Below are 60,948 nucleotides of genomic sequence, written 5' to 3'. Positions count from 1 at the left end.
AAGGATCTTCAAAATTCAACAAGTATTCATTGAGATATAGATTGTATAAACACATTAATGTATCTGTTCTGAATTTATCTACAGTACATAGCTGTGAAACGTTTGAACATTTTCATTGAACAATTTAATTTCAGTTTTAAAGTTTTAAATTTTCCTTTATTTCCACAGCAGCAAAGAAAAAATTAGGAAAAAAAATGAGTTAACAAACCATGTCTAGCAACATAAAAAACAATCCCAACTGGGCACAATCTATAATATCACAGCCCACTTACAGCAACCGTCTTTCACTACCTCAGGCCAGATAAGTATCTCTGCTCTCAGTAACCGTTACTAAAGTTACATGTGGGGAATTTGTCTAATTTGGTATATCCTTTTTATCCTACCTCGGCTACTTCTGTGGCTTATTTTGGGTTGCCGTGCAAGCAAACCTGAAATTTGTGGCGGCCATTTTCCTTCTTGGTCAGCGCACGTGTGCAATTGAGATCACGGCAGACATATTTTTGGTGACATTCATATCTAGGCATGCTCAGAGCCTCATTCGACCCAAATTGTGCAAAAATTCTACATCATGGGCAGTCCCCTCTTTCAGACCAGTATCCCTCTGGTTACAGACTCCTCCTCTTGTATCTTGCATGTTGTGATTTGCCATTTACATCATTTAGAGTGTGTAGTCAGGGTTACTCAATCCTGTCTGCTCTCTGGCAAAGGGTACTTTAGTATTTATCGCATTTATCCTATGATCGCTGGGTTTTCTGTGCCATGGGTGTTTGTTCTCTGCTGGGTTATTCCTCTCTACCTTTAGTGTCTCCCTTGTCACTATGTGCAGACTGGTGGTGATGGTTCTGCTTTTAGTTCATGGGTTCCCTAGCGCTGGGTCTGGAGAAGATGCAAGTCCTTTGGCATTATAGGAGTTCCAGGTTTGACTGGACGACACAATGTCAGTCCATTAGCCTCACTGACTGACTGACAGGGTAACCACTGCACACATGGACAGTTGTGTTGCTGTCAAAGATGTTGCGATTCTACCAGCAAAAGAGCCCCTGGCTTGGTGAAATCGGCCTAATCTTGAAAACTGGTGCAGGTCCTTGAACTTTTGGAGTCAGATGTCAATGAGAAGGAAGATGAGGCTAAGTCTGAATATTCCTGTTTGGACTCGTATGAAGAGACTGCTTCAGATAAGTCGGATACGGCTTCCAAGCTGATCCCTCCTCTTCCCATTGATGGAAGTGGTGGTCTGGTGGATCCTCACGTGTTCCCTTATTTTATTGCAAAGATTTACGCCACCTGCGTCCCACAGAATGGTAGCCACCAGAACATAATGTTAAATCCCTAGCTATGCAATAAAAGAGCAGTGCATCTCTCTATTCTATTGTTGTAAACAAAACTTTAAAAAAAATTCCAAGACAAGATTCTATGGGGCTGATGGCTAAGAAGTATGAACTCCTGGAGGCTGCTCAATCTAGAGCACAACTGCTGCAGAGATTTGTTTGTATGTACATACCAACAAAGCTTAGACCTTGAGCCGTAGGCAAATGATCCTACTGAAAATAGAGCCAAAACTGGTCAACATGGCTTTTAACCTACTAGGAACGCCCACTAATGGTATGTTATTTGGAGAATCTTTATTAAAGATTTAGGAGCCTTTGTAAAAACCTTTACTGACTTGGATAAGACTCAACATTCCATGAAATGGATGCTTACACCCAAGGTTTTCAGTGGGGCCAGAAGAGCAAGCAGCCATCTTAAAGCCGTGGTTCACGAGGCTCCTTCTATCAGAACCGAGGCTATTTATCCAACCGTGGCAATTCCTCCAACTTCAAGCCAGTACCATTCTTCCCATCTCATGGAAGACCATGGGCTTCTCAAGCACCCTCCGGAGCCTTTCCTGGAAAGTGACCTTATGGTAAGTATCCTGACTACCCTTTCTTCACATCCAGGTGTGGGGGGCAGATTGGCTCATTTCACGCACATATGGCCATTGATAACCTCTGATGTATTGGTTTTACAGACGGTTCAGGTAAATCAATTGCATGAATTCATTGGGGTTATATCTTAAGATAGCTTGCAAAAGCTGCAGTTCTTTTAAATTAGTCTTTGCAACTACAGTCTTTCCCCATCTTCCTTGAAAGAGACTTTCAGTCTCTTCATAGGGAAATTACCTACTGAAGCCTCTGAAGCTATATTCCCTTGAGTGTGCACACACTGCGTTCAGAAAAAAATGCTGGTCTGCTCTGAGAACAGGTATGTGAGGGCAGGCAGGTGCACACTTCTGTTTGTTTAGGGGAGCTAATGGAAGTAGGAAGAAAACCTCCCTGGCTGTTTCATTATTTAATAATAAAAGTGCTGATTTCACATAGAAATGTGCCTTTTTATTAGGTAGACCAGTGGTTCACAAACGGTGTGCCGCGGAATGTTTTCCCGCTGCTATTTTTATAGCACTGGGAAACATAACTGCTGCTGAGCAGGGGCCGGTTGGGTGCCATGGTTCTTTAAGACCACGACCGGGCCCCTGTAATGTGGGTCGGCTGAGATGAAGTGACAGCCTGTCACTTCCTCCCAGCGTCATGCAGAGAGACAGCGCGGGAGGGAGAGGAGGCAGCGCGGGAGGGAGAGGAGGCAGCGCGGGAGGGAGAGGAGGCAGCGCGGGAGGGAGAGGAGGCAGCGCGGGAGGGAGAGGAGGCAGCGCGGGAGGGAGAGGAGGCAGCGCGGGAGGGAGAGGAGCAGTCCAGAGCTGCTCCAGACCCCTCACACACAGCAGCCAGCAGGACTCCAAGCCACCCTCCTGGACATACAAGGTAAGCTAACAGGAGGGTAGCTGGAGATATTAAACAAATATCCCTTCTGTGTGTGAATATGTCAGTGTATATCTGTGCAAGTGTGTGTACATACATCCAAGCAGTTAAACACCAGCACAACGTACAAACACACTCCTGCTATCTAACACAAATATTGCATACACACACTCCTGCATTCAAACTCCCCAAAAAATATACAAACCTACCCCTTCACTCAAACACACATACTTCACACAAAGGTACATCCGCATTAAAAAGTGAACAGTACATTCATACACACCCCTGCAATCAAACTCAAACATTACATACAAACACACCCCTGTATTAAATCACAAACTATATACAAGCACCCCTTCAAACACCAACACCACGCTAAGGGACCCCCTCCCGCCCGGCTCTGGGGAGAGGAAAGGGTTAAAACTTACCTTTATTCCAGTGCCGGGCGGGGAGCTCTCTGCCTCCGATCCTCCCTTTCGGCTGAATGCGCATGCGCGGCAAGAGCTGCGCACGCATTCAGCCGGTCTCATAGGAAAGCATTTACAATGCTTTCCTATGGATGCTTGCGTGCTCTCACTGTGATTTTCACAGTGAGAATCACGCAAGCGCCTCTAGCGGCTGTCAGTGAGACAGCTACTAGAGGATTTGGAGGCTGGATTAACCCTAATATAAACATAGCAGTTTCTCTGAAACTGCTATGTTTATAAAAAAAAAAAGAGTTAATCCTAGCTGGACCAGGCACCCAGACCACTTCATTAAGCTGAAGTGGTCTGGGTGCCTAGAGTGGTCCTTTAAGCCTTTCTCACATCTGTTTTTGCTGTTGACCCAAAGGAAGGCAAAAACACATCTTTTCACTTTTTGCAACAAACTAGGAAAGCGTTCGTCCTTGCCCTCAAAATTCATATTATGTTTTTGCAAGCATGAATCCAGTTGCTGTTTAAACATTTGTATAGACTCTGATAAAACCACCTCTTCGGGCAGGTTATTCAATGTCTTCATTGTTTTTACTGTAAAAAACACTTTCTTTTGCCATAGAATAAATCTCATTTCTTCCAGTTGTAGATTTCCAGACAATGGTCTGTATTAGCCCTGTATTAGCCCCGAATATATTTGTGTAATGCTATCATATCCCCTCCGAGGCAGTTTTTCTAAACTAAACACATTTCCATTTGTTCACCTTTCTTCATAACTTAATTGCTCAATTACATATAGCTCTGATTAAAAATATATAAGAATTTTGCTTATGTCATACTTAGACCATCAAAGTATCTGTATATTAAGTCTTAACCTACGATAATTTAACTTTAATTCCTGTGGAGATTATTCTGTAAAGTACATATGGTCCTTTTTTGCATCATTAACCACTTAAAACCAGAGTGCGTACTATTACGCCCTATTCTAAGCGGCTACAAACGCCGCAGGGCGTAATAGTACGCCCTCACGGTTTTTGTTACTTACCCGGTCGCCGGCGATCGCGGTCGGGGGACTCACCTGGGATCCCAAGGAGTCCCCCGCGGCGGAACCTGCCTCATCCGGCCCCCCTGGCCATGTGAGAGTGAGGTCCTTGCGTGCTTTGAGTGAATGAGATCTAAATCCAATCGGACTCTGTTATAATGTTCGTCCACCCACTGTAAAGCGCTGCAGAATTTGTTGGTGAAGATTTTACCAGGTTTGGCCAAGGGATCAGTGATACCAGGAAACTGGTTCCCAATGGCCTTAAATAACTGGAGATGCTATCTCTGATTAGAAATATCAGTAAGACATTGCTCTCTGTGTGAGTTTGTAAAATAAGGGAAAAATCTGGCTTTCTGTGTGAGCAAGCCCTGCAGCCTGCTGTGAGAGGGAGGGAGGGAGGGGTGAGGGGCTGATTTGGGTGTGTTTTACATGGGGAGATCCTTTGCCCAGCCAGTCAGCTCTGAAAGCGAGAGGGATGGAGGAGGGAGGACTACTCTGCAGCCCCATGTAGTGCAGGCAGTGCCAGTGGAAGTGAATCCCTGCTGGAGCAATGGCTGCAGATTCTGTCAGTTCTGTCCCTGGAGGACAGCCTGCCTTGTTCAGCTCTGTGACAGTGTACTCCCTGGCTGCCTGTGCTGCACAGCTGATTGTGGGCTACATACTGGCACAGCGCCTTGGCAGGAAATGCTCTGGCTCTGACAGATGGACTCTGGTCTGGCTATTCTATGATGCTATTGTGCACTTCACACTTGTGAGTATCTCAGAATTATCGAAATCAGGAAAATCACTTCATTAGTTCATTTACATTATGCCCATGAGGGAGTAGGTTCCCAGCTTTTCTGGAACTCCAACGCCCATGATGCAATGCCAGCTTTAGGTTTTAGTTCACCAACAGGTGAAAGTCTACCTTCTGGCCACCTGTGATTTGTCCCATATTAACCTTTTTTTTTAGCTAGTCGTAATGAATGTGAATGATTGAGTACCAATACCAAAGTGGGGTGTGTGGCAAATAATAAAAATACATACAATTAAAATATATTTATTTTTAAATTAATTTATTTTGACTTCAATGACTCTATATTGTTGTATTTGTCAGTGTTCTAAATGTTTGATACTGTAGTATAGCATTCCATTTCAAATGGCTGCAGTGTCGACCTTTCTGCTGTGCTGATAAGGTAGACCGACCCCTGCCCTGCAAACAGATGTTGTTGTGGTGATAACAGCCGTGCTCAGGTAATGTAAAGATAAAGCTTATCAATACGTGAAACAATACATAGTTCATATAATATTTCATATCACCAGGAAGACATACAGGGTTGTTGATAATGCTGTGTAGATTGTTGACAATATACAAATAAAATTAGAGGATAATTAGAATATCTGCAATATGTATAAATAACACGCTAAATATAGTGCACACAATTGAAGAGATTTAAAAAATATATTTATGGAGTCCATTTTAATTTAAATTTTAATTTTTTAATATGGTTTTATTGGTCGGTGCCAGTTTCATTACATGAAATACAAGTTGTATACAGTTCAAACAAGCCCATCTACGTGCATACAATGCATATAATGATAAAACACTCTTTACTGCCTATAATACATCACAACCAAAAAAGGTGCACCGTGTGGACGTTATGTTGACAGGAATTTGAAAGGAAAAAAATGACATTTGGTCTTTCTGCTGCTTTTTAATATCTGTTGAGTGTAACTGGGTTGATGGCATAATCTGTCATATATACCAACGGTATATGTGAGTGTATGCTAGATTACAATTGAGTAAGGAATTCTAGAACACACTTTACTACCTGTGATATATCACAACCATACCCCATGTGGCGGGAAAATGGGAATTGACAACACTGACTCTCTGCTGCTTTCTAAGCTATATGGGATACCAGGGGTGACGCTGTACTCATGAATATCTAAATAAATAAAAAAGATCGACGTAATCATGAAGTATGTTATGGCAGTGAATGCATGACTGAAGCCTAAAGAGATGATAGCTAAGAATGGGAAGGGGAGCCGACCCGAGATATCTTATAAAGAAGAGTCTCTACCCTCTCATAATATAGACTGAGGACTATTTTTATGCATTTACGCGATTATACTTAGCGGTATAATAGCGTAAATGCAAATTGGACTAAAGCGGGGATAAAGGCAATCGGTAAGAGGAGCAGAACATAAGCAGAGGGGAGTGAGGGTAAGTAAGTAGAAGAGAATTGGAATGTATTATTACAAAAACCAACGTGTAAACCCTGAGGTGTACGCCATGGAGAAATCTCTGGCGGACACCTAGGGTTTGAACCCCCCCAAAATAAAAATGCAAAACCGTGTGAAGGCCAGAAGGACCCTACACATAGACTTTTTTAACAGTACGATACTGGAGTCCTATGATTACTATATATTTACACTCTGGATAAAGTAGGCGAGGATTGAAATATAGAGCTTGAGCTCATAGTTTAGGAGGCAACCGAGGCGTTAAATGCTTTACACTTCTCTGTAATCCAGTGCCAAGACAGTCTCCTTTTCACAGCATTCTGTGAGAAGTCATGATCAATTCTGCCCCCTATATTGTAATTCCTATGTGCTACCAATCCTGTGTATTTCATAGACGCATTGATTTTAACATTCTCTGTGAGAAGCACTAGCCACGTCCATCATCATCATGCTGTGCTCTTTTAAAAAAAAATAACATTGTTTAAAAATATATATATATAATCTTAAAGGGACACTATAGTCACCAGAACAACTACAGCTGATTGGATTCTTATTGCATATTGAGTATAATCATTCCCTTCAGCCTTTTTGCTGTGAACACTGTCTTTTCAAAGAAAATGCAGTGTTTACATTACAGCCTAGTGATAACTTCACTGGCCACTCCTCAGATGGCTGCTAGAGTCGCTTACTATCTCAGTCTTGTCTAGTTTGAATCACAACATTCAGTATATCCTCCCTCTGCATGCAGACACTGAACTTTCCTCACAGAGATTAAATGCATCTATATGAGGAGCTGCTGATTGGCCAGTGCTGTGTTTAACTTGTGCTGGCTCTGCCCCTGATCTGCCTCCTTCACAGTCCCTGCCAATCCTATGGGGAAGCATTGTGATTGGCTCAGACCACCACTTCTAATGATGTGATGACTATGGGCAGTTCACAGGCAGACAGGGACAAAACCAGCAGCTTCAGGCTTGAATACAAGTAACATTTTACTATATTTAGGGAGGCAAGAGGGTGCCAGGGGGACCAGATGGTGGTTTTAATGCTATAGGGTCAGAAATATATGTTTGTGTTGCTGACCCTATAGTGCTCCTTTAAAGTCAATAAGTCTGTTTAAAGGAACACTAATGCATTAGGAATACAAATCTGTATTCCAAACGTCACTCCGTTAGACATATAAACAAAAACTATTGACTTTACTTATTTTTTCCAGTGTTGAGGCTCCCTCGATGCTACTTACCACAATGTCACATAGGAAGTAGGGCCTCCTCTGGCGTTGTCTGGCTCATAGAGGAGCATTGGAGACCTGATGTGCATGTGCAGCAAGTGTCGCATGCACATCCAAACTTCCCCAAATGAACACATTGAATCAGTTATTTCCAATGGGAGCTTCTACATCACACGACCAACATTTACTCAGTCAGTGCTGCAGGATTCAACCTTGCAGTGTAAACATTGCAATTTGAAGAAATTAAAGAATAGGGTGATGTTACCACTTATAAATGTAGTTCGTAAAAGTGCGATGAGTCGATGGAATGAAATGCAAAACAGAACAATACAGTAAATTTGGAAATGATCCAATTTAGTTTATCACCATTATTTCTGGTGTAGATTAGAAACCCTTAAGTCATCTATGAAAGCAAGATGACCTCCTCTTCACTCCAATATGTAGGCTGCCTATCAAAGGAGAACTACATTATTCAAGAATATTTCAGAATTACATTTTTAATTTTGTTTCATGTGTTTTGAATAACATAAGTTAACAATTTAGCTGTTTATTCCTTCTTTTTTTCTTCCACCCCCCCCCCCCCCCCCAGTGAAAAAAATAAAATAAAATCTTTTAGAATGTTACCATGTGATAATTGATATTGTAGTTGACCTTATAAGAGTAAAAGGTATGTGTATTGCTTTTCAGGAGGGTCCGTTTGTTTACCTGTCTTTGGTGGGAACAGTGGATACGTCGGACAGTATGATGGCTTCATTGTGTGAGTATGAAACTTGCTTTTGCTCTTTTGTCAAAGGGATGTTTTCATACTGCTCAGTAGAAAATTATATTGAGGCGATTAAAGGAACACTTCAAGCACCATAACCACTACAGTAGGAATGCTCCTGGATAGATCTGCATTACCAGTCCTTAAGGTGACCGGGCTTCACATAATGCCCAGAAGGGCGATAACACACCTCCAAGCAGGCACCACAGAGTCAGGATTACAGAGTTATGTCAGAATGATGAGGCCAAAGTCAAGGAATACAGAGCTTAGTACTCCTAACACTATAGTGTACCTTTAAGGGGACCTGACCAATAAGTAACCTGACAAAAGGAAACACCAACGTGTTAACTGCAAAGCCCAGTGACTGAATCCAGTATATCTCTATAAATATCTACTTACATTATAATTCTACTTTGCATCCTATCAATCAAACAAATTCCTACTACTAATTATACTTCTGCTTTAAACTCACTCAGGTGCTGATTTAATAATGTGTTATATTTTTATACTCCTGTTATTTTGCTTTGAATGCTGTGATATAAATTTCATAGAACTTAAAAACATTGCTGCTCTGTGACCGTATGTGAATGTTCGAAGTATCAACTACTGCTGTTGATGGAGAGACTGAACACCACAACAATTAATAAAATGTTGTCAGATTTTGGGGGGGCGTGTCCAACTTCCGGCACAGACGGTCGCATGGAGTAGGAGCTCCGTACTAACCTGGGCCGAACGAGCAACCAAGTATTCCTTTACCTACACAAATAGACCCAAAACCGAGTGGGACAGTCTGGAGGAGTGCTATGTCGCCCTCTAAGCAGACGAAACTAACGGACGCGGTCCGTCAGCACAGAAAGGAACGGCAGAAGCAGGCCCAAGATGGCGCCGTTAGCAGAGCCCAGTCTCCTGTGACTGACAACAACACAGAGGCGTTTTCACAAAACGCAACAGACGAAAGCCAGGTAACTAAAGGCTACCTGAAACTTATGCTCATGGACTTAAGAGCAACGATCAAAGACGACTTCACAACCATTGTGTCTGGCATCCACCAAGAACTAGAAGAATTGGGGGACCGCACAGATCAAGTCGAAAGGAAAACTGATGATCTCTGCACAGCTCATAATACCTTATCTGATAAGGTTCAGAAGCTGGAGGAGGAAAATGTAAAGCTCTGGCAAAAAATGGCGGATATGGAGGACCGTTCCCGCCGGAACAATGTGAGATTCCGTGGGGTCCCAGAAACCGTTACAACTGACCAGCTTCCCACCTACATTAAAACCCTAAGCTCCACACTGGTGCCCGGCCTACAAGACGTTAATTGGGAGCTAGACAGAGCCCACCGCATCCCAAAACCATCCAGGTTGGCAGCAGAAGTGCCGCGCGATATCATTGCTCGCTTTCATTATTTTAAAGCCAAAGAAGCACTCCTTAAGGCGGCCAGATCAAATCCGTCGCTGCCGGAGCCCTTCAACGCAATCTCGATATATGCTGACCTTTCAGCATTAACAATGGCAAGAAGGAAGGAATTCTCCACCATCACCAAAACCCTGCGGAACCACGAGCAAGCTTATAGATGGGGTTTCCCCACCAAACTCCTGGTGTGGAGAAACAACAAACTCCATGTAATAGAAGATCCGATGGAAGGATTGACCACGCTCACTAAATGGGGCTTATGGAATGCACAAGACCAGGCCTCTACATCGGTAGCTGTAACACCTCCGCCGAAGAAGATCAGGCCAGACTGGCAGATGGCGGGCCTCCCACCCCGCTAGACGAAAGTTGAAGATGGCGGCCTTCTCTCCTATCACCATAGGACAAACTAACAGTGCTACGAGGAACCTACCCAACTGACTGTGACCTGATCGGATCGCCAAAAGAACTATCGCTTATTTGCCACCCGATGGTCCTAAGCTCTTTCAGCATACTTGCTTTATCATAATGGACTTGGCTGATATCACCGGACGACGAGACTGGTATTTATGTGGGGTCTTAACTTAGTACAGTAGACCACGTTAAACCAAAAAAAAAAAAAAAAACACACAAAAAAAGGGATAAATACAAAATACAACAAAAAAAAAAAAAGAAAAAAAAAAAAAAAAACGAAGGAAAAAATGGTACCCATAATTCTTATCAGTCCCCATCATGCTTTAGTCCAGTGCCCGTATTTAATATAACACCTTACTGCGCCATCTGTTTAGTAGATTTACACTTACTCTGGCGCTAGTTTTTAAGAAACTATAACACATGCATTGGGTATGGAGGCCCTTACCCATTTGGTTAGTCCACGTTCAGCCTGGGCTGTATCCTTCTCTGCACACTGTTGGTGTAACGGGACTCAGCCTATCATTGTAAGCCTAGGTTACTGTGATCTACCAATATTTGTCACATTCACTCACGATATCATAAATCCCAACCCAGATAGCTGCCACAATATGACCCTACGCATGTCAACTAACTAAATTTTTAAGAGACTTCAACTCACTTGTTGGTTATAGAGGTCTCTATCCAATGGTTACTTCAAGTTTAACTGGGGTTGTACTTTTTTGCACACTGATATTTGTTATGTGGTTAGTATATGATTGTATGCTTATTTTATTGTGATATCGCTAACTATACCTGCCACTGATTTCTCATGCTACTCCAAATCCCATCCCAGATCCCTACCGCTGTATATCCTTAGGTAAAACACAGCCTTTCTGAAGTAGTAGAACTGATGGTGGCTAAATCAGGCCTCTCAAACCGTATAATATATACAAACAAATGAAAAAAAAAAAAAAAACGCGAGCAAAATGGTTTACTACATTTCACAACTGATAATCAATGGTCCCTCGGAGTGGCACTATATCGGTTCCCAACTTATATTTATATTTCCTTGGGAAATCGTTGTTAGAGAAGCTGCTGCCATCTAAGACAAGCCCCTCGGTAATCACAATCACTACCAACAATGCGGCTCAACGACAACTATTTGGCCCGGGTGCGGATCCGCTCCGCACGACCCCCAAACGGGACTTTCAATGGATAAGGAGCGAGTAGTCTCCCCATTGTATCCCTTGTCATTCTCTCTGGTTCGAGAGACGTTGTATATACCTAATTTTTTTACTCTCTGTTCTACCCTGGTTAATCTTTCCCCCCCTATCCAGTCAGCGCTGATCTCCTGTATCTTCGTAAAGCCTTGCCATGTGCCCAGCCATCTTCAAATGTCTATTGACTGGCTGGCTCTCCCAATGGTCACACCCCTGTATGGATATAGACTCACCTTTATTAAGCCACCCAGAATATTTTTAACCCACTAATGGCTTGCCAGTTTAAATGTCTATCTATGAACGTGAATGGCCTAAATAGCCCATACACCCTCCTCCTTTCCTACCCTCCAGGTATCCTCAAGTATACCACGCTCTATCGCCAAATAAAACTAAAGGTGTGGCCATTTTGTTACATATGGACTGGGTTTTCCAATTAAATAACTCTTACGTGGATGTACAAGGCAGACTCCTCATAGTGGTGGGCACACTGAACGGAATGCAACTTACGATTGCATCCATCTATGCACCCAATAACTTCCAAACTTCCTTCATAAAAAAATCATTAAACAAAATAAGCAAAATACGGGTGGGCCATACTATAATCTGTGGGGACCTGAACTGCACCCTAGACCCAAAATTAGACATTAAAAGAATTGAAGGCAAGCATCCACTCCAACAAGCCAACACTATGAGCTATCACCTTAATACCCTATTGCACAGACATGATCTCTATGATACGTGGCGCACCCTATACCCAGAGGAGGAAAACTACACCTATTACTCACGGGTCCACCACACATATTCCCGCATAGATATGTGCTGGGTAGACAAGGGCACCCTTACGAACCTTGTGGAGGTGCAGATAGGAGACAGAACTTGGTCGGATCATGCCCCAGTAATTGTTACGTTCAGGGCCATGTACCCGGCCCGTGGGCGGAGTGCGTGGCGCCTGAACGAGTCTCTTATCGAGGACGAGACCACTGCCTCCACACTGAGTAAATGCATTGAATCGTTCTATGAAATGCATGAAAATGACCCCTCGCGCACTGACACTAAATGGCTAGCACTCAAGGCAGTATTGAGGGGGCGATTAATCCAAGCCGGTTCGATACACAAGCGAAAGGTACATAATGAAACTGACAAACTACTCACACACCTCAAGACATTAGATAGAGACAACAAAGTAAGGCCAACCAAAAAACTCTCCCAACAAATTGAAAAGACAAGAGAAAAGTTACACGCGTTGTCTCTAATAACATTAGAAAGACAGCTACGCAAGCTGAAACTCTCCCATTATATGCACGGTAATAAGGCGGGTAAAATGCTTGCAAGACGCCTAAAATCCCAATATGTACAGTCCAAACTCCCCTTCATGACATCAGCCACGGGGGCAAAACTATTCAACCCACAAGATATAGTGAATGAACTAGCTAAATTTTACAATAAGCTTTACAACCTTACACAAGACACTAGCCTCCACCAGCCGCTAGAGGCGGAGATTGACATCTTCTTGGAAGAGGCGAACTTGCCTTGCCTGTCTGCACACCATAGCGCTAAACTGTCGGCCAGCTTCACTGAAGATGAAGTGCGATCCGCAATTCTCAAACTTCCCAAACACAAGGCTCCTGGCCCTGATGGGTTCCCCAATTGCTTTTACACCACATTCGAATCTCTTCTAACACCGCACCTTACGAACCTCTTTAATTTTTTTAGGGAATCAGGGTCCATTCCGGAGGAGATGCTGCTAGCCCATATTGTTACGCTCCCCAAACCTGGTAAACCTCCCACCGAATGTGCCAACCTGAGGCCGATTTCGCTGCTCAATGCGGACGTCAAATTGTACGCCAAACTACTAGCCACGCGTTTACAACCCATCCTACAAGACTTAGTCTCCCCAGAACAGGCAGGTTTCGTTCCAAACAGGCAACCGGGGGACAACACTCGCCACTTCCTAAACTTAATCACTTGGGCCAAAACCACCAACCAAATAGGCATGCTTTTAGCGTTAGACGCGGAAAAAGCGTTTGACCGCTTAAATTGGACGTATATGCAGGTGGTACTGTCACACATGGGTATCCCCCCAGTCTTCCTGAAATGTATTATGGCCTTATACTCTAATCCTGCTGCCAAAATATTCAACTCTGGCTTTCTGTCGCAGCCTTTCCGAATTACCAACGGCTCTAGACAAGGGTGCCCCCTGTCCCCCTTAATATTTATCCTATGCATGGAACCCCTGATCAGACATATTAAGAATATCCATGCAATTAGAGGACTAGACACGCCGCTGGGGGTCCAAAAGATAGCCCTCTTTGCGGATGATGTTCTTCTTTTTTTAACATACCCGGAGACAACGTTGCCAGTCCTGCTAACACTGCTGGAGAGGTATGGGAGGATGTCCTACTACAAGAACAATGCCAAAAAGACGCAGGCGTTAGCGATAGGGCTCCCACATTTATTTATTTATTTATTTATAAAATATTTTACCAGGAAAGATACATTGAGATTTCTCTCGTTTTCAAGTATGTCCTGGGTCCACAAATCATTGCATTGTTACAGTTAGTGTACAATAAAATACAAAATTAATATACAATATATACAACATTTAACATAGAACAGGTAGGAAAAATATAATCAACCATGACAGGTACATTCTGTTTTGAGGTATGTAGAGAAGGATCTCTTAAAGGACTTTAAACTTAGGGAAGATTTTAATTTGTGCGGGAGGTCGTTCCACAAATGCGGTGCTCTGTAGGAGAAGGAGGATCGGGCTGCTTTCTTTTTATATTGAGGTAGACTAAGTAAAGTGTTGGTACTGGATCGGAGGTTGTAGGAAGTGGGAACAGCCGGGGAAAGCATTGCGTTCAGGTAGGGTGGGAGTTTCCCAGAAAAGCTCTTAAACACAAGGCTAGAAAGATGAAGGGTGCGTCTGGATTCCAGCGACAGCCAGTTTAGTTCTTTTAGCATGTCACAATGGTGGGTCCTGTAATTACATTGTAGCACAAATCGGCAGAACGAGTTATACAATGTGTTGAGTTTATTAATGTGGGATTGCGATGCAGATGCATATACTACATCCCCATAATCAATGATTGGCATCAGCATTTGCTGTACAATCTTTTCCTTTACTGAAGGGCTTAGGCAGGATTTGTTTCTGTACAGGGCACCTAGTTTTGGATAAAGTTTAGATGCAAGCTTTTCTATGTGCAGGCCAAAAGATAGATTGGGGTCTAACATCATACCCAAGTATTTGAAAGAGTGGACTGCGGTCAGTGTGCCATTTGAAATTGTTTTGATGGATAGGTGAGAATTGTGTAATTTGTGTAATTTAGGTACTGTTCCAAAGATCATTGTGACAGTTTTGTCAGTGTTCAGGAACAGTTTGTTTATTGCGATCCACTTTTCAACCTCTGTAAACTGGTCTTGGAGCACAGCCTCAAGCTGCGGTAGATCGGAATTGCTCGCATAGATTACCGTGTCATCTGCGTACATGTGTACATTTGAGGATTTGCAGACATTAGGCAGATCATTTATAAATAATGAAAATAGTAGGGGGCCGAGAATGGAACCTTGGGGAACACCACACGTGACTGGGAGAGGGAGGGAGTCGCTGTCAGAAATGGACACATATTGCGAGCGTTCCGATACATACGATCGAAACCAGTTTAGCGAATGATCACCAATACCTGAGTTTTTGAGTTTGTGCAGTAGAATGTCGTGGTCTACTGTGTCAAAGGCCTTAGCAAAATCAAGGAAAATAGCTCCAGTTAGGTCTCCTTGTTCCATGCCAGTTTGGATGTCATTGCAAACTTTTAAGAGGGCAGTTGCAGTGGAGTGATTCTGGCGAAAGCCCGATTGATCAGGGGTCAGATAGTTTGATTGTTGGTAATACTCACATAGTTGCGTATGGACACATTTTTCTAAGATTTTTGACAATACCGGGAGCAATGATATAGGGCGATAGTTAGAAACCAAGGTAGTGTCACCACTTTTATGGATAGGCACTACTCTTGCAGTCTTCCAAAGTTTGGGTAAGTATCCAGACACCAAGGATTCATTAATTAGAGTTGCGACGGGTTTAGCAATTGCCGGTGCACTGAGCTTCAACAGCATTGCTGGGATTTGGTCAGGTCCGGACTGGTTTTTCATTTTTAGATTATTAAGATGTTTTTCAATGACACTAACAGGTACAGGTCTAAAAGTGAACTTGTCTATATTGGGCGTTTGCAAATTTAGTGAGACCTGATCCACATTTGTAGTTTCAGGATGTGTGCCATTTATTAGCTTGGCAATCAGGGCAGTAGAGCATCCGACAAAATAATTGTTAAAGGCATTTGCTACATCTAAGGGAAGTTTCAGGGTTTGGTTATCCACTTTGACAGTGGAGGGTTGGGAGTGGATTGGGGGAGTTTGTAGTTTATTTATGACTTTCCAAAAGTTTCTAGGGTTTGAGATGTTATTGTTCAGATTGTCATAGAAATATTGGGCTTTGGCCAATTTTGTTTGTTTTGTGCATATATTTCGCCATTGTCTATATGCACAGTGATCATTCATAGAGCCAGTACGCTTAAACTTTGACCACAAAGAATCCCGAAACTGGTACATTTGGATGAGGTCAGCTGTGATCCAGTTCATATGTGCTCCTTTTACTCTCACCTTACGCAGCGGGGCATGCAGATTCCAAATTTGTAGGAGTTCAGACTGAAAGAATTCAACAGCACAGTCTAGATCCGGGATAATGTTTAATCTGTGCCATGGGAGGTTCTTGATGTCCTTTAGAAAGGATTCAAGATTAAATTTTTTGAAGGACCTTGTTATTTTAACCTTGGGAGCGGATTTAATAGCCTTAATTTTGCGCACACAGTACACTAAACAGTGATCACTGAAAGTGTTTGGGAGAACACCGGCCTCCTGGATTCTATCAGGAGCAGTAGAGAGAATCCAATCTAGCAGGGTATGGTTAAGGCTTTTAATGTTTATGCGAGTTGGGGAGGAGATTAATTGTGTTAGCTGCAAAGTCTTAAAAAGGGTGCACGAACTATTATTTTTAGGATTCAGCCAATCAATATTAAAATCTCCAAAGACCAACAGTTCACTTTTAGGGTTTTGAGCAATGGTTTCACTAAGGAGATGGGCTATGTCAGAAAGAGTATGCACAGGGGAGCTAGGTGGGCGGTAGATTCCTGCAACAATGATTGAATTACTGCACGGGATCTCAATTGTGCCAGAGAGGAAATCAAAGGTTGCAGGAGGATTAAGCTTTTGTAAAGGGGTAAACTTTATGGAATTGTCAACATAAATAACAATGCCTCCTCCTCTCTTTGCTCTGTCATTTCTAAAACATGAATACCCCTGTATTGCAATGGCGGTGTCTGGTATTTTAGTTGTTAGCCAAGATTCTGAGAGCACAATGATTTGTGGTTTGTAATGGGAACACCAGGCTTGCAGTGCATCCAGTTTAGGGAGTAAACTACGGATGTTGCAGTGCACAAAAGAGAGGCCTTTTTTAGTGGGGAGATTAGGACTCCCCACTAAACACAGCTGAAATCAGAATATCCCTTTGATTGGCGGTCAACTTCCATTTCGTATTTGGGCATTAAACTGCCCATATCACACGCAGCGATAATAAAGGAAAACCATTTACCACTTATTAACAGACTAGACCAACAACTTAAAAAATTGGAAGACAAGGAGATCTCGTGGCTGGGGCGAATCCACACTATTAAAATGATGATATTACCTCACATACTATATCTTTTTCGCACCCTCCCTATCACAATCCCTAACCCCATTTTACATAAATTTCAGGCCACAATTAACGCACACATTTGGAAGCGAAAACCGCCGAGGATAGCACAAAACTCATTGTGGCGATCTTTTACTAAAGGCGGATTAGGCATTCCCAACATAAAACTTTACTACAAAGCATCAATATTGGCACAGGGTCTCACGATCCTTGAGTGTGCATCTCCTCCGTTATGGCTAGCGCTGGAAAACGCATGTATGCCCATGAACACGATCCCTCTTATCCTTTGGGCGGGCACTAAGCTCACTAAGCTCCCCACCTCAAAATCCTTATTACCAGTCACGAAAACCCTGCTCCATACATGGAAGCAGACTACCCCACTGTTTCTCAGGGAAAACGACTTACTCATGGCCGCGCCGTTACAGGCTCTGACGGCCCGGACTTCGAACCTCCAGGTTGACCCGTGGCTGAGGCATGGGGTCCAATATGTTCGCTCCCTCCTGACGCCCCAAGGCATCAAACCATTTCCGGAATTAGCTAGAGAATACCAATTACCACCCCGAGAATTGTTCCCTTACCTACGGATTAGAAATATCACACTGGAGTGCGGACTCCGACTCGAACAGCCAGCCTTCCTACCGCCGTTTATTCAAAAATGTATGGGGAAACTACCGAAGGTTAAAGCATTATCTATGTGTTATCATGCACTGCTATCCCAAAACATACAAACAAAACCCTCATACATGACAAAATGGGAAATAGATATAGGGAACTGTTTCCCGATAGACACATGGTACCATGCCCAAAAGAAAACAAAACAGGCCTCCCGTAGCCTCTCCCATTGGGAATCATATTGCAAATTGACTATGCGCTGGTATTTGGTTCCATCCAAACTAGCTCACATATACCCAGGGTCGGATAACATGTGTTGGCGGTGTCAGAACCAGGTGGGTACCCTTTACCATATTTTCTGGTCTTGCCCAAAGATCTCCACACTATGGTGTGACGTGGCGTCATTCCTACGCAATCACTTAGGGATTGAGGAGCCTATGAGGCCTGAAAGCTTTCTGTTACACATCCTCCCGAACACCATCCCTGCAGACGAACTCTATCTGATGATCCACTGCTTGTTGGCAACTAAGACTGCTATAGCCCATAAATGGAAGTCCACACAGACGCCTACCCTGTCAGAGATCCTGAGTAGACTAGACTCCACTTACACGTACGAATGCATGGCTAGTCGTCTGACCAGTAACCAAGCCAAACACATGACACGCTGGCACAGATGGGTGGAATACCAGCAGGGTGAAACATGTAAATGATTAAAACATGAAAAAAATAAATAAATAATAAAATATAGATTAAAACATAAAATAAAAAATAAAACTATATATATATTTAAATAAGTAAATAACAAGCGCCCAACAGCCAAACGACAAATAATACTTAATATAGGGCCAGTGAACTCCTAGCGTAACGAAGATGGTAAGCGATCACAGGTTAGCGCGCGCTGCTGCCTCCCTCCCTCCTCCCCCACTACCCAGTTAGGACAAGATGCGTATAGGCCATCCTACACATCGCTATCAGGGATTCCTGTACTGATTGGTTATATGCTTAGTGACTAAATTGTAAATCTGTCAACTGTACCAATTTTTGTTTTTACACTATGTTCAAACTGGATGAAACCTTGTATTTATACAACTGCTGTGTATTCAAAACAGATGTGGTATATGTTATTATTATTTCTGTCAAACGAAAAATAAAATACATTGAAAAAAAAAATGTTGTCAGATTTTGAATTTCACTCCAGGATCTACTGACGATGTATGGAACTATGTCAGGCTATGAGGCAAACATGAATAAATCTAGCACCCTCCCCTTGGATCTGTCGGTGGCAGACACGGCTCTTATACAAACCACTCATAGCATTCAGATGGCACATCACTCTATCAAATACCTAGGGACTCTATTAAACACTGACCCCACTAAATTGTACGAAATGGAAAAAAACTAAAGGCCTTTATTAAAAACACACTGATTAGAGATATGGAAAACGACGAACATATTGCCACGTATTTTATGCTTGTTACAGGCCCTCCCGTTGGTGATTACAAAACCAGGTTTGGGGGGCGTGGCCTGGACAACGACCGAGATGGCCGCATAATTCCGGAGCTCCGCTAAATCCACTCTCAATCCGGCACTAGCCATCAGCATCGAGGCCAAATAACTGTCTCAACACCCTCTATTATGCCAGGCATGCACTCCGGCATGAAGCAGAACACAAAAAAAAGGGGCGACAGGAGAGAAACCGGCAGATCGGTGGCGGACATGCTGACAACTCCGCGAGGCAGACAGGCCTCACAAGATGGCCGCCAGCACAGCCCGCGTGGATCCCTCTCCCCGGCCTCCACAACGGGCAGCGACATACCAGAAACGCAACCTGGGGACCCCACACAAATACTTGCTAAGCTACAGGAGGTGAAAAGCTTTTTAGCCAAAGATCCAACAGCACGAGAGAGGTCAAGGCAAGGCCCCTCCCCCCCCTCCCCTCCCTCCCTTTCGGCAGTGGTTCACAATTCCATACCAGCAATATGCTAATACAGAAAGCACATGATAGGTACTGGAAAGCGCCAAATATAAAAAACAATGATTAAAAAAAAAAAAAAAAAAAAAAACAACAAAAATCAAATCACAAAAAAAAAAAAATGAAAAAAAAAAAAGAAAACAAAATTAAAGGAAGCATAGTTTTGTAACCAGTTACCTGTAAACCTGCTCCTGATATTCGTGTACGTGAGACTATAGGGGTCATTATATTAGCGTGTGTAGCAGCACTCCTACAGATTACCTGTCATCAATACGATAGCCGAATAGGACTCTGGATCAATCAGAGACTCATAACAATGGGTACTATGTTCACCTTTATTGAGTAGGGCAGACAAGCTGCATGCCCCCTCTCCCCCCCCCCCCACCAGCCCCGCCCTCACCCCATTACGCCCGGAGGGCTTCAAGATACAGAGCCTGGCCCCACAACCTTATGGCAGCATGGGAGGCCTCATGCCGAGGCACAGTGGATTGGAGACATCCCCCCCCCTGCGCAGGAAAAATTTGGACCTGCGAATGTGGGGGGCACCCCCAACCGACACTGGCGAGTTATAAGACCAGTGCGCACAGATTGTTATGTTACTATGTACAAAAGGTTAACAGTAATTTTATGTTTATGTTCATGTTTTTATTTATGATTTTGGGTATGACCAACACAACTGGAGAACGGAACCAGCTCTTGTTAGAGGGCCAAGAATGCAGTTTGTCGAAGAGTGGGTGACCAAAAGACGACGGACAGGTAGGGGAGTAACACACCCAGCAACCACACGCCACACGAGTGTAATAGACACATGACGCTGAAAATTCTATCCATTAACGCCAAAGGCCTAAACATACCGACCAAACGCAGACTGCTCCTACGAGATCTAAAGGCAAAAAAAGCAGACATAGCGATAGTACAGGAGACTCACATACCGAGGGCCTCGCCAACCAAATTAGGGGATAACAGTTACAATATTATTCACGAGGCCAGAGCATTACGTAAACACGCAGGAGTGGCTGTACTCATACACAAGCGCTGCCCTTTTGTGGTCACACACACACAGAAGGACCCTGAAGGCAGATTCTTGGCCATCACTGGCAACTATTACAATACCAAAATGCATATCGTAAACTTGTACGCACCCAACAAACCAGATAGTGAATATTGGAACACCATAACATCCCTACTCGCCACCTTACAAGGAGGCATATTGGTGGTGGGAGGGGACTTGAATGCCGTACCCAGCCCAGCGACCGACCGTAGCTCTAAAGCAGGGACCCAGCGTTCACAGGGTAGAGGGGGTCAGGACAAACTCCTTCATACTTTTCTCCAGCGCACCGGACTTATGGATGCGTGGAGACTCCAACACCCAGACACCTTAGACTATACATACTACTCGGCACCCCACACTACATACTCCAGAATAGACAATCTACTCCTCAATGGAGCTGGCATGGCTAAACTAATCCACTCAGAAATAAACAATATCACATGGTCGGACCATGCAGATGTAACTATAACCTTAGGCATAGGCCAACACCGCAACACGTGGACATGGAGACTCAACACGGACCTACTCACTGACAAAGACATATCCGCCACGACCCGACTGAAAATCTTAGACTATTTCACCACTAACGACACGGAAGATATCAACCCGACTTCGCTGTGGGCAGCACACAAAGCAGTGCTACGGGGACACCTCATACAGGCAGCCACGCATAAAAAACGAACCAAAACGAAACACCTCCTAGAACTACAAAACACAATGCGGAAACTAGAACAACAACATAAGCAGAGCCCCACCACCACCATATACACAAGACTGCAAACCGTACGTCACGCTATAAAAGAACTCACCATAGCAGACATAGCACACTCCCTAGTCTGGTCAAAGCGCTTTTTCTACGAAAAAGCCAACAAGATGGACACACTACTAGCACGGACCCTCCGACCCAGACCAGGACGTAAGCCCATAACCACACTACGAACCGCAGCCAACGACCTGGCACACACCCCTCAAGACATCAATAACACTGAATACTTTCAGAAGCTATACAACCACACCCCAAGGGAAGGGGAAGCGCAGACTCAATATATCACACGCATAACAGAATTCCTATCCCAATTAGACCTGCCCCAGGTGTCCACAGTGGAAGCCAATACCCTGGAGAGCCCCATCACACAGGAGGAGGTAGAATCGGTGATATCTGCCCTTAAAGGTCGCAAAGCACCGGGCCCAGACGGGTACGACATGGGCTATTACAAAAGATATAAGGTGGAATTAGCCCCCTACCTCACCAAATTATACAACCACTTCCTCCAAGGCGGTACTCCGGACCGCGACATGGCCACAGCCAACATAGTTTTAATCCCCAAACCCGACAAAGACGGTACACTAGCCGCTAACTACAGACCAATATCACTTATAAACGCGGACTTAAAAATATACGCAAAGATATTGGCACGGAGACTAACCCCATTACTTCCAACATTAATACACCCAGACCAAATAGGCTTCATGCCGGGACGCCAATTATACGAGAATACGCGCAGAGGTGCTGATCTGATGTGGCTCATGTCTAACTCCAAGTCACCAGCCCTGGCGCTTTCCCTTGACGCAGAAAAGGCCTTTGACAGGGTCCAATGGTCTTTTCTGTTCCACTTATTACAAAAACAAGGCTTCCCAGACACATACATCACAGCCATAAAAGCCCTATACACAGACCTTCAGGCACAGACCGTAATAACAGGCGCCCCGAGGACGCCATTTCGGGTGAGCAATGGAACGAGACAGGGGTGCCCCTTGTCGCCGCTGTTGTTCGCGATATTTCTAGAGCCACTCTTACATCTAATCAGAACTGATCCAAATATTAAAGGGGTGCAAATTAGGGGGGTGCAATTCAAAATAGCAGCTTATGCGGACGATATTCTCCTCACACTCGCAGATCCGATTCTCTCAATGGCAAATCTGGAAAAACTACTTCAAATTTACGGGGAGTTATCCGGGTACAAAGTCAACCTCACCAAATCAACAGCATTGCCATTTCACATTCCTGATCACGAGATACAATACATTAGACGAACGTACCACATTAAAACAAATACAACCATGCTCACTTATCTAGGCGTCAGACTAACTGCGGACCACAAATTGCTTTACCAACACAACTACACACCACTGCTCAATAGACTCAAGACAGACCTAGACAACTGGACAGACAAGCCGATTACATGGCTTGGCCGACTACACTCGGTAAAAATTAATGTACTGCCGAGACTGCTATTCCTCTTCCAAGCGCTCCCAGTCCGGGTCACCAAAAATGACCTAGCAGATACTCAAAAAGCAATAGATGCCTTTATATGGCAAAGAAAGAGACCCAGGATAGCCAAGGCAACATTATATAACCCCAAATGGAGGGGAGGATTGGGTATGCCCCATCTGCACCATTACTACACTGCCGCACAAATGGCTCAAATAGCTCACTGGCACTGCCCGACTAACCAACGCAGATGGGTGGACATAGAATCCCTCATGACTGGGGCAGACCTACCACAATTCCTCATCTGGGTGCCCAGGGAACACAGGGTACTCCTACGGACAGAATGCCCGGCAATCCTTAACTCCCTTAGCTTATGGGACCGAGTCGCAAAGAAACTTAAATTAACAGACTTACCGTCCTTAATGACTCCGGTCTTACGCAACAGGGCATTCCCACCCGGACTGAGGGCACAAGATTTTCACGGCATAGAAGCCACAGGCCTACAACGTTACACACATCTGTTCACAAACAACCAATTGGTATCCTACCAACACCTGCAAACTCTGACCCCACTAAAAACAAGTGACTTCTTCAGATATGTCCAGATTAGGGACTTCGCACAGACTAGAGAAGTCAGAACGGCAATGGCCAAGCCGATCACTTTCTTTGAGAAAATATGCTTACAAGAGCGTATGCCAACCAAACTAATCTCACTACTATACAATCATATATGCCTAGAATCAGGGACCTGGGGCACTCAAACATACACCGACAAATGGGAGGCGGACCTGGGGGAGACACTAGAGGGGACAGATTGGCAGGATATCTGGGAGGCTAATGCAAAAGTTTCCATATGCACGGCCCTTCAGGAACAAGCATACAAAATACTACTTCGGTGGTACACGACCCCTGTCAAACAGTGCCACATGCAATTAAGCCCCACAGACACCTGCTGGAGGCTCTGCGGAGAAAAGGGCACGTACATTCATATGTGGTGGCACTGTGCCAAGGTTAAAGTGTACTGGGGAAATATTGCAGACCTAACCTCGAATATACTACAACGCAGGATAACACCAGATCCTTGGGCGTGCCTGCTATCACGGCCCACAGAGGGACTAAATAAACACGACCAAAAACTACTAAACATGCTTAACTTGGCAGCTCGTAGAGCGTTAGCACAATACTGGATTAAACACGAAGTACCCCCGATCTCCCTAGTTATCTCCAAAATCAGGGATAATTACCTGATGGACAAGTTAACCGCACAGGTTCGCGACTCTAGCGCCACCTTCCAAAAAACTTGGGCACTCTGGGAACAATATGACGTATAACATACTGAGCATAGTCCCAACTCCGATAGTTCAGAATTAAGAAAAATTAATAAACAGCATGACATACCCACTGTTACAGGTTTTAAGTATTATGTTTTATACTGTATATATATTATATTATATTATATTTTGTTTGTAATTTTTTATTTATCTATGTCTCGATGCTCAATTGTCACCGATGTTTGCATGGAATCAGCGTATCGAGACAAAACTTAAATACACGTGGACTTGGCACAACACAAAGATATCCTTGAAAGGCTTCTGCGCAAGCCTCATGTAAAGTATCATTATATTCACTAACGTACCCTTCCTTTCTGTAATACATCTATTAAGATGCTTCTTGTGATTGGGCCTCTGCGCAGGCCAAAAGTACTGTGATACAGTGTGCCGGTCGGCGTTTAAATAAAGAATTGAAAAAAAACAAAACAAAACCAGGTTTGGCACCTCTACAAAGCGCTAAAGGGTCGTTCATTTGGCTGAACAAGACACAGGGTATCCAGAAATGTCCTCTACCGCCCTAAAACGAGGGGAGGACTGGGTCTACTACATCTTTACTACTATTATCTGGCTGCACAGCTTACTCAAATAGCGACGTGGCATGTACCGGTGGATGTCAGGAAGTTAGTAGATTTTGAGTCATTAATGATGGGGGCAGATCTCCCCAATACTACATACTCAACTCCCTCAGAATTTGGGATGCAACAGCTTATACATTTGGTTTATCTTCATCCCCTTTCCCAATCACCCCTCTACTAAGAAACCGGGCGTTCCTTCCAGGTATGTCAACCCGAGATTTTAAAAATATAGAAAAGGCAGGACTCCAGAGATTCTGTCATCTCTATGAAGGGGGTCAGATAGTATCCTTTGACACGCTGAAATCAAGCACTAGACTTACTCCATCTGATTTTTTATTTTTTTTTATAGATATTTACAGATTAGAGACTTTGCAAAGCAGACATACATCAAAGAGGCAGCACACAAATATGTGACCTTTTATGAGAGTCTGTGTCTGAAAGAAACTCCCCAGAGAGGTCTGATAACTTTACTATATGCTTACCTGTATACGGAAACGAAGTAATGGGGACAGATGACTTGCATTACACAGTGGGACGCGGACTTTGGGGAGGTACTGGAAGGTATTGACTGTCAGGATATTTAGAAAGTGGCAGCTTCCTCCTCCATATGCGTCACGTTGCAAGAGCAATGTTTTCAGACTATGTTTCGCTGGTATACTACCCCGGTAAAACTTTATCACATGAAATAGACCCCAACCGTTTTGTGCTGGAGGGGTTGCGGCCTACATGTATCTACATGTGTGGTGGGACTGCCCCCAGATACGACCATTCTGGACCAAGGTAGGAGACATCTTAGAAAACCTCTTTCATAGGAGGCCGGACCTGACCCCATGGGTGTGCCTCCTGATTAGACCTCTAGACGAGTGGACTAGAGCGGAACAAAATTGGCTTCAGAAGGTCACCGTAGCTGCCAGGCTGTTCCTTCCATCTCTTAAGTCCTTGACAAAATTAAGGACAATTGTTTGATGGAGAAACTGACAGCACAGGTGAGAAACACTGTACATAAGTTTGAGAAAATATGGGAAGCCTGGAACACAAGTGACTTTATTGACTGAACTAGAATGATATTCGGAGAGTTGTGGGGAGCAGAGTTGACACTTTGGCTAGTGTGGCCCGTCGCTCCCTTCCCCCTCCTTCCCCAGCAGACGATCACTACTCACTACTTACTATACAATCCTTTTCTTTTTAACCTTCATCGCTTCGTCATAGTATTGTTTCTTTTACTAATAATTTCTGTCCCTGGCTAGATCTATGGAACCATAAGTATATGTTTCTCAGTAGCTACTCATGGATGCAGTACGTGCCTAATACCTGGGTTGTACGCATTTCACGCATTCCTCCCCCCCCCCCCCAAGTATGGAATCTCCTTTTGTCAGAGCCAATAGACCTTTCATGTCGCTCTTCTCTCTCTACTATCTATAAATAAGTTTACAAAATTTGTATATTTCATAAGTGCACAGTTAACAGAGTGGATGACACCACTTATGTCGTGGATTAAAAGAATACTGTTACGTTGCTTACTTTGGATGAGACGCTGCAAATGATGTTATGTATCGTTTCCTTCTTATTATTGTCCCATCTGAACAGTGAAAGTATGTATTCTGTATCACTTTGCTAATAATTGACCAATTAAAGAATTGGAAAAAAAAAGTATTCTATCCACACTGGAATTTCTCTGTAACAACCAACACACCTATATTTCTTTAATTTGCTTCCTAGGGAAGGAATATGGAAAAGCAGACACTCGATGGCTCCATTCTGACCCAACCATCGTCTCTCTTGAACTACTCACCGTTGTCCTGGATGGACTTTTAGCTGTGGTTCTCATATATGCCATCATCAAGGATAAATATTACAGGTCAGTATTCCATTACATCCAATAAACAGAATTGATTCTGTCCAGGGCCGGACTGGCCCACCGGGATACCGGGAAATTTCCCGGTGGGCCGCGGCACCTGGGGGCTGCTCTGGCAATATATGTGCCACCGGGTGGCCGGTCCGGTGGCACACACTTTGAGGGGGCCGGCCGGCAGGCGGCCGCATTGCACGCTGCAGCCTCACCGGTCCGGCGGCACACCTAATGCTGAGGGCTGAGGGAGGAGCATGTCTCTCTACCATGCTCCCTCGCGGTTCCCACAATGCCCAGCAGCATCCGTGCTGGGGATTGTGGGAACCGCGAGGGAGCATGGTAGAGATATGCTCCCTCCCCCTTCAGCCTTCAGCATTAACAGTGCTGCCGGACCGGCGAGGCTGCAGCGTGCAATGCGGCCGCCCCCCTGACTCCTCTCAGGTGGGTGGGGGGGATGGAAGTGGGGGTGTGAATAGAGAGAGAGACAGGGGGGGTGAAAAGAGAGAGAGAGAGAGAGAGAGACAGGGGGGGTGAAGAGAGAGAGAGACAGGGGGGGTGAAGAGAGAGAGAGACAGAGGGGGGGTGAAGAGAGAGAGAGACAGAGGGGGGGTGAAGAGAGAGAGAGACAGAGGGGGGGTGAAGAGAGAGAGAGACAGAGGGGGGGTGAAGAGAGAGAGAGACAGAGGGGGGTGAAGAGAGAGAGAGACAGAGGGGGGTGAAGAGAGAGAGAGAGACAGGGGGGGTGAAGAGAGAGAGACGGGGGGGTGAAGAGAGAGAGACAGGGGGGTGAAGAGAGAGAGAGACGGGGGGGTGAAGAGAGAGAGAGACAGAGGGGGGGGTGAAGAGAGAGAGAGACGGGGGGTGAAGAGAGAGAGAGACGGGGGGTGAAGAGAGAGAGAGACAGGGGGTGTGAAGAGAGAGAGAGACAGGGGGTGAAGAGAGAGACGGGGGGGTGAAGAGAGAGAGAGACAGAGGGGGGTGAAGAGAGACAGAGGGGGGGGTGAAGAGAGACAGAGGGGGGGTGAAGAGAGACAGAGGGGGGGTGAAGAGAGACAGAGGGGGTGAAGAGAGAGACAGGGGGGTGAAGAGAGAGACAGGGGGGGTGAAGAGAGAGAGAGACAGAGGGGGGGTGAAGAGAGAGAGACAGAGGGGGGGAGAGTGCCACAGGGAGAGGGGGAGAGTGAAACACAAGGGGGGAGAGAGGGGCGAATAGAGAGAGACAGAGGGGGAGGGAGAGTGCCAGAGGGAAAAGAGGGATAAAGAGACAGAGGGGGGAGAGTGAGACAAAAGGGGAGAAAGAGGGGCGAATAGAGAGAGACAGAGGGGGAGGGAGAGTGCCACAGGGAAACTCTAGCCCTGGAGCTACGGGCTAGAGTTCACTCTCACCACTGCGACCACCAGGGATTCCTGGTGGTCCAAGTGGTGAGAGTGAACTCTAGCCCCATACAAACACTGCCCACACACACCATACACATTCACACACTGCCCCCCATACACTTACACAGCCACCCATACACACATTGCCCCACGCACCCTACACACTGAACCTTTCACACACATTGCACCCCTCACACATTGCACCACTGCTCCTATACCCTACTACAGCCCCATATCCCAGCAGACCCCAGGTAAGTTGTCAAACTGTACTTAAACGGTTTGACTACTTACTCTGGGAGCGGGTCCCGGCACTCCTGGCACCATACCCACTACACAGAGCAGTAGTGGTTATTGTGCATGGATTATTTCTTTAAATAATCTATAGGTGCCCCTCCTGAGATCAGGCTCTGGATCCGCCACTGATTTATATTATATATATATATATATATATAATTATGCCTATTATATTTACACATATATTAATGTACATTTATATATGCATAATACACTATGAAATGTCATTGATATGTACAATATGTAATAAGCAGATATTGGCCCAGTCTTGTTGCTAGGTGCATAATCCAGCACAATAACATATTTAAAGTGAAGAGTGCACCCACAGGACCTCAAAATAAACAAGATAACGTCATTTTTTACAGTTGTGCCCTACATACATTCACCATTTCAGTCCCATTACCAAGCTTTCCTTAATATGTCATGGTAGTTGGACTGAAACATTGGTTATATGCAAAGGCACGTCTGCTTAAAATAAATCTGCACTCTTTTTTTTTTAAGCCTATATGTGGCTTAATTTTTTCACGTTGGAGTAATAATTTTAATTTTAAGTTATCTTTTCTAACTCTGTATCTGCACACTATGCTGGCGCGACGCATTATGGGGCTGGTAAATAATTTTTTTCCAGGGCTGCTTTTAATTCCCAGTCCGGCCCTGATTCTGTCTGTAAAATTTATGTAAGGTTTTTTTTTTGTGCCACTCATTGGAACTTGCACGTGGGTCTGGTTGGCCTAAGGAAACATCTGTAAATATGGTAAATCAGGAATGCGGTAATCGCTGTATTTTTATTTAGGAAGAACCATTATACGCAGTAGATTTGGACACATAGCAAACACTTCAAGGACCACTTAAGTCACCTCATCTCAATGAAGGGATGTGTGTGCAGTGGTCCTGTAGGTTTAACCCTGCAATGTAAAACATTGTAGTTTTTTTTTTTTTTTTTTTTAGCAATTGCAATGCTTATATACACTAAAGGCACCGAGATCACTGCATCTCATTAAAGTGATCGGGGTGCAGTGTATCTGCTCTTTTAACCCTGCAGCTGAAAACTTTGTAGATGTGGTAAATTGTCATGACATTTGCACAGACGTTATTCGGCATGTGCTTAAACTTTTATATAAACCTTTGTACAGACGATATTCGTCATGCACTATAACCTTAAACTGAATAAGACACGGACACAGTTAATTCTGTTGGAGTATAAAGTCCACAGCTTTTATTAATTAAATTATTAATTAAATTATCATAAATTAACATAATTTAGGGTCATTGTCCAACTATACATTAAATTACTATACCCCCCACACAGTACCCCTGACAATGACCCTACCAATTGAACAATATATAACAAATAACAATTCACTTGAAACACGGCCTACCAAAGAGGCCCCACATCATATTGTTAACTGTAGGGGTGTACCTCAGACACCCCTACACCCACAGGTTCGTCGCCACCGAAGAGCTAGAACCAACCAGTCCTTAATTCCATCAGGCCTACACCTCGGCCTGTCCAGTCCAAACTCTACGCCAAATTCCAATTTCTACTATGCCCTGTTCCGCCGCTGTGACTGAAACGGAACTGCTAAACCTAGGGAGGGTGGGTGGGACAATTTACAGGTAAGAAAGGCTCTGGTTAAAATGGCCCCTATTCTAAAATGGCTGCTCTTTATACTCCCTGTCTCCGCCCCCAAGCTCCATTAAACTAATCCAACCCCCAAACACTAGCACCTGCCCACTTCCTGGCTCTGTCAAGGCCCACTCCTCCTACTGCGTTGTTCCATGGGCTTCATGACATTTGCACAGACGTTATTCGGCATGTGCTTAAACTTTTATATAAACCTTTGTACAGACGATATTCGTCATGCACTATAACCTTAAACTGAATAAGACACGGACACAGTTAATTCTGTTGGAGTATAAAGTCCACAGCTTTTATTAATTAAATTATTAATTAAATTATCATAAATTAACATAATTTAGGGTCATTGTCCAACTATACATTAAATTACTATACCCCCCACACAGTACCCCTGACAATGACCCTACCAATTGAACAATATATAACAAATAACAATTCACTTGAAACACGGCCTACCAAAGAGGCCCCACATCATATTGTTAACTGTAGGGGTGTACCTCAGACACCCCTACACCCACAGGTTCGTCGCCACCGAAGAGCTAGAACCAACCAGTCCTTAATTCCATCAGGCCTACACCTCGGCCTGTCCAGTCCAAACTCTACGCCAAATTCCAATTTCTACTATGCCCTGTTCCGCCACAGCACATGGCTTGACCTCCTTAAGCGCATGTGCGACCCCCACCACACCTAAACAGGGCCTGCTCAATACCTTCGTGGAACCCAAGGTTCAACAAGTCGTTCCCCACATCTGACAGGTGTACACCGTCCCTCCTGAAATACCCAGGTAACATGCCCTCCAACTCTCTGTGACGCACCACTACGCCCCCAGAACGTCTAATGAAAACTGACATCATCTTATTCACCTTACCCCTCGATCGAGCTATTGCAGCCGGGTCCCTGGCGTGCCGCCACGCAAAACGCGGAACCATTTCAGACCACACCACCACCACGCCAGGAACCAGCTCCCTCAGCCGATCTACATCCCTTTTCATCCTTCTCACCAATTCCCTTTGTGGAATCCCACCTAGGTCGTTCCCTCCTCCAAGAATCAATACCACATCCGGGACCGACCCTCCAACCACTTTCTGAAACACGAAATTACACAAACTCTGCCAACTTGCTCCCCTGAAACCAAACCAACATAGAGTCACTCGTTCCAAAGGAAAGCCCAGCTGTGATCCGCTTCTGCGAACTGCGGCCCTCTTCTCCGCCCAGTACACATACGAGTGGCCCAGCAACCAAACTTTCAAACCTGAAAAGAGACAAAGTTAGTGGCAGAAAAAGGCAACGTCCCCATCCCCAGATACTTGCACCCTAGCAATTACACCAACATATCAGGCCTTACATACGAGCGGAATCGCACGGACTCCCACCTCCCAATTTGCTTGATCTTCTCGTCCCCCAGACCTAAACGCGCAGCCTCCGTCGCTGCCCCAATGCGAAAGGAGTGCGTCCCAAATTGACTCGGCTCCAAACCCATTCTCTGCAGACCCATTCGAAACATCCGTAGAAACTGAAATCTCGACAACGCTGAACCGTCGGCGTGTAAAAAGAAACAACTCTTACCTTCCGGCCGCACCTCACAGTACCTTTTGCCACAAGCCACCGGGCAAGCCTCTGATCCTGGCAACTCATACAGTACCACCGCACGGCCCTTGCCGTACACGTCCGTTTTAGACCGGCGCAGCCATATCTGCACCTGATCAATACCCACGACCACGTCCTTGAACATCAAACCGCCGTTCCCCAACTTGTTGGCACTCACCAGCTCACTAATGCGAAAAGCCCCAAAAAACGCCCAGACAAACGCCCCGGAAAATAGTGTCACTTCGAAAGGGGAATTACACAGATCAATCAACACACTTAACAGGTTTTGCAAAACCGAAAACGACACCGGACGCCTCGGGTCCGCGAGCTTCTTACCCTTCTTAAAGCCCTTCAAAGCCTGGCGTATTAGAAAATTCTTCGTAATGTCCTCCCACCCGTTGAACTTGAACAAAAACGCCATGGCGGACATGCACCTATCTATCACGGCCGGCGACGCTTGTTTAGCAAACAAGCGACACAGTACCCACAACAGCACGTCCACCCTCTGCCCTTGCGAACTGTCACCCCCTACCTGCTGTACCGCCTCGTCCCATTCTTTCCACACCTTGACATAGCCAGACCACGTGCTCGGCGCAAGAGAATTCTTTATACACTCCCCAAGCATGCGGTCCCGAGCTGCCACATCTCGCCAGGGCAAGCCTGCCCCTGTGCCAAAGCTTCCGGCGCCGCTTCCCGAAATCGTTCCCACTGAAAACGAGAAAGCGCATCAGCTACCACATTCAACATACCAGGGATGTGCCTAGCCCTAAACACCAAATTAGAAGACATACAAAGAAGGACAAAACGCCGCAGCAAACACAAAACAGGGGGGGACGACGCCGACAAACTATTGATCGCCTGTACGACCGCCATGTTATCTGAGTGAAATATAATATGCTTGTTGGATAACACCCGTCCCCACAAACTCACCGCTACCACTACCGGGAATAGCTCCAGAAACGCCAGATTTTTAATCAGCGAGCTTTGCCTCCAGGCCTCCGGCCATGGCTCAGCGCACCAGTGACCCCCCAGGTAAGCCCCAAAGCCTACGCTACCAGAAGCGTCGGTGTATAAACTAACAACCTCCCCTGATGCCGCCGGCTCTCGAAAAATCACCGTTCCATTAAAATCCCGCAAGAACCGGTCCCACACCATTAAATCTGCCTTCATATCCGCCGAAACCCTAATGTAATGCGACGGCAGCCGCACCTTACTCGTAGCTTGCGCGAGGCGCCTACAGAAAACCCTCCCCATGGGTATGACCCGGCACGCGAAATTAAGGCTCCCCACCAGCGATTGGAGCCCTCGCAGTGTCACTTTCTTGGCCCTCCCTACCGTGGCCACCAGCTCCCGCAGCCGTGACAATTTGTCCCCCGGTAACCTGCATTCCCATTTACAGGAGTCAATTTCTAAGCCCAAAAAACTAAGGCACGTCGTAGGCCCCACCGTCTTGTCCTCCGCCAAGGGAACCCCTACTTTATGCGCCACCCACTGAAACACGTCCAATATCTGTTTACAGCGGTCCGAATCCCTCGGGCCCACGCAAAGAAAATCATCTAGGTAATGCACCACCGCACCCTCTGCCGATTCCGTCCGCACAACCCACTCCAAGAAGGTACTAAACTTCTCGAAATAGGCGCACGAGATCGAACACCCCATAGGCAGGCACAGATCAACAAAATATTCCCCTTCAAAACAACACCCGAGCAGATGATGGCAGTCCGGGTGTATCGGGAGCAGTCGAAATGCCGCTTCCACATCCACCTTTGCCATCAGTGCCCCATGCCCCAGCCTCCGAACCAACTCGACTGCCTTGTCAAATGACGTATAAGAGACGGAGCTAAGAGCCGTGTCGATGTCATCATTCACCGAAGCCCCTTTTGGGTACGATAAATGGTGAATCAACCTGAATTTGCCTGCCTCCTTCTTGGGGACCACGCCCAACGGGAATATTCGCAAATCGGGCAATGGCGGTGCCGAGAACGGCCCTGCCATCCTCCCCAGTTGCACTTCCTTACTTAGCTTGTCCCTCACCACCTCTGGGTGTTCCCGCACTGACTTAAGATTCCCACATAACGTACCAGGTCCCCTAACTACGTAGGGAATAAAGAACCCTTCCCGAAAACCCCGCCACAAGAAAATAGCATCTTCCCTGTTAACGTATTGCCTTAGCCAAGGCAACATCGCGTCTATTTTCACCGGAGACGCTCCCAACGGGAGCTGCGGTGGCTGCCGCCCCTGCGGGCCCGCTTCCCCCGCCCGACTTACCCTTTTTGAAACAACGGTTGACACCGTGGGACCCCCCGCAGCCTGAGCATTCGTGCCGGAACCTGCAGTTATTTCCCCATTTGCAATGTCCTTCGTTGAACATCCAACAGAAACCTTTCTTTTGCCCAGCCGACCCGGCCCCTGAGGCCGTGCCGGCTGCCCCAGGAAAGGGCGCCGCCTTCTGGGCCATCATAAGGCGCATCCATAACGGCAGGTCCATTTGGTCCCACCGCATGCTCGCATTCGCTGCCAGCCGCTGACGAAATTGTTCGTCGTACCTCCACCAAGCCAAACCTCCGTAGGTCCGGTACGCGTCACCTATCCCGTCCAAATAACAAAATAGTTCTGAGCAACGCCCCGGCGCCTTCTCCCCGATTACGCTAGCTAGAATGCAGAAGGCCCTCAACCAATTCCCAAAGGTCTTAGGTATCTTGCGATACCTCCGCCTTTTCTCCTCTTCCTCCTTTTTAGCATCCTTCTTATCCTCCTCCTTCAAGTCTAAAAACTCCTCTAGGGGAAGGAGGGAAAATATCTCCACAAACTCACCTTTCCATATCTTCTCCTTCACTTCTATTTTTAAATGACATCCGAGGGGGCCCGCGAAGGACACGTGCACATTCTGTCGCGCCGCATCCGGGACATCACCTACCTCCCGCTCTTCGCCCCCTCCTTCCAACCCAGACAAATCAGCCCCGGCTCCGGACTCACCTCCGCCATGCACGGACAGCTGTGTAACCCCGAGCCCTGTAGCTATGTCCCGGCTACTCTCTCGTTCCCACACCTTCCCGAACTGCGCATGCGACCCCTCTTTCCCAGACCAAGAATCTAAAAATGTTCTTAAATCATTCAACAACTGTCCTGGGTGTCGTGTGTGTGAGAACTCACCACTCGAACCTCCGGCCGTAACTGGCTGCAGAGGCGCTGTCCTTCCGTCCACCTTTTCAGGCACCGGAGAATCCCGTTGTCGCCGACTCCCATCCGCCTGGACTCGCCTCGAGACCGTAGGGGTATTGCTCCGAGACCTGTAGGGAGAAGGAAATCTGGGTAGTCTGTCCTGAACCTTCCTCACCCGCCTTTCCTCCCTACGTTCCTCCCAATCCTCCTCCGCAACGCTGCGTCTCGTAGGGCGACTGCCCTCACGAGATGATCCCCTCCACCGATCACTGAGCCTCTCTCCCGGCGAACCCGATCTTCTCCGCTGACTCCTCCTCATGCTATCCCTGGAATCACGCCTCCTGCAACATGAGCCTGCTAAGCTGCACCCGCTCCGCGCAGGTGATCCTTCCCTGCTCCCTGAACTCCTTGCTCTGCTCTTCGAATTGCTGCGCCTGACGCCAGAGAAGCGTCGTTCTGCTCTCCACTCACTCCCCGAGGCCTCCCTGTCATGAAGCTGACCCTGGGAGCGGCCAGATGGGCCCTCCCGCCTACCGCTGACATCCCTAACCAGCTTAGCAGTTTGAGCACCCTGTCCCTCAACTGTCAGTGCCGAGCCTGGCCTCTCCTCGGCCGTCTGCCCCATGTCCGATTCCTCTCCGCTATCCTGGCAGCCTGCCGTGTGCCCAGACCTACTCGCTTCTTGTGAGGTCCCCTTGTCCCTGCATCTGTCTCCCTGACCTGCCTCAGCCTGAGACGTCCCTGCCCTCACACTGCTGTCCTGGCCTCCCCCCACAGCTTGAGGGGCCGTCATACATCCGCCATCACCATCACACCCCTGCCCTCCAGCATTCGCACTAGTGGCTGACTCACCGGGACGTGTCCGCTTCGTGCCGCCGCTCACATGACTCCCAGCCGGCCTGGCCTCCGTCCCGGCCGTCTTCCGAGATCCGCCAGGACCGTTCCTCCTGCCAGCCGCGGAACCGCGTGGCTTAGAACCATCCGCCACCATGCGCTGTGCGGCCGTCCTCGCCAGGCCGCTGCCGTGCCCACCGGAGCGAGCCGCGCGCCTGCCTGGCTCAGTTGACCGGGCCTCACCCGGACCGTCGGTCACACCACATCCCGCCGAAGGGCTCCTCCTCCGCCGCGCTGCAGGCCCAGCGCCCGGGCTCAAACGCTGAGGTGGTCTCGTCCTCCTCGCCGGTCGACGGGCCGGTACCGCAGGAGCAGGCCCGGCAGTCCCCAACTGCTGATAAAGCCAATCCAGTCCTCTGTCCTTCACAGCTGCCCGAACACCATCCAGGATCTCATCTAGCGACGCCATAATCCTGCAGAAACGACAAAGAAAAGAACCTCGCCGACCTGACACAATTTACAGGTAAGAAAGGCTCTGGTTAAAATGGCCCCTATTCTAAAATGGCTGCTCTTTATACTCCCTGTCTCCGCCCCCAAGCTCCATTAAACTAATCCAACCCCCAAACACTAGCACCTGCCCACTTCCTGGCTCTGTCAAGGCCCACTCCTCCTACTGCGTTGTTCCATGGGCTTCATTATGTTCCACCTCGTGGTGACGTCTGAGGAGACGGAGCCATGACTGAGGGACTTCGGTGCTGGAATAAAGTAAAGGGAAAATTTTATTTTTATTTAAAACCCTTTGATAGCCGGAGAAAGGGAAGAGGGGGGTCACGGGAACAGAGGGACACTATGCTTCCTGCTGCAGCAACGGAGTACACATGTGACTGTAGCCCCCATAGGAAAGCACTGATTTAATGCTTTCTTATGAAGAAATTTGATGTTCAAGTACAACTTTCTGGGTATGTGCATCATGTCCCCAGTGCCTACTCTGTGACGTTGTGGGAAGTGCAAAGGTAAGAAGTGCTGAGGGAGCCTCAGAGTTGGAAAAAAGGTAAGTGAACTATTTATATTAATTTTTATGCTGAACTGTGGGGGGACCTTGTTATTAGGGATACACGTTTGTATTTGTGACGCTTTAACTGGTGACGTAACTTTTTCAATTATTCTTATTGTGTTTCAGGCACTTTGTGCAGATTACATTATGTGTATGTGAATTATATGGAGGATGGATGACATTCTGTCCAGACTGGCTTCTTGGCAGCCCCAGCCTCAATACCAATAATTGGCTCTACCTGTGGGTCTACCTAGTGTTCTTTAATGGCATATGGGTTGTTGTACCAGGACTGTTACTTTGGCATTCCTGGGTGGAACTCAGAAAAATGCATCTTGGCAAGCAGAAGCCAGGAAAGAAGTCACGGTGAAGATAAAGGAGAACTATTGGAAACCTTTACTCATGTTTATGAGACACTATCATCAAATAAAAAAATAAATAAAATGGGTTATCATCTTTAATAAACCAAGAGGCGATCATAAGATTTGTAGGGAATTTCAATATTTGATGATTTTTATTTCAATTTTTCTTTTGCAGATGCATCCCTTCCATATGGATAAATTGAACACTTTTTTTCCTCAAAACTTGTAATTATTCATTTTTTTAAAATAAAAATATTTGCTAATTTCTTTAGTTTTCTTTTATTTTTCCCCCAATACATGACCATATGGATTTCTATCTTCTTTTGACAGGACAGGGAGCTACTACAATATAAAAACTTTAGCTCCTTCGAATACCCCCTCACTTATACGCAAGGTATAAAAGAAATCCTAGTGCTAGTATAAAAGAAATCCTAGTGCTTATGTTAGGCAACTCAAGTTTTAGTTGTCTAGCCAGATGTTGCAAGGATCCTGCGTCCATCTCCTGGGAAGGCTTGCTCAGTCTGTGAGTACGTCCTTCTCTTATCTGTAGGGAGATGCACACTGGGCATCTGAGATCCTGGCCTTAATTGTTTCCACCCAGTCGGTGCCGGGTGCTGTTAGAGGCCTAGGTGCATCTGCATGCAAGTGTGGGCTGGCATTTTCCATAGGGATACCCCATATGTGGAACACAGACCCAGGTGGAGTCACATTTTGATAAGTAATTGTGGGCTGCTATACGCATGCGCAAGTGATCTAGGCGCCAGTTTTGAATCAGGAGCTTAGTTGTCCGGATATTTAAACTCATGCATGTCAGATTAGTTACCAGTGTGCTAAGATCAGTGACCTTTTCCCTTCATGATTTCTTTGTTTTTTGTTTGCCCATAGTATATTTATTTTCTTTCGGTGTCTAACACTCCTGATACTCCCGACAAGCCAGTGGAGAAGGCAAAGTGTTGTCCAAGCAATTGGAATGTGCAGCATACAACCAACCACTACCACTACTATAGAAATACATTTGCAGTCAGTGCTCCAGAGATGCCCTGAGAGGTCTAATGGGTATGAAATCTTGTCCTTTTTGAACTGATTCCAAACTAGTCTGCAGCAGACTTTCCTAGACATGTGGCCAGCTGCTTTTCAGTAGCTTCAATTAAATTTGCTTTCTACACCTGGTGGAAGAAGTAGAAAATAGATGGGAAGACAAATATTGTTGCCGAATGGGATCATAGAGATTCTTTATATCATGGGTCGTCAACCTGGTCCCTGCCGCCCACTAGTGGGCGTTTTAGGATTCCAGGTGGGCGGTAGGGATTTTCGAATTTTTTGACAGATTGGGTGGGTGGGCGGGCGCGAGCCGGCGGCACCCCTGCGACCGGGTACCGCCATCACCACTTGTGGCCCCGGCCCACGCGGCAAACCGCCGGGGCCGCATATGGAGGGGTCCATCGGGTGGCCCATGCTGTCAAGGCCACCCGATGGATGTGGATTGTAAGGGGGCACGGTCAGCGCTGGGCGCTTTAACAGCACGACCGGGCCCCCTGTGATTACATCACATGCTGGGAGGAAGTGATTGCACGTCACTCCTCCCAGCTAACACACAGACCATGCGGGAGGAAGGAGGAGGAGGGAGTCAGAGTGGAAACTCTGACTCCCATCCACCTGAGCCACCACTGGACCCCAGGGAAAGTCACCCTCCTGCACCTTAAAGATAGGAAACAGGAGGGTGACTTAAATACAATGTGTGTTTGTTTGTGTATGTGTCTTTGTATGTATGTCTTGTGTGTGTCTGTCTGTATGTATGTGTGTCTGATGTATGTGTCTTTGTTTGTATGTGTGTCTGTCTGTATATATGTGTGTATGTATGTGTGTCTTGTCTTTGTATGTATGTGTCTTTGTATGTATGTGTGTCGTGTGTGTGTATGTGTCTTTGTATGTATGTCTTATGTGTGTGTCTTTGTATGTGTGTGTCTGTATGTATGTGTCTTGTGTGTGTGTGTCTGTATGTGTGTGTGTGTGTGTGTGTGTGTGTGTGTCTGTATGTATGTATGTATGTGTGCCTGTCTGTTATAGTGGGCTATAGTAAGTAATAGTAAGTGGGATACCTAGCTCAGCCTTCCTACTGAGCATTGCTATAAGGAAGGTTAAAAAAAAATTTTAAGAAAAGGGGGGGAAAAAAGGTGGGGAGGGGAATTGAGGAGGGAGAGGAGGGGAGCTGACGCACAGATGTAAAATCATATTATGCGCAAACAGAGAAGTCGTCTGAATGTCACTGAAAGAGGAGACCTTTTTTTGTTCCTTACGAAAATCGAACCAGATATCAAATATTTAGTCTTGCAGCATCAACCTCAAGGATCTCATTAATCACTAGTAAAGATAATTTCAATTTACTTTATTGTTTTCTCATTAAACTTTATAAAGTTAAAAACATTATAAACATGCATTTAGTAGAAATAAAAAGATAAATGTAATGTATATCTAAAATATATTCTGCACTTACGCGAAAACTGGTGGGCGGTAAGAAATTTTTTTTCAACCAAAAAAATGCATTAGTGGGCGGTAGGTAGAAAAAGGTTGACTACCACTGCCAGGGCCGGTGCAAGGATTTTTGCCGCCCTAGGCAAAAACAATTTTGCCGCCCCCCCCCCATATGTCCTGCCCACCATGTGACATCACAATGCCCCGCCCATATGCTCTGCCATATGGGCCAACGCCAGTCTTCACAAAGTGTCTTTTATCTGAAAAGACAGTGTGTTTACATTAAAAAGCCTACAGGCAGAGGCTATAGACACCAGAACCACTACATTATGCTGTAGTGCTTCTGGTGACTATAGTATCCATTTAATGTGCGGTAAATTAGAGATTAGTGCCACTAATAATATATTTGATTGCCTACTTACCACCAGATGAGGACAAGAGGCTGATGATGGGCTCAGTCTGGCTCCACAGGTCTGGTGTAGAAGAGGCTCTCTGGAGACTGTTTTTAACAGTGCTCACAACAATTAACGAACAGGAAGCAGCTCAATTTTTTAGGGCCCCTTACACAGCTCAAGGTCTGGGCCCCCAGGGGGCATACGCCTACAATGCCCACCCATAAATCCACCTACATGGCCCATCCATGAGTTGGGGATTTTTTATGTGTGCAATTTGTGTAAGGGATGTAGTGTGTTTATATGGGATGTAGTGTGTGTTTGCGTGTAAGGAATGCATTGTATGTTTCTGTGTGTGTGTGTGTGTGTGTTTGTGTGTAAGGGGTGCAAGGTTTGTTTCTGTGTATGTAATTGAATGCAGTGTGTGTCTGTAAGGGGTGCATTAATTATGTAAGAGAAAGTAAGGGATGTATTGTGTGTGAGTAGGAATGCATTGTATGTTTCTGTGTGTGTGTGTGTCTCACTTAGTGCTCTCCCTTGGCCCCCTGTCCCTCTGCAGTCCCCCCTTGGTGGTCTGCTCACTCCCCTCTCCCCCCCTTAGTGGTCCTCCCTCTCTCAAACCCCTTAGTAGACCTTCCCCTACTCCCACCACCCCCTTAGTGGTAATCCCCCCCCCCCTTAGTGGTCCTTACCCTCCTTCCCTCTCCTTAGTAGTCCTCCCTCCTTACCCCTCTTTGGTGGTCCTTCCCCTCCTTAGTGGTCCTCCCTCTCCCAAACACCTAGTGGACCTCCCCTCCTCCTCCCTCAGTGGTCCTTACCTTCCCACCCCTGTTCCCCCTGTGTTCCTTCACCCCCCTCCCCCAGTGGTCCTGACTCACCCCTCCCCTAGTGGTCCTTACCCTCCCCTCCCCTAGTGGTCCTTCCTCCCTCCTCCCCTCCCGTAGTAGTCCTTACCCTCCCTCCCCTCCCCTAGTGGTCCTTCCTCCCCCTCCTCTAGTGGTCCTTACTCTCCCCTCCCCTAGTGGTCCTTACCCCCCCCAGTGGTTCTTACCCCCCTGGTCCTTACCCACCCCCAGGGGTCCTTATCCACCCCCTCCCTCCCCTAGTGGTCCTTATCCCCCCCTCTCCCTCCCTCCCCTAGTGGTCCTTATCCTCCCTCCCCTCCGCTAGTGGTCCTTACCCCCCCCAGTGGTCCTTACCCACCCCAGTGGTCCTTATCCACCCCCTCCCTCCCCTAGTGGTCCTTATCCCCCCCTCTCCCTCCCTCCCCTAGTGGTCCTTATCCTCCCTCCCCTCCCCTAGTGGTCCTTACCCCCCCTCATGATCCTTACCCCCCTAGTGGTCCTTACCCCCCCTGGTCCTTACCCACCCCCAGTGGTCCTTATCCCCCCCTCTCCCTCCCTCCCCTAGTGGTCCTTATCCTCCCTCCCCTCCCCTAGTGGTCCTTACCCCCCTGGTCCTTACCCCCCCCAGTGGTCCTTATCCCCCCCTCTCCCTCCCTCCCCTAGTGGTCCTTATCCTCCCTCCCCTCACCTAGTGGTCCTTTCCCCCCCTCATGGTCCTTACCCCCCTGGTCCTTAGCCCCCCCCCTGGTCCTTACCCACCCCCAGTGGTCCTTACCTCCCTCCCCTCCCCTAGTGGTCCTTTCCCCCCCTCATGGTCCTTATCCACCCCCCCCCCGGTCCTTATCCAACCCCCCCTCCCTCCCTCCCCTAGTGGTCCGTTATTCCCTCCCCTCCCCTAGTGGTCCGTTACTCCCCCCCCCCTCGTGGTCCGTTATTCCCCCCCCCTCGTAGTCCGTTATTCCCCCCCGCCCCCCTCCCCTAGTGGTCCGTTATTCCCCACCCCCATCCCATAGTGGTCCGTTATTCCCCCCCCACCCCCCCTCCCATAGTGGTCCGTTATTCCCCCCCCCCCTCCCATAGTGGTCCTTACCCTCCCCTCCTGCCCATGTAGTGTGGCCGGGCGGCGCGGAACCCGGGACAGGAACCTCTGTTTCCTGTACCCGGCCGCCGGCGGACTGACAGGAAGTGCTCACTCAGTGAGCGCTTCCCTTCAGTCCGCCGGCGGCCGGGTACAGGAAACAGAGGTTCCTGTCCCGGGTTCCGCGCCGCCCGGCCACGCTACATGGAGAGACCGGCAGGAGGGAGCGCTCTGCGCTTCCCTCCTGCCGGTCACTGAAACCCGGCCGCCCTCCATGCAGCAGTGCTGCGCCGCCTGGGGCTTGTTAAAGCGCTCAGGCGGCGCAGCATGAGGAGGTGCACCGGGGACAGGGATCCGGCGCCCCCTGGTAAGTTGCGCCCTAGGCGGCTGCCTAGGTCGCCTTACAGGTGGCGCCGGCCCTGACCACTGCTTTAGATCATCCGATGAGTCAGCAGGACCCTTCCAGTTCAGATGTTTGTTTCTTCTTCTTCAGATGAGTCCTCTGAACAGTCTTCTGATGCTGCTGCTGCCTCACTGGATAAAACCATCCACCAACTAATAAAATAAATCACTGCAGATATGGAAGACCAGGACAGCTTCAGCAAAGCTTTTCCTTTCCATCCAAATTTAAGAATTCAAATTCCAGGAAAAAGCAAGTCAAGCTAAGAGAGCCTTTATTACCTAGCATTTCAAAACTAGTTTTTCTTTAAATAAAGAAGATAAAGATAACATTGATGGCCACCTGAAAGTTGTGTCTCTATAGAACAGTTAGGGAAGTAAACTACCTTTCCTATCAAGGATTCAAGCAGCTCCAAAGCTGCTATGGATAAGAAAGCTTAAAGAGACAGTCCAGGCACCCAGACCACTTCTGCCCATTGGAGTGGTCTGGGTGCCAACTCCCACTACCCTTAACCCTGCAAGTGTAATTATTGCAGTTTTCATAAACTAGACAGCCACTAGAGGGCACTTCCTGGTCTATAGCTCTGTGCTATAGAGTCGCTGGACGTCCTCACACTATGTGAGAACCTTGAGCGTCGCTAAAATCCCCATAGGAAAGAATTGAAAGCATTTTCAATGCTTTCCTATGGGGAGGTCTAATGCGCGTGCGCGGCATTGCCGCACATGCGCATTAGGTCTCATCCCGCCGGCGGCCGTGCATGTGCAATCTGTCTCCCCTGCTGGCTGACGTCGGTGGGGGAGGAGCGTGGGCGGACCTTAAAGCACCGCCGAGGGACATCGGCAGTGGTCTCAGGTAAGTCACTGAAGGGGGTTTCACCCCTTCAGCAACATGGGATGGGGGGTGGGAGGGAGAGGGGACCTGCAGTTCCAAGAAAACGATTTGGAGTGTCCCTTTAAAGGCAAATAGTTTTTTTCTGCCAGTTCTGCTTACTTCTGCTGTTTAACCCCTTACGGACCAAACTTCTGGAATAAAAGGGAATCATGACATGTCACACATGTCATGTGTCCTTAAGGGGTTAAAGAAGTTTATGTTGCTAGGACCCACGTGTTTTGTGGTGGAATTCTCTGGAGAAAGTTTGCAATGGTGAATCCAATGAAGACCCTATCAGACTATTTCAGAACATCTGCCTAGCTGCTGACTACTAATTTGATTCTTCTTTAGGATACCTTAAACTTATAGCTTGGTCCATGGGCTTATCTACTGTCACCAGAAAGCTAGTTTTAATAACTGGACATTGGATCTCAGATGGGTGATCTTCTCAAGCAAATGGCTGAAGGGAAGAAGGCCTTAGCCAGGATAAAGAGAAATGGAGTAGGAGATCCATCTCAAGAGATTGACCTGCCTACTGAAAGTCCTTTCATAGATCTGGATTTAGAAATTCACATAGATAACCCTTTGAATCCAGATTGAAAAATAAAGGGTAGCTAACATCCAAGAACAAAGAAAGGAAGTTCTGTAGGCAGGTCAGCGGGAGGAAGGGTTGTGTATCTTTTCAATGTCTGTAAAAATACAACAGAAAACACCGGTGTTTTAGCATTTATCAAAAATGGTTAAAACATAAAATTCAATTATTTTCTATCTGTAAAGTTCCTTTGCACAAAAGTTCAGTTCAAAAGACTTCCACTTACCTTCTTCAGTAATTATAGACCCTACTAAAGAAAACCATCATAGAAGAGTTTCTCTTGCAGAGATTTTCACGGGAACATATTCAATAATTTGCCTTGTACAAAAAACAGATGGTTATTTCAGGCTAAAAGAAAGTCAACTGTCCTGTTCCAAGGAAGAAATTTTGAATGAAAACAATCCAGATAACTGCTTAGAGAATGAGATTGGATGTGAAAGCAGAAGGCTTCTGAGATTGTGTTTAGGATCAAGCTCAATATGATCACTAGCAATTCAGACACCCTTACAGCTTCTCATACAGCTACTTCTGACCTCTGATTTGTACCCAGAGTTTTTACAAAAAATATGGTGGTTGTCACAGCCTTCCTAAGGAGGAGAGATGCACATGTAGTTCCCTACCTGGACCATTGACTGCTGAAAGCCTTATGAAAAGATCAACTTCTGCGGAATAAAGTCAGAAGTGATAGTAGTCAGTCCATTCTGGGCAAGGAGAAGTTGTTTTCCACACTGAGGTCCCTTTTTAGAGGCAATTCTGGACTCTTCGTTACATTCTTGAGTGCAATCTGGTTCCTCTTTTTTTTTTTGTCAATCTTTATTTTGTTGAGGCATTAGGTAAATGGGGTACAGAAGGAAGAAGAGGGGTTGTTTGTTTTTCATACAGATTGGGAGTACGAGATAACATTATACAACCTTTCCCTTGAGTAACAGCCTTGTTTTATATTAATTATACGTTCAATAATAGTGCTAGCTAGTTTAGTATAATAGTAGTGAGTGTAGTTAGACATAAGCAGAACAACAAGCAAGGTTATAACAGGCATGTAACTTGAGGAACAGTGTACCTTGTAGTTTAATGTGGTAGAGCAATAGCTTAACTTTCCATCTCAGCCTAATAACATAAATGCATTAAGTATTCATATGTGAAGCCTATCGTGCGGTGCTTGTGTCCATGTCAGATCTAGCGTTTCTAGTCCTGCAGGTGATCGTGTGTAGCCGGTTTGAGTTGCCAAATCCAGTGGAACGCTAAGGGCAGCGTACTCTCATGGTTGGTAGATTACTAGGCATCAGAGTCAGTAAGGCTAGGGTATGGTTAGTATGCTTCAAGTCTGTCTGGCTGCTTGTCACTGCATGTCTTGCTAAGTAGGCATCAGCTAGTAAAGGTCTGTATGTGAGGTACATAGTAGGTAAAGTCAACAGTAAGCATGCAAACGCGGGACAGTTTAGCTATCTCTGGCTATCAACAGAAGCAGGTGGTCTAACCTATCATATCTGGTTCATGCTCCCCTCTAGAATAAAATATTGCAAAGTAGAACAGTCCCTGTGCAGAGCATATATTACGGTTTGGTAAGGAGTGAAACAGGACCCAGGTTCCATATTGGTCTACTCTTCATCAGGATCTTTGCATTTCTGCACAGCGTCTTTTGGTTGATGCAGAGGGGGGAGGTCATCTGTGTCCTGCCCGGTCAACCAATTCCTCTGGGCGGGAGTTGCAGCAGCGGTTTCAGGTAAGTCAGCGAGGAGTGGAGATGAGTGCGGCGGGAGGCTTCTCCCTTGCTTCTGGCAGCTTGTGGGGTTGTCACCATGTGGCCACAGACTCGGGTACCTCTCAGGGCTGGGTCTTTCCCATTATGGGCGCTGAGGAGGGTCCAGGTGGTCGGTGAACAGGAGAAGGTCTCCTGATGATCCCCTGCCTGGGTGGGTGTTCCGCCCGTTGGTGCACGGCGGCTTTTCCCAGGATCTGCCCGTTCTGCCTCATGGCTTGGGCCTGCCTCACCTCCTCTTGGTGACTGGGGGTTTGACGTGCCCTCCGTTGTTCCAGTTTCTCCCAGAACCGACTTAACAGGGCATCTAATCGCTTGTGTAGAGGCTGAGTGGTAGCAGGCTCTGCAGTGTGGTCTGTGGTTGCCATTTTGCCTGTGTCCGCTTGCCGTTATGGTGCGCACTTTTGGCTGTCTCCAGCGATTGCAGGCTATTTAGGTACAAGCTTGTAGGGCCCGTGATAACCCCCCACCGGTCCTAGGGGGGAGGGAAGCCTGATGCTACGGGTGCTGCTTGGGTCGGTGAGTCGGGAGAGCGGCCGTCTCTCCCCAGCTCCGTGTGTTGTAGGCCCCAAGCTTCTGGTCTGTATTCCCAGCGGGCTTTTAAACAAGTGAGGTGTCCCTCTGTAGCCCCGCTTTCGCGTTACAAGGCGAGGCCCGGGCTCGGGAGCTCACAGAAAGCGTGTCTGTTCAGCTTCCCGGTCAGGCTCCGCCCCCCCCCCGGTTCCTCTTTTAACAATCAAAATCTTCAAGCTGACAGCTTGGTGTCTGAGTGGCAAAGTTTCTGCAACTGGGATTTGCAAAAGGACTTTGTTTAACGTCTCTTAAGGTTCAGGTTTTAGCCATTAGTTTCTACTCTATTAGAGAATCGGCCTCTCATCCTTATGTTACATCTGGCTGTATCCAATTTATTTCCCAATGTCAGCGTGAAAGTTCCTCAGTGGGAACTCAGTCCTTTAGGAGTTTCCTTTTGAACCTTTGCAATTATGTAGCATGAACATCCTTACCTGAATGATGGCCTCCTTGGTTGCCATTATATCACTAAAAGGCTTGGAGAGCTGCAGGCACTTTCTTCTTATCCTCTTTAACTGGTGTTCCATCTGGTTATATTAGTTCTCAAGCTCCATCATTGCGTCAGACATAAAGTCGTATCCCTATATAACATCATCCATGAGATCATATTACAGACATATCCGAACAGGACAAAATATTATAGAAAATTGGATCATCTTTTTGTTCTTTACCAAGGATCAAATAAAGGGCAAATGGCTTCTAAAAGCTCTCCTGCCTGATGGATTAAAGGAACACATGAACATTGTTACATAGATGGAAAGAAACATACCTTTATCAAGTTCAGCTTGTTTTTAACATGTTTGCACTCCTAACGATATAGTTTTAATTTACTAATTTAGGTTCCCACCATCACCCCCACCTGTGAATGTTTGAAAAGTCACTTTTAGCTACCATTCAGCCCATGCTGTGACAGTCTCTGTCCTGCCGCTCCGCCTCTTTGACTGTGATAATTTGACACATGACAGAGTTTCAGTCCGTTGTAGGTGGTGAAGCACCACTAGCGGTTGTCATACCGACAGCCACTTGAGGTTAGTTAACTTTGCTGTGTAAACAATGCAGTTTCTACAAAACTTTAATGTTTTACATTGCACGCTGAAAACTTCAGGGCCACTGCACCCAGACCACTTCATTGAGATGAAGTGGTCTGGATGCCTTTAATAGTCCTTTAACCCCTTAAGGACACATGACATGTGTGACATGTCATGATTCCCTTTTATTCCGGAAGTTTGGTCCTTAAGGGGTTAAAGAAGCTATTTCTCTGAATAACAAGGCTTCAAATACATTTCCTCCTACCCCAGAGTATACAATCAGATTTCTCTCATTACGATATGTAATGGGGTTGCTGTGCATGATAGAGGGTGAAGGAATGAGAACAAAGAGGGAAAAAAATCTACTTTAACAAATTGAATAGTATGGAAATGTGTGGAGTATGCATTGCAATTAATTGTATTACTTATTTTTTTCAGCAATTTAAAGGGACACTCCACTGCCTAAATTCAAAATAATTAAATATTACTATTTAGTATATATACCCAACATGACCGCATGCATGCATTTTTACTGTGCATTTTTAAATTAGGGCTATCTAAAAACATCTTGCAAAAACTACATATCTCTTTTCTGCTTTGTTTGAAAGCCCTCCTCTACTATCCCCGCCCAGATTTTCTGTGGCTGTCCAATCACAGACTTCCCAATGCAGCTGAATGAAAAGTCTTTGCAAGGCAGGTGCTCGGAGCAAGCGCTGCTTCTTGAGTTTATCTCTACTGAGCTAAACAACCAGTTAGTACCATGACATGTTGTCTGCTTGAAAGCCAGGAGGTGTGACAAGGTTAATTTATAAAACTGTCAATTTCTATTGAAATCTGCACTTTTTGTAAAATTTAAAAAAAGAGGGCACACTACACACATTAGCAAGCTAAAGTGCTTTGGTGGTCTTCAGTGTCCCTTTAAATCAAAACTATTTGTAGATACTGAGTTATATGCTGGCAGTGTATAGTATGTACCACTAGGTGGCACTAATGACCCAGCAATGCAATGTCTAGAAAATATATTCGGCTTTTATTTCTAAAGTTTAATATCTCTTACAGGGACACCATATTCACTACATATCAATGTAATGGCTGTGCTGCCATTCACCTATAGGTGTTTTCTCCATAAAGTTTTTGTCAAATCATTTCAGGGAGGTTTTTTTGAAAACTGGGACTCCCAGCACTTGCAGACTGCCCCCTCCTCGGCTGCATTTTAAATGAAGAATTTACACACTGCAACTCCATCAGTAATCACAGTGGCCCAGTCGGAAGGGGGTGGGGCCAAAGGGGGGGTTGTGTCATCACCAATGACATGCACTCCTCCCCCTCCCCCCCTTCAAAGTGAGCATGTTGGGTCAATGCTTTCCAGGGCCGCCATGCGCAGTGCTCTGCTTAAAAATTCTTGTATGAGAAAAGGGCCATGTATTTGTTTTGCACAACTGTGTTTGCTTGCGACTTGTCTGGTGTCTCCATGAGCGGGATACCAGAGGACAAAAGGGCCAGGAAAGCATCCACCACTTTATGGAATCTCCTGGTTTATTATAAACTTCATGCTTCTCTTACGGTCCTTCAAGAAAGCCAGAGTCCATCAGAAGGACGGAACTTTTAATTTGGTGTAACACCGGCAAGTATGTAATCTTACAAAATGCTGCTAGTCATTTCCTGCTGAATAGTTAGTAATAAACTTTGTAATGGATATTTGATACCAACGTGATTGCACACATCCCGGTCGCTGTGCTAATCCACCCAACTGCAAGACATGTGACTGTGATACTGTTTTAGACATGGCTTTCAACACCTCCTCCTAGGAAAGGTATGATAGCAGGAACGTAACCAGTAATAGGCAACAATTATACTAAGACACAATATGAAACATTTCTAGAGTAACTGGCTGTTTAAAAAAAAGAAAACATGTTTATTAGAAATTAAAATACCATTTAAACCCAGCCTCATTTTTCATGCAGTGTCTTTTAAAAGGTGACATGTCCTTTATAGAGGAAAAGGGAACATTAAAAATACACTGCAAGTATGTAAAGAACGTCAGCTTGCTAATGTGCTTTTGTCACGATTCGGGGAACCCAACACGCTAACACACACACACACACACAGAAAATGTGCAGTACCGGACCTTAGAGTGGCCGGGTTAAGCACACACAGAATAGTCAGGAGACAAGCCGAGTAAGGGGAACCAGAAGACAGAATAACGAGAAACAAGCCGAGGTCAAAGGGTAGGAGAAAGTCACAAAGTCAGATTAACAAGCCAGAGAGTACGTAACCAGAAACACAAGTTCAGTATCAATACTAGTAAGCAAAGACCACAACCGGGCACTGAGAGACAGGAAAGGTAAGTATTTAAATCCTTGCCTTAATCCTGATTGGATAACTTCCAATCAGTATTAACAAACACACGTGGGGGATATCTATACCCCCCACTGTGATTGTTGCGCTGTAGCTTTAACGCCGCATCACGTGAGTGACCCCGGCGTTCTGATATTAGTGCCGGCTCCCAGCGTGCAGCGTTAGACATGCTGCCGCTGGGAGTAGGAGAGGAGGACGCGAGCGGCGTGTCAAGGGGAGAGGACGCCGCACGCTGACCGGTAAGGGGAGCCCTGACAGCTTTAGAGGCTAAAATCCCCAAGTGTTAACTTCAAGAGAAATCAGCAGTTTTATAAAGCTCGTAGGTTGCAACATTCTAGCTGTCAGTTAAAGGGACACTACAGGCACCCAGAGCACTTCAGCTCATTGAAGTGGTCTGGGTTCAGTGTCCCTATTGCCTTCGTCCTGCAATGTAAAGCACTGCAGTTTTAGAGAAATTTCAATAAATACATTGCAGTACTAAGACAGCCACTAGAGGCGCTTCTGGGATTTTACCAGACTTTTGGTCGCCTGACGCTGGACATCTTCATGCTCTCCATGAGGACAGCAAGCATCAGCCAAATCTCCAAAGGAAAGCATTGTTAAATATTAGTTATTATACACATATTAGTTAAATATGGGATATAAGAAAGAATTATATTAAAAATATTGGGAAGTAACAGTTCTCCTTTAAATGTATAAACAATATACATAACTAGTTAGTGAAATCTTTCAAGTCCACCACCAAACTTCCTCAAACTACTACCAGTAAACATATAGAAAAAAAATATAACTAGTAATATATATTTTTGTTTCTAAATATGATCCCCCCCTTCCCCCTTCCCCCTTCCCCCCCCACAATGTCAGTGTTATGTTTTTTTTCTTTTTAAATGTTTTTTTTCTTATAGATAAATTTATTTCCATAACAGTATGAATAATGATATAATATGAATATATATGTAAATAACATACAGAAAAAACAAAACAGAAAAACAAATAACCGGGGAATACAATTTACACATATCATCCTATACAATATGTAATAATTAATGGGGGTTTTCGATAAAGTATAGTCAGTTAATTAAAAAAATAAATAAATAAAGATGCCAAATATGTTACATGCAACACTATGCTTACAATAAAATCATATAAATAGTTTTATCTGGTCAGGTGACGTTATACGTTATAATTTATATTGATTCTTGATATCCCGTTCCCAGAGTTCCTATTCATATTTCAGAACATTAACTGTATTGGAAGGTGGTCTAAAGGCTAATTCACATCTCCTTTTTCTAGGTTTCTAGATTATTATGCAACACCTCAGTCATAGAAGGAATAGTAGCTGTTTTCCAATATGGAGGAAGGACCGAAGTGGCTGAAAGAGATGGCCTAAAATAATTATTTTAATTTTGGGCAGATCATCTGGGAATCTCTTTAGGGCATAAAATGTTGGTGTTATAATGGGGATTTGATAAGTGATGAGTTTAATTAGAGTGTGAATATCTTCCCAATATTGTTTTAGTTTAGGGCAAGACCAAAAGACATGATACAGAGTAGTAAGTTGACCACACTCCCTCCAGCATGCGTTAGTCTGAGATAGTTGCAATTTAAAAAGTCTAGAGGGAGTCTGGTACTATCTGTATATAAGTTTGAAATGAGATTTCAAAAGAGCCGCAGTCTGTGTAATACCGTGTAATGCCATCAGAATCTCGGGCCATTCCTCCACTTTAAACTCGTTTTTCCAGTTCGTTTTCCCATTTTGGCATATTGTCTAATTTTGGACTAAATTCCCCAGCAAGACATTGAGGTGCATTTCCAACCAAGGTCTGAATGATAATTTTTTTTTCTAATGATGACATTATAACTTTACGTATGTTTTTTTTTTTTTTTTTGTAAATCTGTTTATTGAGATGATATAATCAACAGAAGTGGCTCGCAGGCCAAGCAAAAACGTAATATTTCCAAAACAAGATAAGGCCAGCATAGAATATTCTAGTATCAGAACAGTCTGAGTAAAACAATTTTAGTACAGTTAAACTTCACAAAATCAGGTAAACAAAGTATTGACCTAGGTTGACAAATTCCGTGATTACTTCCCTTTATCTGTGGGAGCAGAGAGCAGGAATCACTTTTGAGCGCCTTCATGTAGTATTTGTGTGTATATGAGTATTTATTCACGGCGTGATGTAATTCTGGCTAGACATGGATTACAGTTGGCGCTTGCCTATGGTGGACAGGGGGTGAATATGTCACATAGGTAGTTACTACCTTAGATAGTTGAGGCTAGTTCGGGGTGTAATATAGTTTCAGGGTAGGGAGACCAGTGAGTCTCGAGTTTAGAGCTATGTGGGGTCGGGTCAGCAAAGGTCGGAAGATAGAGTATGGGCAATGACACCAGCAAGTCTTCCACATATGTGGGATTGTTGGTGGTAGGGTCCCAGGTGTAATCCGGGGTACATCTGGGGAGAGATATAATCTGTTCAGTGATGTTGAAGTACCCCCCGTTAGGTAAGGTATGTGAAAGACCTATCTTACAACACCTCCATGTCCCGACGCCCCCACCCTAAGTGGCCAAATGCTCAGACTGAAGGTAGAAAACTAAGTCCCAATGCAAGTGCTGACCCCTCCCATGCGATACCCATCCAAGGCGGAGCCCAAAACATGTTCACCGGTCACCCCTACCTCAACATCGCTGAGTCACCTAATGGTTCTAAGAGCCTCTGATCACTCCTGTCATGGGCGGTGTTTTCTGTTGCGTGTGCATGTGTAGGGTTTCTGTCAGTCCATATGTCAAAATGCTAGTGAATTGGATCAGAGCGTATACAAATTGTGGAATGTCCAGTACAAGTGTCCCTGAAGGCGATTTCTACCCTCAGAGTCTTCCGTCCAATGTCAAGTCCTAACTCGTAGGTTTCTAGTCAGTGATTCCTATTCTGTCAGTTGTCACGGAGCTCCACCTATCTGCTTAAGTCCAGTCTGTCCAGTTTCGATCTCAGACCCCTCGAGACCCTGCGATCAGAGGGAGGAGAAGAAAGGAAAGGAGATTAGGAGGAGGGGAGCATTGGTGCATGCGCCGTGTGTCTCTGATTGTCTCCATCTTGTCGGTACTGAGCAATATAGTAAAACCAGGGCATCCACATGTCGGTGTGCCTGGTTCTTCGACCTGTGATGGTGGCGTGTGCCTCCTCCGCCCCCTGAATATCTTCGACCCGGTGAATCCATTCTTGTTTAGTTGGCACCGTATCCGTTTTCCAATGTGCTGGAATGTTGGCCTTAGCGGCGTTAAGCAAGTGCCGCAGTATCGACTTTTTATACACTGGTATGGGCTGTGTAGAGGCGTGTAGCAGGGCCAGTTCCGCATTCCAATTGGGTATGACTCTCAGGATGATCGTCACCTCGTTCCTGATCATGATCCAATATGGGGTGATGAGTTTGCACTCCCACCAGATATGTAGTACCGTGCCGCGTTCTTCCTGGCATCTCCAGCACACTGGTGGGATTGATGGGAAAATTCGGTGAAGTAGTGCCGGCGTCCGGTACCACAGGGATATCAGCTTGTAATTCATTTCCTGGTAATAAGAGCTCATTGAGCTCTTATGTTGCCAGAGCAACGCGGATTCCCATTGTTGGGTGGTAAGTTCCTTCCCCAGCTGTCCCTCCCATTGCCGCTTAAACGCCATCGGTGCGGGAGTGCCCCCCACCAATAGGTTTTGATAGAGCATCGAGATTGCGTGGGCCAGATCTAGTCCTTGGTCACAGAGTCTTTTGAACCATGTGAGGTCCCTGCGCAACCGTGCATTGTGTGGGATGGAGGCAATGAAGTGTTTCAGCTGCATGTAACGGAATTGGGAGAGAAGGGTCCAGGGCCTGTCTCCAAGCAGCGATGGGAGATCCCGTAGTTTCCCATCAGCGAGGACTGTATGTATGGGTATATATGCACGTTCACTCTCGACGGGCCATGCTCCCGCTGGGAGCCCACCTCCTACCCCTTCATTGTGTGTGATCGGTAGCATTGGGCTAGGCGTTGGAGAGATGTGTTCCTGCTTCCTCAGTGTTCGCCAACCAATCAGGGTCTGAGAGACCAGTCCCTCAATGCGAGTCGGAGTGATGCGTCTTCCGGCACTCCCCCATACCTGGGCCTCCAGCGTTGAACCTATGAGTCCCCTATCCAGGGTCACCCATTGTTTGGGTGCCGATGTTACATGCCAGTCTAAAACACCAATGTGCTGGAATGTTGGCCTTAGCGGCGTTAAGCAAGTGCCGCAGTATCGACTTTTTATACACTGGTATGGGCTGTGTAGAGGCGTGTAGCAGGGCCAGTTCCGCATTCCAATTGGGTATGACTCTCAGGATGATCGTCACCTCGTTCCTGATCATGATCCAATATGGGGTGATGAGTTTGCACTCCCACCAGATATGTAGTACCGTGCCGCGTTTTTCCTGGCATCTCCAGCACACTGGTGGGATTGATGGGAAAATTCGGTGAAGTAGTGCCGGCGTCCGGTACCACAGGGATATCAGCTTGTAATTCATTTCCTGGTAATAAGAGCTCATTGAGCTCTTATGTTGCCAGAGCAACGCGGATTCCCATTGTTGGGTGGTAAGTTCCTTCCCCAGCTGTCCCTCCCATTGCCGCTTAAACGCCATCGGTGCGGGAGTGCCCCCCACCAATAGGTTTTGATAGAGCATCGAGATTGCGTGGGCCAGATCTAGTCCTTGGTCACAGAGTCTTTCGAACCATGTGAGGTCCCTGCGCAACCGTGCATTGTGTGGGATGGAGGCAATGAAGTGTTTCAGCTGCATGTAACGGAATTGGGAGAGAAGGGTCCAGGGCCTGTCTCCAAGCAGCGATGGGAGATCCCGTAGTTTCCCATCAGCGAGGAGTGCACGTTCACTCTCGACGGGCCATGCTCCCGCTGGGAGCCCACCTCCTACCCCTTCATTGTGTGATCGGTAGCATTGGGCTAGGCGTTGGAGAGATGTGTTCCTGCTTCCTCAGTGTTCGCCAACCAATCAGGGTCTGAGAGACCAGTCCCTCAATGCGAGTCGGAGTGATGCGTCTTCCGGCACTCCCCCATACCTGGGCCTCCAGCGTTGAACCTATGAGTCCCCTATCCAGGGTCACCCATTGTTTGGGTGCCGATGTTACATGCCAGTCTAAAACACGTTGCATTACCGCGGCCTGATAATATTTTTTAAAATCAGGGAGCGCTAGACCGCCTTGTGTCCTAGGTCGGCACAGGATGTCATGCCGAAGTCGAGGGCGACCGCCTCGCCAGACATATTTAAGCACTCCCGATTTTAGGGCCGAGAAGAAAGACTCTGGAATGGCAACGGGCGTTGTTTGCATGAGATAGAGGATCCTTGGTAGGACGTTCATTTTAAGTACGGCAACTCTGCCGTGCCATGTAACATGTGGATAGGACCAGTTGGAGAGGTCCATCAGGACTTTCTTGAGGAGGGGTGTAAAGTTGCAGTCGTATATGTCCTCCGGGTCTGTAGTCACCCAGACGCCTAGGTACTTCATTTTGTTGCAGCACCAGCGAAACGCGAATTGCGATTCCAGGGAGCGGACCTCCTCTGTGGGGAGTGTGATGTTTAGTGCCTCACATTTAGGGATGTTGAGTTTGAATCCAGATAGTTGTCCGAATCTGTCAAGTTCTGTGAGGAGGCAAGGTAGCGTTGTTCGGGGATTGTGGACAAAAAAGAGGAGGTCATCGGCGTAAGCCGCCACCTTATGGTGCACTCCTTCCCATTCATAGCCCTTGATGTCTGGGCTTCGCCTGATAGCTTGTAAGAGGGGTTCCAAGTAGAGTGCGAACAACAGCGGTGAGAGCGGGCATCCCTGCCTGGTTCCATTACGGATCGCGAAGTCTGTCGTCGTGGCCCCATTGATTCTCACAGTTGCTCGGGGGTCCATATACAGTGCAGATATCCAAGAGAGGAGCCTTTCACCGCATCCCTGCCATCTCAGCATCTCCATAAGGTATGACCAGTTGACCCGATCAAACGCCTTCTCCGCGTCCGTGGAGAGAAGCATCAATCGGGTCCCATGTCTCCTAGCATGGTGTTGGATGGCGAATAATCTCATGGTGCTATCTCTGGCTTCCCTACCCGGTATGAACCCTGTCTGGTCCTCGTGAATCAGCTCGGGCAGAAGGCATTTGAGGCGGGTAGCCAGGACTTTTGTGAACAGTTTGGAATCCACATTGAGTAATGAGATCGGGCGGTAACTGCCGCAGTGTAATGGATCCTTCCCAGGTTTCAGGAGTACGGAGATGGTAGCAGCTACTGATTCCCTCCCCAGATGTCCCCCCTCTCCGACTGCGTTGAGGGCGTCAGTGAGTCGCGGTAAAAGTATGTCGGAGAAACTTTTATAGTACCCCACAGAGAAGCCGTCTGGTCCTGGTGCCTTACCGGTCTTAGAGGATTTCAGGGCTGCAGCTATTTCTTCAATACCAATTGGAGCTTCCAGGAGTGCCGCAGAATCTTGCTCCAGTCTGTGAATGCCCATTTCAGTCAGATATTCCTGAATCATCGAGCGGTGCCTCACAGTCTCAGCTTCCCCTTTAGGCGGATACAGATTGTACAGTTTTTCATAGAACTGCCTGAATTCCTCCGCAATCTTCTCCGGGAAGGGAGATATCTCCCCGGAGGTCAAGCGGACCTGTCGGATTTGCCTATGGGGCATGGGGCCTTTTAACAGTCGTGCAAGGTACTTGCCACCTTTGTTGGCGTGGGCATAGTAGAAGCCCTTAGAGCATTGTACAGACCTGAGGTGTCTCTTCAAGAGGAGGGCTTTAAGTTGTCTTCGATGTTCCATCAGTTCTCCATAGACCGCATTTAGTTGGGATCTCTTATGACTGCGCTCCAGTGCCGAGATGGTGCGGTGTAGCTCAGTCAGCTCGGACATGAATGCCTTCCGTTTTTGCGAGGCGATGCGTATGAATGTCCCGCGGATCACGCTCTTGTGTGCTTCCCAGAGCGAGATCGGGGAGACATCCGTCGTGTCATTTTCCCTAAAGTACTGCTCTAGTGCCTGATGTAGTTGGTCCTTCGTGTCCATATCTAGTAACAGGGCCTCATTGAGTCTCCAGGTCCATCCTGTTGGTTTGTAGAGTGGGGAGGCCAATTCCATGACAACAGATCCATGATCCGACCAGGTAGCAGGGGTGATGTCGGCTCCAAGTAGGCAAGATAGTCCCTCTTGAGTGAGAAAAAGATAATCAATGCGTGAATATCGGTTATGAAGCGCCGAGAAGTAGGTGAAATCCTTCACCGAGGGGTGTAATGTCCTCCAGCAGTCCACCAATCTGAGGGCCTCTAGTGATTGTCTAATGGACCTAATATGGCGCTGCGATATGCAGCTGTGACCCGTGGAAGAATCCAACGTCGGGTCCAGCGGGGCATTAAAATCGCCTCCTACTATTAGGATTCCATCGGAGAAGTCCTCTAATTGTTGGAGAGCGTTGCGGAGGAAAGGAGCTTGCCTCTTATTAGGTACATAAATGGAGGCTATGGTGTAGATCTTGTCCGCGATGACTCCTTTAAGGAAGAGGTACCTCCCCGTTGAGTCCTGTACACGGTCCAGTTCTTCAAATCCCAGGTTGGTCGCCATTAGAATGGCTACACCGGTCTTGTGCGATGCGGGATGATTGCAAAAGTAGTTGGTAGCATAGTGTCGGTTGCGTAATCTGGGTTGTGACCCTTCCTTAAAATGTGTTTCTTGTAACAGGGCGATTGACACCCGCTTTCGTTGTAGTTCCCTCAATAGGTGCGTCCTGCGTTCGGGGATGTTAAGTCCCCTACAGTTCTGCGTGACAACCTTCAGGGGCGCTGTGCGGTAGGCCATAGTGCTCAGTATCGTCGGGAATGCGGGTTAATGAAGAGCAACCAGTCTACACGCCCGGCAGTCCAATGCAGGAGGAGAGGGGGGAGGGGGAAGAGGAAAGAAAGAGGGAGAAAAAAGAGAGGGGGGGGTGTGAGAGAACGGGTAGGGGGGAGAGAGGAGGTCAGAGATAGGCAAAGTGAGTGTAGGGGCAGGTTCGTCCAGGGGCCCGAGATACAGGTTCAGTCGTCTGTAAGGGGATTAAAAGGAGGTAAGTATCCCTATTGTCGATACCCTCACAGAATTTGGGTTCTATCCCAAATCTACACCCCCCACCAAGGTGGAGGAGGGTAGTCTCGTGCAGCAGCCGACGTCAATGGGCCTTCACTCCGGTACCAGCCCAGGAGATTAAAGTACCCGTTGCGCGGCCGCACCACTTTTAGCACGAGTGTATATGTGTGGAAGCACGGCTCGGGCTCCGCTCAAAGGATTTCCCACGAGAAGATAGTCAGCACCCGCCTCAACCCACCCCCCGTATTGAGAGCCAGTGGGCAATGTGAATGGCCGTTTGGGCATTAGCGATGAAGGAGCCCACGGACAGTAATCGTTAAGTAGGTTAGGCAATAAATATAAGTGTCCAGGCTATTCAGTGAATTCCAAGGCTATCCCGTTTTCCCAGGTACAGCCCCAGCATAGAGCACCTCCTTCTAGTCCTCCCACCTATCCCATTAGTCCGCCCCTAGCGGGTCGGCTAGTGATCATATTGTAGATTAATGAACATTTTGCATATGTCAGATCCCCGGGTTGTGAGGGGGAATATGAGTCTATGGAAAGCAAAACCTAAAAATAACCACGTGCATATGTAGTGATCCATGTAAAACGTAATACGGCAAAACAGGTTTATCAAGCCTTAAAACAGTGTTAACACATTTAAGTACGCTCCCCCACCACGGTTCTCCCCCCCCAGCTCGCCCCGCACCAGAGAGGGGGGGGGGGAATACTCACGCGTTAAAGGGAACGCTCCCGGATGAGGGTTTAACAAACGAATATACCCCGAGATGAACAGATGGGTCTGATATCCCTGCAATCCCATGTGCGTGTCTGGGCGGGGGGCTTGGGAGTCTGCTGCACATACCTGGGGAAGGGGCTGGGGGAGCGGGGGGGGAGGGGGAAAGGGGGAGGAGGGGGTGGGGAAGAGGGGTGGGAAGAGAGGGGTGAGAAGAGGGGGGGGAAGGAGAGGAGGGGGGGAAGGAGGGGGGGGGGAAGAGGGGGGGAAAGAGGGGGGGGAGGGGGGGGAGGGAGGGGGGGGAGAAAGGAGTGGGGCAGGAGCCGCAAGCCGGTCCCCCACAAATTAGTTATGGGTATGTAGGCCTCAGGAGTAGGGTATGGGTGCGGAGCAGGCCATCCATCTTGACAATTGTACGTACTAAACCCTGAGGTAATATGCAATTAAGTACATCAACATGTGACCCTCTATGGAAAGCGGCAGACAGTGCGGAGGCATGGAATATATCCTACAACCCTCACCCCGCTCCCCCCATCCCCGGACCCACATCAATCCCAGTGCCCAGCTAAGAACCAGTGGCCCACAAGTCCGTGTTGTTCACAGAGGAACCTCGGAGGGAACAATCCGCATCAGTCCCCCTCCCCATAAACCCCCCACCCAAAGGTTCAACATGTACGTATGCAGTTAGTGTCACAAATCATGGGACCAGGAATGCCATAGTATAAGGCAATTAATTACGGGAATCACAGCGGTGGAGGGCCCAGTCCAGAGTCCACATGTCCCAATAACCCCCCTCCCCAGATGCCAAGAAAAAGAGGGGGCCCCATAGTACCTCAGAGTCTGTCGTGTGAAACTCACTCATCCAGAGATAATCAGAGCGGAAACCGTCGTCGTCCAGCATCAGGGGTTCATCGCTTAGAGTCGTGGGCGTTGTACCATGGAAAGTTCAGGGGAGCGCGATTATTCCTCCGGGGATGTCGGATCCCGGTGTCTTCCAGTCCGGGGGGCATAGGAAGCTCCAGCCGATCGTTGTCTGGGTTCCCTCTGTGGTCTCGGTGGCAGTCCCAGCGGGCCCAAAATCCAGTTGGTGACCGGCTGAGGCGGAAGGCCCAATTCTCCCAGAAAACGCGGGACTTCCTCAGGCCATCTCAGAGTAATCCACCGGTTTTGGTGTCGTGCCATCAGGGCGAAGGGGAAGCCCCATTTGTAAGTCACATTGTGTTCCCGCAATGTTGCTGTGATAGGTCGGAGTGCTCGTCTGGCCTCCAGGGTGATAGGAGACAGGTCGTTAAAAAGCGCAACTTGGGCCCCTCTAAAGGGCCAAAAAGCTCGTTCCCGGGCTTTCAGCATGATGGCGTTCTTCACCGGGAAAGAGCTCACACAGCAAATGAGGTCCCTCGGGCCGTCCTCTGCGTTCCTGGGGCGCAGTGCCCTATGCGCTCTTTCAAAGAGGATTGGTGGTGGTGGTGTAACCTGCATAATGGAATGGAAGAGCTCCCTGAGAGTGTCCGCAGCCTCCTCTGTCCCATCGGCTTCTGGCACACCGCGCACGCGGATGTTACATCGCCTACCTCGGTTATCCACGTCTTCGAGGTGGCGGCGCATAGATAGGATCATCTCGCCTTGCCTAGCGACCGCGGTGTCCGTGGATGTTATGCGGGTCGTCATAGTCACATCTGCCTCCTCCAGCGCGGTAATGCGGCCTGCATGCGTCGTGAGTTCGGCGCGGAGCCCAGCCACCTCCGTCCGCAAGGCATCCTGCAGGTTTGTGGCCACTGCTTGGAGGTCAGTTTTAGTGACCATAACAGCTGTTAGATCCCGGAGGGAATTTTCAATCCTCTCCAGGGCTGCATGTGTCGGGCCTTGTGCTGGGGCCGACGCCATCTTGGCTGTTGTGGAGTCGCCGCTCGCCCCGGGCTGCGGCTGCAAGAAACTGTCCAGGGGGCCTTGCTGGGGGTTTCCTGGGGTCTGGGGATGCTCAGGGCGTTTAGTGCGCCCCATGAAAGCTGAGTTGCCGCTGTAAAACGCTATATCGGGGGTTTAGGTGAGCGGAGCACTTCTCTCACGCGGCCATTTCAGACGGAGCCGAAACCACGCCCCCAACTTTACGTATGTTGAGATCCTGATCAGACACATTAAAATGACCAGTAAGCAAATCCAACATCTGTCTGAGCATCAGGGCATCGGAGGCGTCCAGACCAAACTTGGTCTGTAATTGGTCAAAAGGTAAAAACTTATTAGACAAAAATAAATCATTAATATGTATGACAGAATGAGAAAGCCAATATTCCACATCTAGATCAGGTAACACAGATCGCAACACCGACAAGGGAGCAGCCTTGTAGTAGTAGTAGTAAAAGGGTTGATCTTTTTATACAAGACATCCCAAGCCTTAATAGTGACTTTGGTAGTCGGAAACATGTTCACCAATCGCGTCCGTTTGGATGGAGGCAACCATAGCACTTCTTTTATTAAATGAGGAAAACTTTTTGTAGCCTCCATCTCAAGCTAGAGAGGATGTCCATGATCCAGATAAAATTTCAGAGCATTGGTCGGATCAGTGGCAAAATAATTATGAATAATGTTTGGAAAACCAATACCTCCTCTAACTCTATGCT

At 46.9% G+C, this 60,948-nt stretch overlaps 1 protein-coding gene across 1 annotated transcript; it reads left to right on the top strand.

Moving 5' to 3' along the window:
- Nucleotides 1-4,793: 4,793 nt before the first annotated feature.
- Nucleotides 4,794-37,242, top strand: EBPL (EBP like). The gene is made up of 4 exons (XM_063444838.1): nucleotides 4,794-4,998; nucleotides 8,386-8,455; nucleotides 26,700-26,838; nucleotides 36,903-37,242. The coding sequence occupies exons 1-4, from the start codon at nucleotides 4,798-4,800 to the stop codon at nucleotides 37,141-37,143; spliced, it is 651 nt and encodes a 216-aa protein (XP_063300908.1). The 5' UTR covers nucleotides 4,794-4,797; the 3' UTR covers nucleotides 37,144-37,242.
- Nucleotides 37,243-60,948: the final 23,706 nt, after the last annotated feature.

This window comes from Pelobates fuscus, chromosome 1 (genome assembly GCF_036172605.1).
Source record: "Pelobates fuscus isolate aPelFus1 chromosome 1, aPelFus1.pri, whole genome shotgun sequence".
Taxonomy (NCBI): Eukaryota; Metazoa; Chordata; class Amphibia; order Anura; family Pelobatidae; genus Pelobates; species Pelobates fuscus.
This window is presented reverse-complemented; position numbering and strand designations above follow the sequence as displayed.

Excerpts from the sequence above, each read along its gene's own strand:
- EBPL (XM_063444838.1), top strand. The coding sequence starts at position 4,798 with ATGGCTGCAGATTCTGTCAGTTCTGTCCCTGGAGGACAGCCTGCCTTG. Across the intron at positions 4,999-8,385 it reads CTATTGTGCACTTCACACTT|GAGGGTCCGTTTGTTTACCT; the intron begins GTGAGTATCTCA and ends ATTGCTTTTCAG. Across the intron at positions 8,456-26,699 it reads CAGTATGATGGCTTCATTGT|GGAAGGAATATGGAAAAGCA; the intron begins GTGAGTATGAAA and ends TTTGCTTCCTAG.